Source organism: Leucoraja erinacea, unplaced genomic scaffold (assembly GCF_028641065.1).
Source record: "Leucoraja erinacea ecotype New England unplaced genomic scaffold, Leri_hhj_1 Leri_183S, whole genome shotgun sequence".
In the NCBI taxonomy this organism is placed as follows: domain Eukaryota; kingdom Metazoa; phylum Chordata; class Chondrichthyes; order Rajiformes; family Rajidae; genus Leucoraja; species Leucoraja erinaceus.
This window is the reverse complement of record NW_026576084.1, coordinates 36,204-107,986: the sequence shown is the minus strand read 5'-3', so window position 1 is coordinate 107,986 and position 71,783 is coordinate 36,204. Positions and strand designations below refer to the sequence as shown.

General features: G+C 50.1%; 3 protein-coding genes across 5 annotated transcripts in view; 2 read left to right on the top strand and 1 right to left on the bottom strand.

Moving 5' to 3' along the window:
* The window catches only part of LOC129716192 (protein GOLM2-like), a 55,687-nt gene extending 38,362 nt beyond the window's left edge, over positions 1-17,325 (top strand). For all 3 annotated transcript variants that reach the window (XM_055666062.1, XM_055666064.1, XM_055666061.1), the window contains exons 3-6: positions 10,349-10,403; positions 12,815-12,914; positions 14,577-14,620; positions 17,120-17,325. In XM_055666062.1, the coding sequence (XP_055522037.1) occupies positions 10,349-10,403; positions 12,815-12,914; positions 14,577-14,620; positions 17,120-17,130 (210 nt within the window). In that variant the 3' untranslated portion in view covers positions 17,131-17,325. The remainder of the gene's footprint in view (positions 1-10,348; positions 10,404-12,814; positions 12,915-14,576; positions 14,621-17,119) is intronic.
* A 7,175-nt stretch (positions 17,326-24,500) lies between these two features.
* On the bottom strand, positions 24,501-32,878 carry LOC129716188 (cilia- and flagella-associated protein 141-like). The gene is made up of 4 exons (XM_055666058.1): positions 32,708-32,878; positions 29,213-29,253; positions 27,488-27,617; positions 24,501-24,613 (listed from the first exon to the last, which is right to left on the bottom strand). Exons 1-4 carry the CDS (start codon positions 32,756-32,758, stop codon positions 24,512-24,514), a joined length of 324 nt encoding a protein of 107 aa, XP_055522033.1. The 5' UTR covers positions 32,759-32,878; the 3' UTR covers positions 24,501-24,511.
* Positions 32,879-36,329: 3,451 nt separating this feature from the next.
* LOC129716187 (nuclear factor 7, ovary-like) lies at positions 36,330-59,714 on the top strand. Its single transcript, XM_055666057.1, is given in 10 exon segments — positions 36,330-36,367; positions 36,488-36,593; positions 36,595-36,682; positions 36,717-36,802; positions 40,921-41,120; positions 42,937-42,982; positions 51,452-51,679; positions 53,757-53,779; positions 56,330-56,445; positions 59,179-59,714. Coding segments are annotated over 10 exon segments (1,452 nt in total). The 3' UTR covers positions 59,700-59,714.
* Positions 59,715-71,783: the final 12,069 nt, after the last annotated feature.

Genomic DNA, 71,783 nt, shown 5'->3' with positions numbered 1-71,783 from the left:
TGCGGGGGAACTTTTTGTGTGTGATATAGGGTTAGATTCATAATTCTGTTAATTCTTGTTAAAGAATAAACTGTTTATAAACACACATACATGAAAATTATATAAATGTATATAATCATATAACACACACAATTATATTTCTTCTGATCCAATAATGAACTTTATTTCAGACTAGATGTAGTATGCAATGGGCCTTTTTTTCATCCATTTTAGTAACCCGACCCGACTCGCAGTGTAATCAACGTTGCGGGGGAACAGTATGTGTTAATAAATTAAAATTCTAGATGGGGAGGGGGGGGGGGGGGGAAAGAAAAAACAAGCAGAACAAAAGAAAAAAGAAAAAAGATTTTTCCCCGAATAACATTTATTTTTAACCAGGATGTTTCCGTAACCGGCTTCCGTCTCCGCACTAGTATCTTTGCTCCGCTACGGGATCTTTGGTGCAGAGACGGAAGCCGGTTACGGAAATGGGGCCGAAAATGACCCAAGACCGTACTACGTCTTTTTCCTCCAGTGGACTATCTTGCTCGCTGTAGGATCTTTGGTGACTAGGACCCGGGTTCGATCCCGACTACGGGCGCTTGTCTGCTCGGAGTTTGTACATTCTCCCCATGGGTTTCCTCCGAGATCTTCCGCTACCTTCCACACTCCACTTCGGCCCACCGAGTCCGTGCCAAACCAGCGATCCCCACACACTAACACCACCCTACACACACTAACCATATAACCATATAACAATTACAGCACGGAAACAGGCCATCTCGGCGCTACAAGTCCGTGCCGAACAGATTTTTTTTCCCCTTAGTCCCACCTGCCTGCACTCATACCATAACCCTCCTTTCCCTTCTCATCCATATGCCTATCCAATTTATTTTTAAATGATACCAATGAACCTGCCTCCACCACTTCCACTGGAAGCTCATTCCACACCGCTACCACTCTCTGAGTAAAGAAGTTCCCCCTCATATTACCCCTAAACTTCTGTCCCTTAATTCTGAAGTCATGTCCTCTTGTTTGAATCCTCCCTATTCTCAAAGGGAAAAGCTTGTCCACATCAACTCTGTCTATCCCTCTCATCATTTTAAAGACCTCTATCAAGTTCCCCCTTAACCTTCTGCGCTCCAGAGAATAAAGACCTAACTTATTCAACCTATCTCTGTAACAGGCTGGACAGGCTAGATGGACAGGCTAGATGCAGGGAGATTGATGCAAACTCCGTACAGACAGCACCCATAGTCAGGATCGAACCTGGGTCTCTGGCGCTGTGAGGCAGCAACTCTACCCGTGCCCACCCCAACTACATTACAGCTTTAATCGGTCTTTATTGGACTTCAATGTTATATCTTCCACCGAATGTCCTTCCCTTTATCCATCACCTGTTCAGTGTGGTTGTCTCAATTGTTTGAAGATCGACACAAAATGCTTCATTTTAAAGACCTCTATCAAGTCCCCCCTCAACCTTCTGCGCTCCAGAGAATAAAGACCTAACTTATTCAACCTCTCTCTGTAACTTAGTTGTTGAAACCCAGGCAACATTCTAGTAAATCTCCTCTGTACTCTCTCTATTTTGTTGACACTAGGGACAGTGTTACAGTGAAGCCAAGCCAGTTAAGCCACAAACCTGCACGTCTTTGGAGTGCGGGAGGAAACCCGGACATCCCGGAGAAAGCCCACGCAGTCACGGGGAGAGAACGTGCAAACTCCGTACGGGCAGCACCCGCAGTCGGGATCGAACCCGGGTCTCTAGCGCTGTAAAGCAGCAACTCTAGCGCTGCAACACTGAGGGGGGAATGTGAGGGGCTTTTTTTTACCCTAAGGGTGGTGGGCATCTGGAACGAGCTGCCAGAGGAGATAGCTGGGACAGGTAATATCACATAGAAACATAGAAAATGGGTGCAGGAGTAGAGGCCAACACCTGCACCTATTGTCTATTATCTATTGTCTATAAATTCCAGTGAATGTAAGCCCAGTCGATCCATTCTTTTTATTTCCCCAAAGTTTAAAAAATATTTGGACGTGTGCATGGATAGGATAAGTTTAGAGAGGATATGGGCCAAACGCAGGCAGGTGGGACTAGTGTAGATGGGCTTGCAGGTCAGGCTGGGCTGAAGGGCCTGCTTCCTCTTGGCCTGTCTCTATAACACGACTCCATTTTGATTCTAGCTTGTCACTAAACCTGTTTGTGCCAAACCAGTTATCAGCAACGTACTTTGGTTGTTGAACCCTCTGGCATGCATCCCAGGTAGATTGTGTAATTTATCATCCCAAGCCACTCTGTTTGTCCTTTGCACTTATGGTACAGTATGTTCCAGCAGCAATAGCAGGCGAAGCAGCCACTCAGGCTGAAAGGAGGTTTTTTTTAACCAGTTCAGTGCCTCGAAATGTGTAAAACATAGAAAATAGGTGCAGGAGTTGGCCATTCGGCCCTTCGAGCCTGCACCGCCAATCGATATGATCATCCAACTCCGTATCCCATCCCTGCCTTCTCTCCATACCCCCTGATCCCTTTAGCCACATCTAACTCCCTCTTAAATATAGCCAAATGAACTGTGTGGCCTCAACTACCTTCTGTGGCAGAGAGTTCCACAGATTCACCAATCTCTGTGTAAAACCCTGTGTAGGAAGGAACTGCCTGTAACCTTGTCCTGCCCAAAAACCCTATAGCGCAGCAAGATAGACCACTCCTGCTAAATGCAATGGGCTGACGTGTAGTACGCAACGGAGCGGAACGTCGGCCATTTTAGTAACCCGACCCCCTCCGACCCGCAGTGTAATCAACGTTGTGGGGGAACAGTTTGTGTTAATAAATTATAATTCTGAAAATGAGGAGAAGATTTTTACCAAATAACTTTTATTTTTACCAGGATGTTTCCGTAAGCGGCTTCCGTCTCCGCACTAGTATCTTTGCGGAGATCGACGGGATCTTTGGTGCGGAGACGGAAGCCGGTTACGGAAATGGGGCCGAAAATTACCCCACGACCGTACTACGCCTTTTTCGTCGAGTGGACTATCTTGCTCCGCTGTAGGGTCTTTGGTTCGGCCCAGAGGCCGGGACGCATGTCTGTGAGCGGATGGCGGGCCACATCTACCACGTGTACACATGGATCCCACCCCTATCGCGCCCCGAATGGCAGGCATCAAATGACGTGTTCACATCGATCCTGCCGCTTCGAGGATGCCACCCAGATTGGCCCCTAGTTACGGGCGCTCGCCAAAATGGCGCACCTTGGCTCTGTCCTGAAGGCGGTGGTTCAAATCAGATATTACGGCAGGACGTTGCAGACATGGGCTGAGAAATAGCAGAGAGTTGAATCCATGCAAGCGCGAGGGGTCGCCAACTGTCCCGTATCAGCCGGGACATCCCGTATATTGGGCTAAGTTGGTTTGTCCCGTACGGGACCGCCCTTGTCCCGTATTTGACCGCTGTGCGGAAAAAGCACCTGCTCTTTGCGATATACGTAATCTTCAAACCGGCCACGGGTGCTGTCTGCACGGAGTTTGCCCGTTCTCCCCGCGACGCGCGTGGGTTTTCTCCGGGTGCTCCGGTTTCCTCCCACGTTCTAAAGGAGTGCGGGCTTGTAGGGTTCGCTGGCTTCTGTGTAGGATGGAACTAGTATAGGGGTGATCTAGTGTTGTTAATTGTCCCGTATTAGCCGGGACATCCCTTGTATGGGGGCTAAATCGGTTTGTCCCGTACGGGACCACCCCTTGTCCTGTATTTGACCGCTGCTACTCGGGTCGAGGGAACTGTTGGGTCGGACACCACCTCACCCGTCCCGACGTAGTGCAGCCCGTGGAGTGCAGCAGCAGCACCTCGCCAGTGGCCCTGTCGGTCAGTCGGCAGCCCGGCCAGCTGTCAGTCCGACACCACCACCACCCCATCCTTCTCACGGCCGATCATCGGTTCGTGAGTTGGACGGGGCGCCGGACTGTGCGCCTCAGCTGGCCCGCCGGCTGGACTTTGTGTGCAGTCCAGCACCCGGCCCAACTCATCATTCGCCCAGCCACGGCCGAGTCGGTCGACGAATTGCCGTAGGTGAATGTGTCCCATATTGTGACCTTTTAGAAACATAGAAACATAGACAATAGGTGCAGGAGTAGAGGCCATTCAGCCCTTCGAGCCTGCACCAGCACCGCCATTCAATATGATCATGGCTGATCATCCAACTCAGTATCCCATCCCTGCCTTCTCTCCATGCCCCCTGATCCCCTTAGCCACAAGGGCCACATCTAACTCCCTCTTAAATATAGCCAATGAACTGTGGCCTCAACTACCCTCTGTGGCAGAGAGTTCCAGAGATCCACCACTCTCTGTGTGAAAAAAGTTCTTCTCATCTCGGTTTTAAAGGATTTCCCCCTTATCCTTAAGCTGTGACCCCTTGTCCTGGACTTCCCCAACATCGGGAACAATCTTCCTGCATCTAGCCTGTCCAACCGCTTAAGAATTTTGTAAGTTTCTATAAGATCCCCTCTCAATCTTCTAAATTCTAGAGAGTATAAACCAAGTCTATCCAGTCTTTCTTCATAAGACAGTCCTGACATCCCAGGAATCAGTCTGGTGAACCTTCTCTGCACTCCCTCTATGGCAATAATGTCCTTCCTCAGATTTGGAGACCAAAACTGTACGCAATACTCCAGGTGTGGTCTCACCAAGACCCTGTACAACTGCAGTAGAACCTCCCTGCTCCTATACTCAAATCCTTTTGCAATGAAAGCTAACATACCATTCGCTTTCTTTACTGCCTGCTGCACCTGCATGCCTACCTTCAATGACTGGTGTACCATGACACCCAGGTCTCGCTGCATCTCCCCCTTTCCCAATCGGCCACCATTTAGATAATAGTCTGCTTTCCTGTTTTTGCCACCAAAATGGATAACCTCACATTTATCCACATTATACTGCATCTGCCAAACATTTGCCCACTCACCCAGCCTATCCAAGTCACCTTGCAGTCTCCTAGCATCCTCCTCACAGCTAACACTGCCCCCCAGCTTAGTGTCATCCGCAAACTTGGAGATATTGCCTTCAATTCCCTCGTCCAGATCCAAATACAATTCCCCTTTGTCCTGTATTTTTGAGTGAGAGAGTTGTCAACCTTACGTGCAGGCAGAGGAGATTTGTTGATCTTGGCATCGTGTTGGTTCAAATGACCTGTTCGTCTGATGTGCTGTTCTCTGTTCTCTGACCTATAAACATTGGCTCCATAGCAACATAGACATAGAAACATAGAAAATAGGTGCAGGAGTAGGCCATTCGGCCCTTCGAGCCTGCATCGCCATTCAATATGATCATGGCTGATCATCCAATAATAATAATAATAATAATTTTATTTATAGAGCACTTTAAAAACAAACATAGCTGCAACAAAGTGCTGTACATCACTAATCATTGACAAAAAAGTTAATACACACCAAAAATAACAATCAAAATAAATAGTAGCAAAAGACATGTAAAATAAAGAAACATCAAAAACACCACAAACAGAAGCAAAGCCTCAGGCATGGTCAAAAGCCAGGGAGTACAAATGTGTAAATCCAACTCAGTATCCTGTACCTGCCTTCTCTCCATACCCCCTGATCCCTTTAGCCACAAGGTCCAGGAGTAGAGGCCCTTCGAGCCTGCACCGCCATTCAATATGATCATGGCTGATCATCCAACTCAGTATCCTGTACCTGCCTTCTCTCCATACCCCCTGATCCCTTTAGCCACAAGGGCCACATCTAACTCCCTCTTAAATATAGCCAATGAACTGTGGCCTCAACTACATAAACCAGGCTCTTTCAATAACATGACTCTTTTAAAAAAAAAGTTTTTTTAAGGGCTTGAAGGACAAAGATCGTTAAGGGTTTGGACACGCTAGAGGCAGGAAACAGGTTCCCGATGTTGGGGGAGTCCAGAACCAGGGGCCACACACACACACACACAGTTTAAGAATAAGGGGTCGGCCATTTAGAACGGAGACGAGGAAACACTTTTTCTCACAGAGAGTGGTGAGTCTGTGGAATTCTCTGACTCAGAGGGCGGTGGAGGCCGGTTCTCTGGAGAGAATTCTTTCAAGAGAGAGCTAGATGGTGCTCTTAAAAATAGCGGAGTCAGGGGATATGGGGAGAAAGCAGGAACGGGGTACTGATTGGGGATGATCAGCCGTGATCACATTGAATGGCGGTGCTGGGTCGAAGGGCCGAATGGCCTCTACTCCTGCACCCATTGTCTATTGTCTATTGTTTCGTTCAGTTTAGAGATTCAGCGCAGAAACAGGCCCTTCGGCCCACCGGGTCCGCACCGACCAGCGATCCCCTCACATTAACATTATCCCTACACACACCCACGAGCGCTGTAAAGGGGCTGTCCCACTGTACAAGCTAATTCAAGAGTTTCTCCCGAGTTTCCCCCCCGATTCGAACTCGGAGAATTACGGTAATGGGTACTCGGGGCTCTCGTGGACATTGTCCAACATGTTGAAAAATCTTCCCGAGCTTACCGCGTTTCCCGAGTACCTGCCGTTAGCGTTACGAGCCGCTAAGAGACGTCTCCGAGCTCCGACGTACCCGCTACGTACATTCTACGTGCTTACATAGAAACATAGAAACATAGAAATTAGGTGCAGGAGTAGGCCATTCGGCCCTTCGAGCCTGCACCGCCATTCAATATGATCATGGCTGATCACCCAACTCAGTATCCCATACCTGCCTTCTCTCCATACCCCCTGATCCCCTTAGCCACAAGGGCCACATCTAACTCCCTCTTAAATATAGCCAATGAACTGGCCTCGACTACCCTCTGTGGCAGAGAGTTCCAGAGATTCACCACTCTCTGTGTGAAAAAAGTTCTTCTCATCTCGGTTTTTAAAGGATTTCCCCCTTATCCTTAAGCTGTGACCCCTTGTCCTGGACTTCCCCAACATCGGGAGCAATCTTCCTGCATCTAGCCTGTCCAACCCCTTAAGAATTTTGTAAGTTTCTATAAGATCCCCTCTCAATCTCCTAAATTCTAGAGAGTATAAACCAAGTCTATCCAGTCTTTCTTCATAAGACAGTCCTGACATCCCAGGAATCAGTCTGGTGAACCTTCTCTGCACTCCCTCTATGGCAATAATGTCCTTCCTCAGATTTGGAGACCAAAACTGTACGCAATACTCCAGGTGTGGTCTCACCAAGACCCTGTACAACTGCAGTAGAACCTCCCTGCTCCTATACTCAAATCCTTTTGCTATGAAAGCTAACATACCATTCGCTTTCTTTACTGCCTGCTGCACCTGCATGCCTACTTTCAATGACTGGTGTACCATGACACCCAGGTCTCGCTGCATCTCCCCTTTTCCTAGTCGGCCACCATTTAGATAATAGTCTGCTTTCCTGTTTTTGCCACCAAAATGGATAACCTCACATTTATCCACATTTACCACGAGTTCGACTTTTTTTTTTAACTCGGGAGAACTCTTGGGTGAACTCGCACAGTGGGACAGCCCCTTTAGGCAGTAACTCTACCGCTGCGCCACCGTGCATCTTTACATCTAGCATAACATAGAAACATTGAAAATAGGTGCAGGAGTAGAGGCCATTCGGCCCTTCGAGCCAGCACCGCCATTCAATATGATCATGGCTGATCATCCCCAATCAATACCCCGTTCCTGCCTTCTCCCCATATCCCCATAACATTGATGTAGCATAACATTGACTCCATTTCAATTCTCAGAGCAATCTCTCATTTATTTTCAAGCCAACTATTTTCCCTCTCCTCACGTCCGTTAACATCCTCTCCCTGACCCATCTGTCAAGCCATAAGCTCAGAAGTGATCGGAGCAGAATGAGGCCATTCGGCCCGTCGAGTTTACTCCGCCATTCAATCATGGCTGATCTACCTCTCCCTCCCAACCCCATTCTCCTGGGTACACAAAAATGTTGGAGAAACTCAGCGGGTGCAGCAGCATCTGTGGAGCTAAGGAAATAGGCAACGTTTCGGGACGAAACGTTGCCTATTTCCTTCGCTCCATAGATGCTGCTGCACCCGCTGAGTTTCTCCAGCATTTTTGTCTACCTTGCATTTCGGCCCGAAACCCATTGTCCTGCCTTCTCCCCATAACCCCTGACACCCGCACTAATCAAGAATCTATTTATCTCTGCCTTAAAAACATGCACTGACTTGTGGCCTCCACATCCGTCTGTGTGGCTAAGAATTCCACAGATCCACCACCCTCTGACTAAAGAAATTCCTCCTCGTCTTCGTCATAAAGGAACGCCCTTTAATGCTATGAGGCAACTTATGCCAGAGGCAATATACATAATTCCTTTAAGGGTTTCTAATCAAACTTACTTTGAAAATTGGTGTGGGGAAAAAGCACCTGCTCTTTGCGATATACGTAATCTTCAAACCGGCTACGGGTGCTGTCTGTACGGAGTTTGATCGTTCTCCCCGCGACGCGCGTGGGTTTACTCCGGGTGCTCCGGTTTCCTCCCACGTTCTAAAGGAGTGCGGGCTTGTAGGGTTAGCTGGCTTCTGTGTAGGATGGAACTAGTGTAGGGGTGATCTAGTGTTGCCAACTGTTCCGTATTAGCCGGGACATCCCGTATATTGGGCTAAATTAGTTTGTCCCGTACGGGACCGCCCTTGTCCCGTATTTGACCGCTACTACTCGGGTCGAGGGGACTGTCGGGTCGGACCCTTATTTTAACCTTTTGTCCCTTATTTAGGAGTTAGAAAGTTGGCTACTCTAGCCGAAGGGCCTGTTCCCACGTTGTACAATAGACAATAGGTGCAGGAGCAGGCCTTTCGGCCCTTCGAGCCAGCACCGCCATTCAATGTGATCATGGCGGTGGTTTTGAGTATAGGAGCAGGGAGGTTCTACTGCAGTTGTACAGGGTCTTGGTGAGACCACACCTGGAGTATTGCGTACAGTTTTGGTCTCCAAATCTGAGGAAGGACATTATTGCCATAGAGGGAGTGCAGAGAAGGTTCACCAGACTGATTCCTGGGATGTCAGGACTGTCTTATGAAGAAAGACTGGACAGACTGGGTTTATACTCTCTAGAATTTAGGAGACTGAGAGGGGATCTTATAGAAACTTACAAAATTCTTAAGGGGTTGGACAGGCTAGATGCAGGAAGATTGCTCCCGATGTTGGGGAAGTCCAGGACAAGGGGTCACAGCTTAAGGATAAGGGGGAAATCCTTTAAAACCGAGATGAGAGGAACTTTTTTCACACAGAGAGTGGTGAATCTCTGGAACTCTCTGCCGCAGAGGGTAGTCGAGGCCACAGTTCATTGGCTATATTTAAGAGGGAGTTAGATGTGGCCCTTGTGGCTAAGGGGATCAGGGGGTATGGAGAGAAGGCAGGTACGGGATACTGAGTTGGATGATCAGCCATGATCATATTGAATGGCGGTGCAGGCTCGAAGGGCCAAATGGCCTACTCCTGCCACTCTTTTCTATGTTTCTATATGTATGTAGTCTGTTTGTTTATACTATTCTTATAACAAATGTAAAGTACTTTGGCCAACGAGAGTTGTTTTTTAAATGTGCTATATAAATAAATGTGACTTGACTTGATCATTCCCAATCAGTACCCCGTTCCTGCCTTCTCCCCATATCCCCTGACTCCGCTATCTTTAACTGCCCTATCTAGCTCTCTCTTAGAAACATAGAAACATAGAAATTAGGTGCAGGAGTAGAGGCCATTCGGCCCTTCGAGCCTGCACCATTCGCCATTTAATATGATCATGGCTGATCATCCAACTCAGTATCCCGTACCTGCCTTCTCTCAATACCCTCTGATCCCCTTAGCCACAAGGGCCACATCTAACTCCCTCTTAAATATAGCCAATGAACTGGCCTCGACTACCCTCTGTGGCAGAGAGTTCCAGAGATTCACCACTCTCTGTGTGAAAAAAGTTCTTCTCATCTCGGTTTTAAAGGATTTCCCCCTTATCCTTAAGCTGTGACCCCTTGTCCTGGACTTCCCTAACATCGGGAACTATCTTCTTCCTGCATCTAGCCTGTCCAACCCCTTAAGAATTTTGTAAGTTTCTATAAGATCCCCTCTCAATCTCCTAAATTCTAGAGAGTATAAACCAAGTCTATCCAGTCTTTTCTTCATAAGACAGTCCTGACATCCCAGGAATCAGTCTGGTGAACCGTCTCTGCACTCCCTCTATGGCAATAATGTCCTTCCTCTTGAAAGCATCCAGAGAACCGGCCTCTGAGGCAGAGAATTCCACAGACTTCTGCCACTTGTACTGCTGAACCAAACTCACCTGCACTGGCTTGGATTGCACCAACCACTCTAGATCGTGCCGTGCTATTTGTACAGTGTTGCCTCTCAAAAACTTTATTGTCTATTTTTATTTCCAGAACAAATTAAGTGCAGACGCTGAAAAAAAGAATAATGATCTAAAGGCAAAGGAAGGTAAGAGGCAAAGCTGTATTAGAAATGTAATAGACCAAGGGGACACGTTGGGTCCCGTACCATCAACGGGCGCTTGCCGGTGGGTGGGGTGGGGGGAGGGGGGCGGACTACGGCATCACACACACACACACACGCACGCATATATTCATACACACACACGCACGCACGCATATATATACACACACACACCGCCCACACACACACCCCCCCACACACACAAACACACACACACACACACACACACACCACCACACACACGCACGCACGCACGCACCCCACACACACACACACGCACGCCCGCACACACACACCGCCATACACACACGCACGCACGCACACACACACCACGCACGCACGCACGCACACACACACACACACACACACACACACACGCACGCACGCATGCACACGCACGCGCACGCACGCACGCACCCCACACACACACACACACACGCACGCACGCACGCACACACACACACACACACACACACACGCACACACACACACACACACACACCCCCCACACACACACACACACACACACACACGCACACGCACACACTCCTCAGCTGGCCCCGCCGGCCGGGCTTAACGTGCAGTCCAGCGCCCCGGGCCAACTCATCATTCACCCAGCCACGGCCCAGTCGGTCGACGGATTGCCGTCGGGGAATTGGTCCCCATATTTTGACCTTTTGTCCCTTGTTTGGGAGAGTGAGGACAGTTGGCGACTCTATCCTACACACACACACACTGGGGACAATTGACTATTTATACCAAGCCAGATCAAGGCGGAGGATGAGAAGAGAATGTAGGCCCAAAAGGCTGGGGTAACTCAGCGGGACGGGCGGCATCTCTGGAGAGAAGGAACGGGTCTTGGTGAGACCACACCTGGAGTATTGCGTACAGTTTTGGTCTCCAGCGTCTGCAAATCCTTCCCACACACCCCGCCATGACTAGGTGGCCGACTAGGAAAAGGGGAGATGCAGAGAGACCTGGGTGTCATGGTACACCAGTCATTGAAAGTAGGCAGGTTACACAAAAAAAACTGGAGAAACTCAGCGGGTGCAGCAGCATCTATGGAGCGAAGGAAATAGGCAACGTTTCGGGCCGAAACCCTTCTTCAGAGAAAGTCTGAAGAAGGGTTTCGGCCCTAAACGTTGCCTATTTCCTTCGCTCCATAGATGCTGCTGCACCCGCTGAGTTTCTCCAGCTTTTTTGTGTAACCTTCGATTCTCCAGCATCTGCAGTTCCCTCTTAAACATTGAAAGTAGGCATGCAGGTGCAGCAGGCAGTGAAGAAAGCGAATGGTATGTTAGCTTTCATAGCAAAAGGATTTGAGTATAGGAGCAGGGAGGTTCTACTGCAGTTGTACAGGGTCTTGGTGAGACCACACCTGGAGTATTGCGTACAGTTTTTGGTCTCCAAATCTGAGGAAGGACATTATTGCCATAGAGGGAGTGCAGAGAAGGTTCACCAGACTGATTCCTGGGATGTCAGGACTGTCTTATGAAGAAAGACTGGATAGACTCGGTTTATACTCTCTAGAATTTAGGAGATTGAGGGGGGATCTTATAGAAACTTACAAAATTCTTAAGGGGTTGGACAGGCTGGATGCAGGAAGATTGCTCCCGATGTTGGGGAAGTCCAGGACAAGGGGTCACAGCTTAAGGATAAAGGGGGAAATCCTTTAAAACCGAGATGAGAAGAACTTTTTTCACACAGAGAGTGGTGAATTTCTGGAACTCTCTGCCACAGAGGGTAGTTGAGGCCACACAGTTCATTGGCTATATTTAAGAGGGAGTTAGATGTGGCCCTTGTGGCTAAGGGGATCAGGGGGTATGGAGAGAAGGCAGGTACGGGATACTGAGTTGGATGATGAGCCATGATCATATTGAATGGCGGTGCAGGCTCGAAGGGCCGAATGGCCTACTCCTGCACCTAATTTCTATGTTTCTCTGTTTCTATGTTAATAAACAGACACCACACAAACTGTTTGGTAGACCAGTTCAAAACTTTACTTAACATCGGTCGATGGAAGGGAGCGAGAATTCCAGCTAAGTAACTACTTCCTCCGGCAGCTCGTTCCATACACCCACCACCCTTTGGGTATGGAGAGAAGGCAGGTACAGGATACTGAGTTGGATGATCAGCCATGATCATATTGAATGGCGGTGCAGACTCGAAGGGCAGAATGGCCTCTACTCCTGCACCTAATTTCTATGTTTCTATGTTTCTACGGGTGACGTTTCGGGTCGAGACCTTTCTTCCGCAGTGTATTTTGCCTTGTTAGAAATAAGCTAAGCAGTGGGGGGGGGCTGGAAGCAAATAAAGTCCAACTCGCGGTTTTAAAAAATGTCTTGCGAAGTTACCTTCACGTTTCCTGAACTGTGGGACCTCACTCGCTACCTTAGATCAACAAAAGACTTTAGAGGAGGAGAAGAAGAAAGCGGAAACCCTTCTGCAAGAGTTCAAGAAGCTCTGTGGTGCAAATAACACTGCTGATTTGTTGAAGTAAGTGTGCCTTGGGCTGGTAAAAGCCTTTTTAAGGTAGGCCCAAAATTCTGGGGTAGCTCAGCGGGACAGGAATGGGCGTCGTTTCGGCTCGAGACTGACGTCGGGGGAGAGGGGAGATACTTGGATAAGGAAGTGTCAGGTGTGAAAATGGGGCAAAGGGGATGGAGAGCAGGGGGGGGGGGGGGGGAGATACTTGGATAAGGAAGTGTCAGGTGTGAAAATGGGGCAAAGGGGATGGAGAGCGGGGGGGGGGGGGAATGTAGAATAGATCTTCTTAGCTGGGAGAAGGTGATGACAAAGGAGACACAGATAAAATATAAGGTTGACAAAAACTGCACTGGACTTTCAGAAGGCTTTCGACAAGAAGGTCCCACATAAGAGATTAGTATACAAACTTAAAGCACACGGTATTGGGGGTTTCAGTATTGATGTGGATAGAGAACTGGCTGGCAGACAGGAAGCAAAGAGTAGGAGTAAACGGGTCCTTTTCACAATGGCAGGCAGTGACTAGTGGGGTACCGCAAGGCTCAGTGCTGGGACCCCAACTATTTACGATATGTATTAATGATTTGGACGAGGGAATTGAATGCAACATCTCCAAGTTTGCGGATGACACGAAGCTGGGGGGCAGTGTTAGGTGTGAGGAGGATGCTAGGAGGCTGCAAGGCGACTGCAGTTGTACAGGGTCTTGGTGAGACCACAACCTGGAGAATTGCGTACAGTTTTGGTCTCCAAATCTGAGGAAGGACATTATTGCCATAGAGGGAGTGCAGAGACGGTTCACCAGACTGATTCCTGGGATGTCAGGACTGTCTAATGAAGAAAGACTGGATAGACTTGGTTTATACTCTCTAGAATTTAGGAGATTGAGAGGGGATCTTATAGAAACGTACAAAATTCTTAAGGGGTTGGACAGGCTAGATGCAGGAAGATTGTTCCCGATGTTGGGGAAGTCCAGGACAAGGGGTCACAGCTTAAGGATAAGGGGGAAATCCTTTAAAACCGAGATGAGAAGAACTTTTTTCACACAGAGAGTGGTGAATCTCTGGAACTCTCTGCCACAGAGGGTAGTCGAGGCCACAGTTCATTGGCTATATTTAAGAGGGAGTTAGATGTGGCCCTTGTGGCTAAGGGGATCAGGGGGTATGGAGAGAAGGCAGGTACGGGATACTGAGTTGGATGATCAGCCATGATCATATTGAATGGCGGTGCAGGCTCGAAGGGCCGAATGGCCTACTCCTGCACCTATTTTCTATGGTTCTAAAACGCTGGAGAAACTCAGCGGGTGCAGCAGCATCTATGGAGCGAAGGAAATAGGCAACGTTTCGGGACGAAACGTTGCCTATTTCCTTCGCTCCATAGATGCTGCTGCACCCGCTGAGTTTCTCCAGCATTTTTGTCTACCTTCGATTTTCCAGCATCTGCAGTCCCTTCTTAAACACAGTTCAGAGCATAGATCGTAGATCTTTGGTTCCGAGTCTGTTTGTTTGCGAGTTTAATAGCCTGATGGCTGTGGGGAAGGGGCTGGATGTAACAGGATTCAGGATCCTGTCAGTCTATTATGAATGTTAATGAGTGCAGGCTATGCCGGTTCCTCGACATACCAGATAGATGACAACATCGCATATTTTAAATCCACCTAATGCTGTTTGTTTGCAGAAACCTCTGTCCTAAGGAAGCTGAGAAACCGCCTCCCAAAGTCGGTAAGTATTTTTCTTGAATCTCGCCCATAAGCTCGTGGAGCAGAATAAGGCCATTCGGCCCATCAAGTCGAGGGTGGCTTGCTGTCCTATCTACCCAAAACAGAACGATGAAATTCATAAGTTCCAAAGTGATAGGAGCAGAATTAGGCCATTCGGCCCATCAAGTCTACTCCGCCATTGAATCACGGCTGATCTGTCTCTCCCTCCTAACCCCATTCTCCTGCCTTCTCCCCATAACCCCTGACACCCGCACTAATCAAGAATCTATCTATCTCTGCCTTAAAAATATCCACTGACTTGTGGCCTCCACAGCCGTCTGTGTGGCAAAGAATCCCACAGATTCACCACCCTCTGGCTAAAGAAATTCCTCCTCGTCTCATCTCCTTCCTAAAGGAACATCCTTTAATTCTGAGGCTGTGCCCTCTGGTCCTAGACTCTAGACTCTAGACTCTCCCACTAGTGGAAACATCCTCTCCACATCCACTCTATCCAGGACATTTCACTATTCCGTACATTTCAATGAGATCCCCTCTCATCCTTCTAAACTCCAGCGAGTGCAGGCCCAGCGCCGACAAACGCTCATCGTATGTTCATTAACCCACTCGTTCCTGGGATGGTTCTTGTAAACCTCCTCTGGGCCCTCTCTGTCCAGAGCCGGCAACATCCTTCCTCAAGATTCAAGATTCAAGATTCAAGATAGATTTAATTGTCACATGTGCCAGATGGCACAGTGAAATGAATTCCCATACAGCCATACAATAAAATTAAACAGGACTCAATACACTATAGAATTTAACATAAAACATCCCCACACAGCAGAATCAAAGTTTCCCACTGTGTGGGATGGCACCAAATTCAGACTCTTCCTCCATTGTTCCCCGTGGTCAGGGCCTCAGATATGGGGCCCAAAACTGCTCGCAATATTAATACGTCAATTGTGTAGGGAAGGTGGGATAACATCGAACCAGTGTGAATGAACAAGTATTCACATACAAGGAATTTGCCTTGGTGCTCCGCCCACAAATGACGACGACAACATAGACATTCCGGTCCCGGAACTCCCTCAGGGTGCCCACAGACAGGGCGTATTCCCTTTCTAATCCCACCCGGGCACAGACGTAACCCCGGAAAAGGGGCAGGCAGCCGGCTCGGGTAGAGCCCTCCGCCGTCTGGTGCCGTGACTCGAGAAGACTTTTAACGTAGGTGGGGGCCCATTGAGGGCTTTGTAGACATGGAGGAGGACCTTGAAGTTTATACGGAACTGCACAGGGAGCCAGTGGAGAGAGTTTTGCCAGGATCGGGGTGATGATGTGGTCCCTTTTTCGGGTGCCCGTCGGGAGCCTCGCTGCGAGCCGAAAGGCCCGTTCCCCCTCCATATCTCCAAACTAAACTAAACTAAACGATCACGGTGGCGCAGCGCTCACGGTTGCCGCCTAACCGCGAATGCAGCGCCGGAGACCCGGGTTCCATCCCGACTACGGGCGGTGCCGTCTGGGCGCAGAGTTTGCACGTTTCCCCACGATGACCCCGACATAGAAACATAGAAATTAGGTGCAGGAGTAGAGGCCATTCGGCCCTTCGAGCCTGCACCGCCATTCAATATGATCACGGCTGATCATCCAACTCAATATCCCGTACCTGCCTTCTCTCCATACCCCCTGATCCCTTTAGCCACAAGGGCCACATCTAACTCCCTCTTAAATATAGCCAATGAACTGTGTGGCCTCAACTACCCTCTGTGGCAGAGAGTTCCAGAGATTCACCACTCTCTGTGTGAAAAAGGTTCTTCTCATCTCGGTTTTAAAGGATTTCCCCCTTATCCTTAAGCTGTGACCCCTTGTCCTGGACTTCCCCAACATCAGGAACAATCTTCCTGCATCTAACCTGCCTAATCTCAGTCCTAAAGTACCAGCACTTTGGAGGGTTTTTTTGCTTTGCACTCTCAGTATTGTAATTAATTTATCGAATTTGCGTTTAACTGGCCTCGACTACCCTCTGTGGCAGAGAGTTCCAGAGATTCACCACTCTCTGTGTGAAAAAAGTTCTTCTCATCTCGGTTTCAAAGGATTTCCCCTTTATCCTTAAGCTGTGACCCCTTGTCCTGGACTTCCCCAACATCGGGAACAATCTTCCTGCATCTAGCCTGTCCAACCCCTTAAGAATTTTGTAAGTTTTCTATAAGATCCCCTCTCAATCTTCTAAATTCTAGAGAGTATAAACCAAGTCTATCCAGTCTTTCTTCATAAGACAGTCCTGACATCCCAGGAATCAGTCTGGTGAACCGTCTCTGCACTCCCTCTTCGGTTTCCTCCCACACTCCAAAGACATCCCGGTCTGGGGGTTCATTGGCTTGGTAAATGTGGAAAAAAATTGGTCTCTAGTGTGGGTACAGGATGGTGTTCGTGTGTGCGGGGATCGCTGGCCGGCACGGACCCGGTGGGCCGAAGGGCCTGTTTCCGGCGCTCTACCTCTAAAACTAAAATACTATTTTCTTTCCAGTGGCCCAATGAAGACCCCTTTTGCCAAATCTCGCTGGACATCAGAGCCATCGCTTGTCCTGGCGTTAACACAATGAGGTGGACGAATCATGGGACGGAAATGAAAATAAGACTCCGGGTCGCACCCTATCCCTTCCTTCCTTACGACGTGTCCAATCTGGGCAGCAATGGGACTCTAGCATTTCTTATCTCCTGAAGAAAACCTCCTTCATTTCCCCACCACCCCCCCCCACCCACCCCCCCCCCCCCCCCCCCACCCCCCCCCCCCCCCCCCCCCCCCCCCCCCCCGCTCAAAACCGGTTTCGGTCAGTATGGCCGTCACCTGTGTCTTAACTCTTAGCCCAGTACGGAAATGATTTGCGGTCGACACGGACTCGACGGGCCGAAGGGCCAGTGTCGCCAAACATATCTAATACTGAAGGTAGACAAAAATGCTGGAGAAACTCAGCGGGTGAGGCAGCGAAGGAAATAGGCGACGTTTCGGGTCGAGACCCTTCTTGAAGGATATAGGGACATAGAAACATAGAAACATAGACAATAGATGCAGGAGTAGAGGCCATTCGGCCCTTCGAGCCAGCACCAGCACCGCCATTCATAGAAACATAGAAATTAGGTGCAGGAGTAGAGGCCATTCGGCCCTTCGAGCCTGCACCAGCACCGCCATTCATAGAAACATAGAAATTAGGTGCAGGAGTAGAGGCCATTCGGCCCTTCGAGCCAGCACCAGCACCGCCATTCAATATGATCATGGCTGATCATCCAACTCAGTATCCCATCCCTGCCTTCTCTCCATACCCCCTGATCCCTTTAGCCACAAGGGCCACATCTAACTCCCTCTTAAATATAGCCAATGAACTGTGTGGCCTCATCTACCTTCTGTGGCAGAGAATTCCAGAGATTCACCACTCTCTGTGTGAAAAAAGTTCTTCTCATCTCGGTTTTAAAGGATTTCCCCCTTATCCTTAAACTGTGACCCCTTGTCCTGGACTTCCCTAACATCGGGAACAATCTTCCTGCATCTAGCCTTGGTTCTTGGTTTCTTGGTCGTCCAAAATATTCCAAATGGTATTTAAACTGGAGGGAGGGCTTAAGCCAGAAAGGGTTATTGGGAAGCCTGTCCAACCCCTTAAGAATTTTGTACATTTCTGTAAGATCCCCGCTCAATCTTCTAAATTCTAGCGAGTACAAGCCGAGTCTATCCAGTCTTTCTTCATATGAAAGTCCTGCCATCCCAGGAATCAGTCTGGTGAACCTTCTCTGTACTCCCTCTATGGCAAGAATGTCTTTCCTCAGATTAGGAGACCAAAACTGTACGCAATACTCCAGGTGTGGTCTCACCAAGACCCTGTACAACTGCAGTAGAACCTCCCTGCTCCTATACTCCAGGTGTGGTCTCACCAAGACCCTGTACAACTGCAGTAGAACCTCCCTGCTCCTATACTCCAGGTGTGGTCTCACCAAGACCCTGTACAACTGCAGTAGAACCTCCCTGCTCCTATACTGCAGGTGTGGTCTCACCAAGACCCTGTACAACTGCAGTAGAACCTCCCTGCTCCTATACTCAAATCCTCAAATGACGTCGCCTATTTCCTTCGCTCCATAGATGCTGCCTCACCCGTTGAGTTTCTCCTTTTAGCTTAGTTTGGAGACACAGCGCGGAAACAGGCCCTTCGGCCCGTCGAGCCCATGCCGTGAAGAAGCTTTTCCAATCGCTGGCCCCTTCTGGTGACACTGTAGCACGCCGGCTGTCAAAGCCAGGCGGCGAAAAATCCTCCCAGCTCAGGTCTTTTAAACATATTAATATATTTTATTGAGAATCTCCTCTATTCTTGTAAAGTCTTGACAAAGTCGAAGCACTAGTCCACCTTCACGAGGACCGGCTCTAAGTACAGACACTCGCTTCTTCTTGTGTATGGCAAGGGCCTGTCACACTTTCACGACCTGATTCACCACCTCTGCCGAGTTTGCCCTTGACTGATACTCGCACAGCATGGTCGTCCCAGGGTTGTAGCTGGCCGTGATCCTTGTCGTAGGTACTCGTGGCATCAAGTAGGTCTGATGAGAAATGTCCACGAGGTGAATTCGGCCGTGAAGGTGGGACAGGCCCTTTAAGTTGTAGGACAACTTGTTCTACAAGTTTTGATTGTACGCGCGCCGGGTTGATTGCACAGGGCGGACACTGAAAGCCGGAGTGACTCAGCGCGGATAGGCAGCGTCTCGGTCCCGAAATGTCGCCCTGTCCCTTCTCTCCAGAGACGCCGCCCGTCTCCGCAGAGCCACTCCAGCTCCTTGCGTCCATCTTCGGTTTAAACCAGCATCTGCAGTTCCTCTCCCCCCTCCCCCCTCCCCCGAAGCCAGCACGAAGAATCTTTAGTGCACACGCACACACACACACAGTGACACACACACAGAGCCACACACACACAGTGACACACACACATAGAGACACAAACACACACACAGTGACACACACACACACACACACACACACACACACACACACACAGTGACACACACACACACACACAGACACACACACACAGTGACACGCACACACACACACACACACACGTGTGCACGCGCACACACACACACACAGACACAAACACACACACACACACGGTGACACACACACACACAGTGATACACACACACACACGTGCACACATACACACACACACACACACACACACACACACACACACACACACACACACACACAGTGACACACACACACACACACACACACACACACACACACACACACACACCCACACACACACACACACACACAGACACAAACACACACACACACACACACACATACACTCACACACACACACACACACACACACACACAGACACACACACACACACACGCACACACACTCGTTGCAGGCGGGAATTTGGACCAATACTACAAGGACCTCCTTTTCCACTCTGCTTAACTCTTGTCATCTGGTTTAGTTTTGAAATAGAATTGCCACAGTCTGAGCAATTTGGCCCTCGTCTTCTGGAAAGGTTTAAAGGGGGATTTTTTGTTTTTTAATGTCAATATTGTACATTTTATTTTAATTCAAATGTTTTAGGACAAACAGTCCCGGACTTGAATGATCGCTGTTTGGGGCTGTAGGTGTCCGTGGGTTTAGAAAGACATTTAGAAGGGGGTTAGAGAGGGTCGGGGAATCCTCTAGGGGGAGGGGGGTGGGTGCATCGGTGGGGTTTAGTCTATTGTCACGTGTGCCGAGGTACAGCGAAAAGCTTTCGTGGCGTGGAATGCCGACCAGCCCACCATTGCAGTCCGCGGTGTACAGAGGGGATAGGACTCGAAATAGGCCATTCGGCCCATCACGTCTACTCCGCCATTCGATCGCGACTGATCTAGCCCTCGTCTGCTCGTAATTGGTTTAGGTTTGGTGCAGGTCTTGTAGTCTATGTGGAGCTGGCCATTTAATATTTGGTCAAATGCTGAGCTTGACGTGTGTGTGTGTCTTGGAAGAGGGTTCCTTCCACACCAGACCAGAGAATTCAGAAGTTTGGTGACACTCGCTTCATTTTAATAGGTGTTAGTAACAAATCGAGCTGCCTGTCTTTGGACACGTTCGATGGAAGAATTGTTTTTGTTTGTGTATGGGTCCCATGCTGCAACTGCGTAGTCCCAAATGAGGTCTAACGAGGGTTCTCCTAGACAGAAGTTCAACGATGATGAAAGTCGCACCTCAGAAAGTTTAAGACACCTTTTGCTTTCACCGTTGATTCAGATTCAGTTTCAGATTCAATTTTAATTGTCATTGTCAGTGTACAGTACAGAGACAACGAAATGCATTTAGCATCTCCCTGGAAGAGCGACATAGCAAACGATTTGAATAAATAATAATAAGTGTCCGGGGGGGGGTGGGGTGGTGATTGGCAGTCACCGAGGAACGTTGTTGAGTAGAGTGACAGCCGCCGGGAAGAAGCTGTTCCTCGACCTGCTGGTTCGGCAACGGAGAGACCTGTAGCGCCTCCCGGATGGTAGGAGGTTAAACAGTCCATGGTTGGGGTGAGAGCAGTCCTTGGCGATGCTGAGCGCCCTCCGCAGACAGTTGCACGGTGAGTCTGACCATTCCAACGCAGATCATTCTGCAATTTGATGCCAAGATACTAGGTAATCAAGAATCCATCCATCTCTGCCTTAAATATATCCGCTGACTTGGCCTCCACAGCCGGCTGTGCCAAAGGACAACGGTAAGGAATAATGGTTGGCGCGCGGTGAAGCCGGTAAAAGTCCGATCATGGATAGGCCGAGGTAAACCAGTTGGGGAATCCAGAACCAGGGGCCACACACACACACACAGTTTAAGAATAAGGGGTAAGCCATTTAGAACGGAGACGAGGAAACACTTTTTCTCACAGAGAGAGGTGAGTCTGTGGAATTCTCTGCCTCAGAGGCCGGTTCTCTGGATGCTTTCAAGAGAGAGCTAGACAGGGCTCTTAAAGATAGCGGAGTCAGGGGAGAAAAGGCAGGAACGGGGTACTGATTGGGGATGGCACACAAAAAAGCTGGAGAAACTCAGCGGGTGCAGCAGCATCTATGGAGCGAAGGATAAAGAAAAGGCAACGTTTCGGGCCGAAACCCTTCTTCAGACTGATTGGGGACGATCAGCCGTGATCACATTGAATGGCGGTGCTGGCTCGAAGGGCCGAATGTCCTCTACTCCTGCACCTATTGCGTATTGTCTATAGCAGAGTCAGGGGATATGGGGAGAAAAGGCAGGAACGGGGTACTGATTGTGTGGGATGATCAGCCATGATCACGTTGAATGGCGGTACTGGCTCGAAGGGCCGAATGTCCTCCTCCTGCACCTATTGCCTATTGTGTAGTGTCTCGACACAAAATGCCAGAGAAACTCAGCGGATGAGGCAGCATCTATGGAGAGAAGGAATAGGCGATGTTTCAGGAACCCTATTCCTTCTCTCCATAGATGCTGCCTCACCCGCTGAGTTTCTCCAGCATTTTGTGTCTACCTTCGATTTTTCCAGCATCTGCAGTTCTTTCTTAAAGATAGAACGAGGGTCGCCAAGGAGGTGGGTGGTGATTCAGGATTTTTACCTTGCACTAAACGTTACTCCCGTATCAGCGTATCTGTACACTGTGAACGGCTCGATTGAAATTACGCCTCGTATTTCCGCGGACTGGATTAGCACGCAACAAAAAAGCTTCTCCCTGGGCCTCGGCACACGTGACAATAAACTGAACGGCTGCTATCTCGACGGCAAAGGGCTTGGACACGCTAGAGGCAGGAAACATGTTCCCGATGTTGGGGGAGTCCAGAACCAGGGGCCACACACACACACACACACACACAGTTTAAGAATAAGGGGTCGGCCATTTAGAACGGAGACGAGGAAACACTTTTTCTCACAGAGAGTTGTGAGTCTGTGGAATTCTCTGCCTCAGAGGGCGGTGGAGGCCGGTTCTCTGGAGAGAATTCTTTCAAGAGAGAGCTAGATGGGGCTCTGAAAGATAGCGAGAGAGAGTCAGGGGATATGGGGAGAAAAGGCAGGAACGGGATACTGATTGGGGATGATCAGCCATGATCACATTGATTGGCGATGCTGGCTCGAAGGGCCGAATGGCCTTGACTCCTGCACCTATTGTCAATTGTCTATTTTTGAGTTGGATTTCAGTTGAAGTTCCTCCAACATCTGTGGGAAATGCCACAGCTGATAACTCAATCGGATCTGAACTGCCATGATTACTTTGAACAATGAACTGGCCTTAACATGTTGCATCTCTATTTCAACTGAATGGCCTTTACTCCTGCACCTATTGCCCATGGTCTATTGTCTTTAGCAGTCAGGGGAGAGAGCTAGATAGGGCTCTTAAAGATAGCGGAGTCAGGGGATATGGGGAGAAAAGGCAGGAACGGGGTACTGATTGGGGATGATCAGCCGTGATCGCATTGAATGGCGGTGCTGGCTCGAAGGGCCGAATGGCCTCTACTCCTGCACCTATTGCCTACTGACTGCAACACACACTATGATACACTATTACAACCAGCAAACATTACCAGAGGATCTCTGACCCTGTAAGTCTTCCAACTATTGAATGTTGTCCAAATTTTTGTGTCTTTTAACTTCTTTTCTGGGTGGTTTTGCTAAATATTTACGGGCTATTTAACCAAATAAATATTTTATTCAATTTACAACCCAGCGGTACAAATGTTGATTTCTCTTTAACTTCCAGTAGCTCTTGTTTTACCCTCTCTTGCCATTCCCTCCCCCATCTCCCTCCCTCTCCCTCTCTCTCTCTACAGGCCCTAAAAGTCCCGGCATCATCGACTGACGTCAGCCAATTCTATTTGTAAAGCACATTTAAAAACAACTCACGTTGACCAAAGTGCCGTCCATCAGTTCAGGTACTAACTGAAAAAGCTACTTATCTTAACTACTAAACCAGGTTTGCTTCTTAATGAAGCGATTTGAGTATAGGAGCAGGGAGGTTCTACTGCAGTTGTACAGGGTCTTGGTGAGACCACACCTGGAGTATAGGAACAGGGAGGTTCTACTGCAGTTGTACAGGGTCTTGGTGAGACCACACCTGGAGTATTGCGTACAGTTTTGGTCTCCAAATCTGAGGAAGGACATTATTGCCTTGGAGGGAGTGCAGAGAAGGTTCACCAGACTGATTCCTGGGATGTCAGGACTGTCTTATGAAGAAAGACTGGATAGACTTGGTTTATACTCTCTAGAATTTAGGAGATTGAGAGGGGATCTTATAGAAACTTACAAAATTCTTAAGGGGTTGGACAGGCTAGATGCAGGAAGATTGTTCCCGATGTTGGGGAAGTCCAGGACAAGGGGTCACAGCTTAAGCATAAGGGGGAAATCCTTTAAAACCGAGATGAGAAGAACTTTTTTCACACAGAGAGTGGTGAATCTCTGGAACTCTCTGCCACAGAAGGTAGTTGAGGCCACACAGTTCATTGGCTATATTTAAGAGGGAGTTAGATGTGGCCCTTGTGGCTAAAGGGATCAGGGGGTATGGAGAGAGGGCAGGGATGGGATACTGAGTTGGATGATCAGCCATGATCATATTGAATGGCGGTGCAGGCTCGAAGGGCCGAATGGCCTCCTCCTGCACCTGTTGTCTATAAAAAGCCGAAAAGGACACGGACAGACTGTTGGCGAGGCTGCCATCGCGGCACCACCTGGTGGAGATATAGCGTAATACACCATTATAAACCACATGGTGAAAAGTAATACTTTTATTGAATGGCAGATATGCGATTTCTCCGGTAGATACACAAACATTCTTTCTCCAGTGAGTTCCAGCGTTCTCCGGAGTCGGGGGGGGGGGGGGGGGGGGGGGGGGGGGGGGGAGGGGGGAGTTTATCCCAGATCCTCACGCTCAGAGTCGCTCCTTGTAGAAGGTCTTGCCCATCAGCTTGAGTTCCTCCACATACTGCTTGCTCTCATCCTGAAGCAGATTCTTCAGTGCTGCCTGCCGCATCTGTGGTAGAGAGAGGGGAGGTCACCATTCTTGCTGAGTCAATGTCCTGATGTCAAGTCAAGATTACACTGCAACGCCCTCTACACTGGCATCAGCCATTCTTCCCTGTCCCCGCCTGCAACTGGTCCAAAACGCCGCAGAGTGTGAGACTCCTGACAGGCACCCGAATAAGGGACCCCATCGTCACCCCGATCCTGGCAAAACTCTCTCCACTGGCTCCCTGTGCAGTTCCGAATCAATTTCAAGGCAAAAACAGGAAAGCAGACTATTATCTAAATGGTGGCCGATTGGGAAAGGGGGAGATGCAGCGAGACCTGGGTGTCATGGTACACCAGTCATTGAAGGTAGGCATGCAGGTGCAGCAGGCAGTGAAGAAAGCGAATGGTATGTTAGCTTTCATTGCAAAAGGATTTGAGTATAGGAGCAGAAGGTTCTACTGCAGTTGTACAGGGTCTTGGTGAGACCACACCTGGAGTATTGCGTACAGTTTTGGTCTCCAAATCTGAGGAAGGACATTATTGCCATTGAGGGAGTGCAGAGAACGTTCACCAGACTGATTCCTGGGATGTCAGGACTGTCTTATGAAGAAAGACTGGATAGACTTGGTTTATACTCTCTAGAATTTAGGAGATTGAGAGGGGATCTTATAGAAACTTACAAAATTCTTAAGGGGTTGGACAGGCTAGATGCAGGAAGATTGTTCCCGATGTTAGGGAAGTCCAAGACAAGGGGCCACAGCTTAAGGATAAGGGGGAAATCCTTTAAAACCGAGATGAGAAGAACTTTTTTCACACAGAGAGTGGTGAATCTGTGGAACTCTCTGCCACAGAGGGTAGTTGAGGCCACACAGTTCATTGGCTATATTTAAGAGGAGTTAGATGTGGCCCTTGTGGCTAAGGGGATCAGGGGGGTATGGAGAGAAGGCAGGGATGGGATACTGAGTTGGATGATCAGCCATGATCATATTGAATGGCGGTGCAGGCTCGAAGGGCCGAATGGCCTACTCCTGCACCTAATTTCTATGTTTCTATGTCTACAAAGCTTGCCCTGCCCCCCACCTACATTAAAAGTCTGCTCACCCACCACATCACCTCCAGGTCCCTCGAATGGGTCGACTTGGGGTTGCTGAACATCTAGGCATAAGCCCAGGGGCGACCGACCGCGCCTTTGCGGTTGCAGCTCCTAGACTGTGGAACAGCAGCATCCCTCTCCCCATCAGAACTGCCTCCTCCATCGACATGTAAGTTTTGTGTAAATTTCTATAAGATCACCCCTCAATCTTCTAAATTCTCGCCTGTACAAGCCGAGTCTATCCAGTCTTTCTTCATATGAAACTCCTGACATCCCAGGAATCAGCCTGTCCAATCCCTTAAGAATTTTGTAAGTTTCTATAAGATCCCCTCTCAATCTCCTAAATTCTAGAGAGTATAAATCAAGTCTATCCAGTCTTTCTTCATAAGACAGTCCTGACATCCCAGGAATCAGTCTGGTGAACCTTCTCTGCACTCCCTCTACGGCAAGAATGTCCTTCCTCAGATTTGGAGACCAAAACTGTACGCAATACCCCAGGTGTGGTCTCACCAAGACCCTGTACAACTGCAGTAGAACCTCCCTGCTCCTATACTCAAATCCTTTTGCTATGAAAGCTAACATACCATTCGCTTTCTTCACTGCCTGCTGCACCTGCATGCCTACTTTCAATGACTGGTGTACCATGACACCCAGGTCTCGCTGCATCTCCCCTTTTCCTAGTCGGCCACCTAGTCATGGCGGGGGTGTGGGAATGAACTGCAGACGCTGGTCCCGACATCCCAGGAATCAGTCTGGTGAACCGTCTCTGCACTCCCTCTATGGCAATAATGTCCTTCCTCAGATTTGGAGACCAAAACACCAAAGGAAGGGAGGGTTATGGTCTGAGTGCAGGTAGATGGGACTAGGGGAGATGGGACTAGGGGAGAATATGTGTTCGGCACGGACTAGAAGGGTCGAGATGGCCTGTTTCTGTGCTGTAATTGTTATATTCTACTCTCTAGAATTTAGAAGATTGAGAGGGGATCTTATAGAAACTTACAAAATTCTTAAGGGGTTGGACAGGCTAGAGGCAGGAAGATTGTTCCCGATGTTGGGGAAGTCCAGGACAAGGGTCACAGCTTAAGGATAAGGGGGAAAAAAAAAAAATCCTTTAAAACCGAGATGAGAATAATTTTAACACACAGAGAGTGGTGAATCTCTGGAACTCTCTGCCACAGAGGGTAGTCAAAGCCAGTTCATTGGCTATATTTAAGAGGGAGTTAACATAGAAACATAGAAATTAGGTGCAGGAGTAGTCCATCCGGCCCTTCGAGCCTGCACCGCCATTTAATATGATCATGGCTGATCATCCAACTCGTAGTATCCCGTAGCCACATCCCGTACCTGCCTTCTCTCCATACCCCCTGATCCCCTTAGCCACAAGGGCCACATCTAACTCCCTCTTAAATATAGCCAATGAACTGTGGCCTCAACTACCCTCTGTGGCAGGGAGTTCCAGAGATTCACCACTCTTAGAGTTAGATGTGGCCCTTGTGGCTAAGGGGATCAGGGGGTATGGAGAGAAGGCAGGTACGGGATACTGAGTTGGATGATCAGCCATGATCATATTGAATGGCGGTGCAGGCTCGAAGGGCCGAATGGCCTACTCCTGCACCTAATTTCTATGTTTCTATGTTTCTATATGGTTATATGGTTAATATCTATCGTAAATAGCAGTCTGGCGAACCTTCTGATTCCTGGGATGTCAGGACTTTCATATGATAAAAGGAGCAACTAGACTGCAGGGGGGGGAGGGGATCTTGGACAAGACCCCACGCAGGAGAGGTGAGAGGTTGCACTCACCAGCAGAATGGCCTTCCGCGCAACCTTCACCTCCTGATCGATAGTCTTCAGCTGTTGATCTGTAATCTTCGCCTTGGCCGTTGCCTCCATTGCCTTCAGGTTGATGTTGTTGACCAAGACCTTCCTCCAGCTGCCAAAGACAGGACAAGGAGACCCCCCCCCCCACCCCACATCCGTGAGAAACAGAGACAATAAAGGAGAGGGTTCACCAGACTGATTCCTGGGATGTCAGGACTTTCATACGAAGAAAGACTGGATAGACTTGGCTTGTACTCGCTAGAATTTAGAAGATTGAGGGGGGATCTTATAGAAACTTACACAATTCTTAAGGGGTTGGACAGGCTTCCCAATAACCCTTTCTGGCTTAAGCCCTCCCTCCAGTTTAAATACCATTTGGAATATTTTGGACGACCAAGAAACCAAGAACCAAGGCTAGATGCAGGAAGATTGTTCCCGATGTTGGGGAAGTCCAGGCCAAGGGGCCACACACACACACAGTTTAAGGATAAGGGGGAAATCCTTTACAACCGAGATGAGAAGAACTTTTTTTCACACAGAGAGTGGTGAATCTCTGGAACTCTCTGCCACAGAGGGTAGTTGAGGCCAGTTCATTGGCTATATTTAAGAGGGAGTTAGATGTGGCCCTTGTGGCGATAGGGATCAGGGGGTATGGAGAGAAGGCAGGTATGGGATACTGAGTTGGATGATCAGCCATGATCATATTGAATGGCGGTGCAGGCTCGAAGGCCGAATGGCCTACTCCTGCACCTATTTTCTATGTTTCTATGTTTAATAGGTGCAGGAGTAGGCCATTCGGCCCTTCGAGCCTGCACCGCCATTCAAAGTATATGATCATGGCTGGAGATGGTGGCCGACTCAGTATCCCATACCTGCCTTCTCTCCATACCCTCTGATCCCCTTGGCCACAAGGGCCACATCTAACTCCCTCTTAAATATAGCCAATGAACTGGCCTCAACTACCCTCTTTGGCAGAGAGTTCCAGAGATTCACCACTCTCTGTGTGAAAAAACTTCTTCTCATCTCGGTTTTAAAGGATTTCCCCCTTATCCTTAAGCTGTGACCCCTTGTCCTGGACTTCCCCAACATCGGGAACAATCTTCCTGCATCTAGCCTGTCCAACCCCTTAAGAATTTTGTGAGTTTCTATAAGATCCCCCTCTCAATCTCCTAAATTCTAGAGAGTATAAACCAAGTCTATCCAGTCTTTCTTCATAAGACAGTCCTGACATCCCAGGAATCAGTCTGGTGAACCGTCTCTGCACTCCCTCTGTGGCAATAATGTCCTTCCTCAGATTTGGAGACCAAAACTGTACGCAATTACTCCAGGTGTGGTCTCACCAAGACCCTTTACAACTGCAGTAGAACCTCCCTGACTCATTGTTATACTCAAATCGCTTCATTAAGATTCCGTTAGCCCCAAGAGCTATATCTAACTCTCTCTTGAAAACATCCAGTGAATTGGCCTCCACTGCCTTCTGTGGCAGAGAATTCACGACTGTCTGGGTGAAAAACATTTTTCCTCATCTCAATAGGCAACAGTGAATGGCGGTGCTGGCTCGAAGGGCCGAATGGCCCACTCCTAGGAGCACCTATTGTCTATTGTCGATTGCCTATTGCTGCCCGTCTCACTGTCTCCAGTTTCAACCAGCGTCTGCAGTTCCTTCCCACACACCCCACCATGACCCCTCCAGTTCTTGCACTATACCTGCTCAGATACGCTTGCAGCTGCTCCACCTCAGCATGCCTCTGGAATAGGAGAAACAGAACAGTTTAACTTCTCTACATCGGTGAGACCGAGCGCAGGCTTCGCCCAGCACCTCCTCCGCTCGGTTCACAAGGACAAGAAGGCTCTGCAGAGAGTAGTGCCTTCGGCCGAACGCACTATGGGAACTTCACTCGCCCCCCTGCAGGAACTATACAACCGGAGGTGCAACTCCAGAGCCAACAAAATCATGAGAGACCCCTTCCACCCCTGCAACGGACTGTTCCAGCCGCTACGGTCAGGCAAACGCCTCCGTTGCCATGCAGTGAGAACGGAGAGGTTGAGAAGGAGTTTCTTCCCAGAGGCAATTCGGACTGTAAACGCCTTTCTCACCAGGGACTAACTGTACAGAACGTTTTTTTCCTTCTATTATTTATTATGTTTAAATAATATGTGTGTTATGATTGTAGTTTATAATTTGGTTTGGTTGTTTTTGTTGTTGCCGCGAGCATTGCCACTTTCATTTCACTGCACATCCCGTATGTGTATGTGACAAATAAACTTGACTTGACTTGACTTGACTTGACAATAGCCAACCTGATCTCCCGGATGCTCAGCACTTCAACTCCCCCCCCTCCCATTCCCAATCCCAATCCGACCTTTCTGTCCTGGGCCTCCTCCATGGCCAGAGTGAGTCCCAGCGCAAATCGGAGGAGCAGCCACCTCATGGGCAGTTTTGCACCCCAGCGGTAATAACATTGACTCCCTCTAATTTCAGGTAAGTCCCTGCTTCCTCTCCCCTCCTTCCCTTTCCCCTTCCAGCTCCCCCACACAGAGCTACTATCCACCTCTATTTGTTTTTTTTTTTTTTGTTTAAGTTCTTGTTGATGGAAAGAAATAGAACTAGGTGCCAGGAGTAGGGCCCATTCATATATACACCCTTCGAGAGGGTTGAATAATGTAGAATTTGAATATATAGCGAGCACTGGAAGCTAGCTGCGTAGCACAGGACCTGAGTACTCGCCCCGAGATGCCATCGGGGCCTGCAGCTTTTCTCGTGTTCACCCGTGTCAGAGCCCTCCTCACGTCGTGCTCGGACAGCGAGAATGTGTGCACATTCCTCCCTTCAGCTTCGGTAGCCAGCCTGCTGTCGGTATTGTCGATAGCCGGCAGAACCTGGAGTGGTGTTGCCCCTCTCGAAACGAGCGTAAAAGGAGTTCAGATCAGCTAGGGAGGTGCCGGCACAGCGGATGAGGATATGGGGAGAAGTCAGGGGATATGGGGAGAAGAGGCAGGAACGGGGTACTGATTGGGGATGATCAGCCGTGATCACATTGAATGGCGGTGCTGGTGCTGGCTCGAAGGGCCGAATGGCCTATTCCTGCACCTATTGCCTATTGTCTATTGTCTGAGTACAATTTGGAAAATATTTATACCAGAGAAGTGAGAAATCTCATCACAGAGCTGAAAGAAAAACACGTTTTCCTCATTTACAAGAAAACGCCTTTCTGTCAGTTGCTTCCTTTTGTCAACGTAGGGCAGTAGAAACATAGAAAGTAGGTGCAGGAGTAGAGGCCATTCGGCCCTTCGAGCCAGCACCAGCACCGCCATTCAATATGATCATGGCTGATCATCCAACTCAGTATCCCATCCCTGCCTTCTCTCCATAACCCCCTGATCCCTTTAGCCACAAGGGCCACATCTAACTCCCTCTTAAATATAGCCAATGAACTGTGGCCTCAACTACCTTCTGTGGCAGAGAATTCCAGAGATTTAATAGGAACTAGAGGTGCAGCTTTTTCACACAGGGGGTGGTTGGTGTATGGAACAAGCTGACAGAGGAGGTAGTTGAGTCAAATCAACTCAAGTCAAGTTTATTTGTCACATACACATACGAGATGTGCAGTGAAATGAAAGTGGCAATGCTCGCGGACTTTTGTGCAAAAGATAACAACAAAACAACCAAACAAATTATAAACACAATCATAACACACATATTCTTTTACATAATAAATAATAGAAGGAAAAACGTTCTGTAGAGTTAGTCCCTGGTGAGATAGGCGTTTACAGTCCGAATTGCCTCTGGGAAGAAACTCCTTCTCAACCTCTCCGTTCTCACTGCATGGCAACGGAGGCGTTTGCCTGACCATAGCGGCTGGAACAGTCCGTTGCAGGGGTGGAAGAGGTCTCTCATGATTTAGTTTGCTCTGGAGTTGCACCTCCTGTTGTATAGTTCCTGCAGGGGGGTGAGTGAAGTCCCATAGTGCAGGTGCATAGAGGCAGGTGCTATCGCAACATTTAAGAGACATTTGGACAGACACATGGATAGGACAGGTTTAGAAGGATAGTCGAGTCAAGTCAAGTTTATTTGTCACACACACACATACAAGATGTACAGTGAAATGAAAGTGGCAATGCCTGCGGGATTATGCAAAACAACAGCACAGAATTTACATTTAAAAAACAGACACAACAGTAATGACAAGGCCAAACACAGGCAGGTTGGACTAGTGTAGACGGGGCATGTTGGCCGGTGTGAGCAAGTTGGGACTGTTTCCACGCTGTATCACTCTATACTCTTTAAGGATAAGGGGGAAATCTTTTAGGACCGAGATGAGAAGAACTTTTTTCACACAGAGAGTGGTGAATCTCTGGGATTCTCTGCCACAGAAGGTAGTTGAGGCCACAGTTCATTGGCTATATTTAACATAGAAACATAGAAACATAGAAATTAGGTGCAGGAGTAGGCCATTCGGCCCTTCGAGCCTGCACCGCCATTCAATATGATCATGGCTGATCATCCAACTCAGTACCCCGTACCTGCCTTCTCTCCATACCCCTGATCCCCTTAGCCACAAGGGCCACATCTAACTCCCTCTTAAATATAGCCAATGAACTGGCCTCAACTACCCTCTGTGGCAGAGAATTCCAGAGATTCACCACTCTCTGTGTGAAAAATGTTTTTCTCATCTGGGAAGGAACTTTAAGAGGGAGTTCGATGTGGCCCTTGTGGCTAAAGGGATCAGGGGGTATGGAGAGAAGGCAGGTACAGGATACTGAGTTGGATGATCAGCCATGATCATATTGAATGTTGGTGCAGGCTTGAAGGGCCGAATGGCCTCTACTCCTGCACCTATTTTCTATGTTTCTATATACACACACACACACACACACAAGGGGACTGGGGGTTGCTGGTTTAAACCGAAGGTAGACACAAAATGCTGGAGTGCTGGAGTAACTCAGCGGGACAGGCAGCATCTCTGGAGAGAATGAACGGGTGATGTTTTGGGGTGCAGACCCTTGTTCGGAGTGGGGGTGGGGGGTGGGGGAGGCTGGGAGGTGACTTTAGTAACTGGAGTAACCAGTTTAGTTTATTGTCACCTGTCTGTTTAGTTTTGACACATGTGGGTGTGTGTGTGTGTCTCCTCCCCCATCTCTCCCACCCCCCCCCCCCCCCCCCCCCCCCCCCCCCCCATCTCTCCCCCCCCAAGTTCGCACCTTCATGTTCTCCTGCCACTGTCTGGCTCGCCCCTTCTGCTTGGAGCACATCTTGGCCTAGCCTAGACGAGAGGGAGAGAGAGAGAGAAAGAATATGTGATCAGTGATCAGCCTTTACGATGGGCAGTGAGCGGTCCCTTTAAGGCGGCTTGGAAAGGGGGTGGGGCGAGGCTCCTTTTGTTGACGGAAGCGGCGTCCAGTTGCCACGGCAACCACGTCACCGTGGCAATCACGTCGCCGCGACGTCTTAAAGGGACAGTGTCCCCCTCCCAGGGCCCCATGAAAGAGACAAATTTGACTTTGGAATAATTGTCCATGGGGCCAATTATATTTCTGTTTCTTGCATCTTACAAACAGGATAAACATAGATAATATATGTTAAACGCAAATTCGATAAATTAATTACAATACTGAGGGTGCAAAGCAAAAAAAACCCTGCAAAGTGCTGGTACTTTAAACATAGAACATAGAAACATAGAAATTAGGTGCAGGAGTAGAGGCCATTCGGCCCTTCGAGCCTGCACCGCCATTCAATATGATCATGGCTGCTCATCCAACTCAGTATCCCGTCCCTGCCTTCTCTCCATACCCCCTGATCCCCTTAGCCACAAGGGCCACATCTAACTCCCTCTTAAATATAGCCAATGAACTGTGTGGCCTCAACTACCCTCTGTGGCAGAGAGTTCCAGAGATAAGAGATAAGATTAGGTCTGAGATGAGACAGGCTAGATGCAGGAAGATTGTTCCCGATGTTGGGGAAATCCAGAACAAGGGGTCACACACACAGATTAAGGATAAGGGGGAAATCTTTTAGGACCGAGATGAGAAAAACATTTTCACACAGAGAGTGGTGAATCTGTGGAATTCTCTGCCACAGAGGGTAGTTGAGGCCACAGTTCATTGGCTATATTTAAGAGGGAGTTAGATGTGGCCCTTGTGGCTAAAGGGATCAGGCGGTATGGAGAGAAAGCAGGTACAGGATACTGAGTTGGATGATCAGCCATGATCATATTGAATGGCAGTGCAGGCTCGAAGGGCCGAATGGCCTCTACTCCTGCACCTACATTCTATGTTTCTACTGTCCTACTTTGACAAAAGGAAGCAACTGACGGAAAGGCGTTTTCTTGTAAATGAGGAAAACATGTTTTTCTTTCAGCTCTGTGATGGGATTTCTTACTTCTCTGGTATAAATATTTTCCAAACTGTACTCAGACAATAGACAATAGGTGCAGGAATAGGCCATTCGGCCCTTCGAGCCAGCACCGCCATTCAATGTGATCACGGCTGATCATCCCCAATCAGTACCCCGTTCCTGCCTTCTCCCCATATCCCCTGACTCTGCTATCTTTAAGGGCCCTATCTAGCTCTCTCTTGAAAGCATCCAGAGAACCTGCCTCCGCATCTGAGGCAGAGAATTCCACAGACTCACAACTCTCTGTGTGAAAAGGTGTTTCCTCGTCTCCGTTCTAAATGGCCAACCCCTTATACTCAGAGACTTATTTTGTTCACCATTGTGTGGAGCATATCTCAAATACTCTAATAAAACAAACAATAACTCAATTTTGACAATATTGTCAGTTGCTTCATTTTGTCAAATTAGGGCAGTATACATCAAATCATTTTAGGTTGAAGAAGGGTTTCGGCCCGAAACGTCGCCTATATCCTTCGCTCCATAGATGCAGCCTCACCCGCGGAGTTTCTCCAGCATTTTTGTCTACCTTCGATTTTCCAGCATCTGCAGTTTCCTTCTTGAACGTCAAATCATTTGATTGACTGATTCTAAATTTTGCAGCACATGATTTAATTCCGGTTTCTGAAACCAAGGACAGGTCATAGTAGACACAGAGTGCTGGAGTAAAACTCGGCGGGACAGGCAGCATCTCTGGTGAGAAGGAACGGGTGACGTTTAGGGTTGATCAGGAGCCTGAAGACTGCAACATCCAGGTTCAGGAACAGCTACTTCCCCACAGCCATCAGGCTATCGAACTCAACTCAAACAAAACTCTGAACATTAATAGCCCATTATCAGTTTATTTGCACTTTATCTGTTTTAAATCTAATCTAAAATCTTTATCTCAATCTAAATTTTATTAGTTATTTATGTTATGACATCGGATGGAAGCTGCATACCAAATCTCGTTGCGATTATGTGCAATGACAATAAAATATATTATTATTATTATTTATTCATGTATGTATATATTTATATAATAGTATATAACCATATAACAATTACAGCACGGAAACAGGCCATCTCGGCCCTACAAGTCCGTGCCGAACACTTATTTTCCCCTAGTCCCTACTTCTGGAATGTACTTGAATACACAATGTTCCTTGAGACTGCTGTGTTAATGCCAGGAGCACTGGTATTCAGTAGCTGACCAAATTACATCCTGATCACATTCGGGTCTCGACCCGAAACGTCGCCTATTCCTCCTCTCCATAGATGCTGCCTCACCCACTGAGTTTCTCCAGCATTTTTTGTCTGCCTTTGATTTTTTTCAGCATCTGCAGTTCTTTCTTAAAGATTATATACTGAAATGTGTTTCACCCAATATCTTTGATGTTAGATGGCACAGTCATTTGATGTTTCCATAAAGACCAGTGGCTTGGCTGCAACCCATTTAGAATGTCGACACACATCTTCCTGCTAAATATTCTACCTACTTCCCATGGAATATGTAAAAGTGCACGGTTTGTTGTGCATGAGTTAGTATAATACAGCTGCAGCAGCTTACTCCACCAGGTAGTCAAAGCTATATGGACAGCATTCGTCGAAGCAACCCCTCCCTTCACCACCTCCAGTTTAAATTCCATTTGGAATATTTTGGAGGACCAAGAAACCAAGACCATGTGAAGGTTGCAATCTCCCCACCCCGAGTTTTTGGTTGATCAGGGTCTTGGTGAGACCACACCTGGAGTATTGCGTACAGTTTTGGTCTCCAAATCTGAGGAAGGACATTATTGCCATAGAGGGAGTGCAGAGACGGTTCACCAGACTGATTCCTGGGATTTCAGGACTGTCTTATGAAGAAAGACTGGATAGAACTTGGTTTATACTCTCTAGAATTTAGAAGATTGAGAGGGGATCTTATAGAAACTTACAAAATTCTTAAGGGGTTGGACAGGCTAGATGCAGGAAGATTGTTCCCGATGTTAGGGAAGTCCAGGACAAGGGGTCACAGCTTAAGGATAAGGGGGAAATCCTTTTAAAACCGAGATGAGGAGAACTTTTTTCACGCAGAGAGTGGTGAATCTCTGGAACTCTCTGCCGCAGAGGGTAGTTGAGGCCACAGTTCATTGGCTATATTTAAGAGGGAGTTAGATGTGGCCCTTGTGGCTAAGGGGATCAGAGGTGTATGGAGAGAAGGCAGGTACGGGATACTGAGTTGGATGATCAGCCATGATCATATTGAATGGCGGTGCAGGCTCGAAGGGCCGAATGGCCTCTACTCCTGCACCTATTTTCTATGTAAGGTTGCAATCTCCCCCACCCCGAGTTTTTGGTTGATCAGGGCTTGGGGTTTGTCAAGTCTACATTGTACATGTATAGTGACAATAAATGGCATATATATGCATATACAAGTCCTGGCATCATCACCAGCGGCGGCCAGGATCAAAGATGGCGCCGCCCTCTGTCGTCATCAGCCCACGTCAGCGGCAAACCGTCTGTGACTTGACGCGGGGAGCGGTGGTCGGGCGCATGCGCGGAGCGGGGTGGTGGTGTGAGGCGAGCATGCGCAGTGGGAGCGGGAGCGGGAGCGGTTGGGTGGGGGGGAGGGGGAGGGAGGAAGATGGCGGCGGCGGGACAACGACGACGACGACGACGACGGCCGGGGCCCTGCGGCGGGAGCTCAGCTGCTCCGTCTGCCTCGAGCTCTTCCGCCAGCCCCGTCATCCTGGGCTGCGGGCACAGCTTCTGCCGCGCCTGCATCGGCCGCGTGTGGGGAGAGCCGGGAGCGGCAGCGGCGGCTGGTGCAGCAGGGCGGGGGAGGGGGAGGGGCGGATCGCGGCGGCGGCGGCGGGGCCGGATATGGGCGGGGGTCGAGGCGCCGGCCGCGGGCGGGAGTTACTCGGTGTCCGCAGTGTCGTCAGGTGAGGGCGGCGCCCCCCCCCCCCCGCGGCACGTGACCCCCAGTGTGAGCTCGTCCCCCCTCCCCACGTGACCCCCATTCACACCCCACACACGTGACCCCCCAGTGTGATCCTCGCCCCCCCCACACACGTGACCCCACCAGTGTGATCCTCGCCTCGCCCCCCCACACACGTGACCCCCCAGTGTGAGCCTCGCCCCCTCCGCACACACGTGACCCTCATTCTCCGCCTAACACACACGAGACGCCATTCACACCCCACACACGTGACCCCCAGTGTGTGAGCCTCGCCCCCCTCCCCACACACGTGACCCCCAGTGTGAGCCTCAACCCCCACACACGTGACCCCCCCCATTCACACCCCACACGTGACCCCCCAGTGTGAGCCTCGCCCCCTCCCCACACACCGTGACCCCCCAGTGTAATCCTCGCCCCTCCCCACACACGTGACCCCCATTCACACCCCACGCACGTGACCCCCCGTGTGAGCCTCGCCCCCTCCCCACACACGTGACCCCCATCCACGCACCTCACACACGTGACCCCATTCACACCCCCCCACACGTGACCCCCCCGTGTTAGCCCTCGCCTCCTCCACACACACGTGACCCCCAGTGGTGTGAGCCTCGCCCCCCATACACGTGACCCTCATTCCCCGCCTAACACACACGTGACCCCCATTCACGCCCCACACACGTGACCCCCATTCACACACGCCCCCCCCCGTGTGAGCCTCGTCCCCTCCCCACACACGTTTGACCCCATTCACAACACCCCACACACGTGACCCCCAGTGTGAGCCTCGCCCCTCCCCCCACACACATGACCCACCAGTGTGAGCCTCGCCCCCCACACACGTGACCCCATTCACACCCCACACACATGACCCACCAGTGTGAGCCTCGCCCCCTCCACACACACGTGACCCCATTCACGCCCCCACACACGTGACCCCCCGTGTGAGCCTCGTCCCCCCTCCACACACACGTGACCCCCATTCACACGCCTAACACACACGTGACCCCATTACGTCCCACACACGTGACCCCCCCAGTGTGATCCTCGCCCCTCCGCACACACGTGACCCCCATTCACACCCCACACACGTGACCCCCAGTGTGAGCCTCGTCCCCACACACGTGACCCCCCAGTGTGATCCCCTCGTGCCCCATTCTCCCCCCACACACGTGACCCCCCCCCATTTCACTCCCCACACACGTGATCCCCCAGTGTGAGCCTCGCCCCCTCCCCACACACGTGACCCCCCAGTGCGAGCCTCGCCCCCTCCACACACACGTGACCCCATTCACAAGCCTAACACACACGTGACTCCATCCACACACCCCACACACGTGACCCCCTCAGTGTGAGCCTCGCCCCCCTCCCCACACACGTGACCCAGTGAGAGCCTCGCCCCTTCCCACACACGTGACCGCTTCACGCCCCACACACGTGACCCAGTGTGATCCGCTCCCCCTCACACGTGACCCAATCCACACACCACACGAGGACGTATTGACACCCCACACATGATCCCATTCAAACTTCACACACACATGATCCCATTCACACACCTCACACACGTGACCCCATTCACACACCTCTCACACACGTGACCCCATTCACACACCTCACACACGTGACCCCATTCACACACCTCACACACACATGAGCCCCATTCAAACTTCACACACACGTGACCCCCATTCACACACCTCTCACACACGTGACCCCATTCACACCACCTCTCACACCCGTGACCCCATTCACACACCTCACACACACGTGACCCCATTCACACACCTCACACACACGTGACCCCATTCACACACCTCACACACGCGACCCCATTCACACACCTCTCACACACGTGACCCCATTCACACACCTCACACACACGTGACCCCATTCACACACCTCACACACACGTGACCCCATTCACACACCTCACACACACATGATCCCATTCAAACCACACACCTCACACACGTGACCCCATTCACACACCTCTCACACACGTGACCCCATTCACACACCTCTCACACACGTGACCCCATTCACACACCTCTCACACACGTGACCCCATTCACACACCTCACACACACGTGACCCCATTCACACACCTCACACACACGTCACCCCACACACACCCCTCACACACCCACCACCCCACTCACACCTCACACACACACGACCCCATTCACACACCTCTCACACACACGTGACCCCATTCACACACACACACACACACACGTGACCCCATTCACACACCTCTCACACACGTGACCCCATTCACACCTCACACACGTGACGTGACTCCACCCACGCACCTCACACACACTTGACCCACACACGTGACCCCATTCACACACCTCACACACACGTGACCCCATTCACACACCTCACACACACGTGACCCCATTCACACACCTCACCACACACGTGACCCCACACACACACACACACACACACACGTGACCCCATTCACACAGCCCCACACACACGTCACACACACGTGACCCCATTCCCACACACACACACGTGACCCCATTCACACCCTCTCACACACGTGACCCCATTCACACACCTCTCACACACGTGACCCCATTCACACACCTCTCTTACACAACACCCCACCCCCATTCACACACCACACACACGTGACCCCATTCACACACCTCACACACACGTGACCCCATTCACACACACACACACACCCACACACACCTCACACGTGACCCCATTCACACACCTCACACACGTGACCCCATTCACACACCTCACACACGTGACCCCCCATTCACACACCTCACACACACGTGACCCCATTCACACACCTCATACACGTGACCCCATTCACACACCTCACACACACATGATCCCATTCAAACTTCACACACACGTGACCCCATTCACACCTCACACACGTGACCCCATTCACACACCTCACACACACGTGACCCCATTCACACACCTCACACACACGTGACCCCATTCACACACCTCACACACACGTGACCCCATTCACACACCTCACACACGTGACCCCATTCACACACCTCACACACACGTGACCCCATTCACACACCTCTCACACACGTGACCCCATTCACACACTTCTCACACACGTGACCCCATTCACACACCTCACACACGTGACTCCATCCACGCACCTCACACACGTGACCCAATTTACACACGTGACCCCATTCACACACCTCACATACACGTGACCCCATTCACACACCTCACACACGTGACCCCATTCACACCTCTCACACACGTGACCCCATTCACACCTTCGCACCGCGTGCCTCCGCCACCCGCGGGACCATCGCACCTCGACTCCCGCACACACGTGACCGTATTCACACGTAACCCCGTCTGCAACGTGACACATTCACAGCCCACACGCTACCCGTTGACATCTCCTGCGTGACCCCATTCACACCCTCGTGACCCCGCCTCACACAAATCCGCGGAGACCAATTCACTGGATGTTTTCAAGAGAGTTAGATTTAGCTCTTGGGGCTAACGGAATCAAGGGATCTGGAGAAAAAGCAGGAACGGGGTACTATAGACAATAGACAATAGGTGCAGGAGTGGGCCATTCGGCCCTTCGAGCCAGCACCGCCATTCAATGTGATCATGGCTGATCATCCCCAATCAGTACCCCGTTCCTGCCTTCTCCCCATATCCTCTGACCCCGCTATCTTTAAGAGCCCTATCTAGCTCTCTCTTGAAAGTATCCAGAGAACCGGCCTCCACCGCCCTCTGAGGCAGAGAATTCCACAGACTCACCACTCTCTGTGAGAAAAGGTGTTTACTCGTCTCCATTCTAAATGGCCGACCCCTTATTCTTAAACTGTGTGCGGCCCCTGGTTCTGGACTCCCCCAACATCGGGAACATGTTTCCTGCCTCTAGCGTGTCCAAACCCTTAACAATCTTATATGTTTCAATGAGATCTCCTCTCATCCTTGTAAATTCCAGAGTGTATTGTGATACACTGATTGTGGACGATCAGCCATGATCACATTGAATGGCGCGGCGCTGGCTCGAAGGGCCGAATGGCCTACTCTTGCACCTGATTCCTGTGTTTCTGTGTTTCCTGCCCACAGACCTTCCCAGCTCAAAGCTTCACCAAGAACTTCCTGGCTGCCAACCTGGTGGAGCGGCTGCGGGAGGCGAAGCCCGTTCCCCGCACGCCCAGCGTGGCGTGGCCGAGGCAGTGCCGCGAGCACGACAAGCCCCTCACCGTCTACTGCGCCACGGACCAGCAGCTCATCTGTGACCTGTGTAGGACGTCCAAGGCACACCGGTGAGGGAACCGCCCTTATACCCTTCCCCTTTCCACCTTCCCCCCTCCTCTCTCCTTCCCCCTTCCCTCCCCCTTCCCTTCCCCTTTCCTCCTTCCCTCTTTTCCTTCTTCCCGCCTTCCCTCCTTCCCTCCCTCCTCTCTCATCCTTCTCTCTCACCCTCTCCCCTCCTCCTCTTTTTTCCCCTCGCCCCTCTTCCCCTCTCACCCCCTCTTCTCTCACCCCCTCCTCCTCTCCTTTCGAAATGCTCTCTCCTTCCCCCTTCCCTTTCTTCCCCTTCCCTCTCTCCCCCCCTCCCTCTCTCTCTCCTCCCTCTCTCCCCCCCTCCCTCCTTTCCCCCCTCTCTCCTCCCCCCCTCCCCTCTCCTTCCCCTTCCCTCTCCCCTTCCCTTCTCCCTCCTTCCCTCCTCTCCTCCTTCCCCTCCTCTCTCCTCCCTCCCCTCTCTCTCCCCCTCTCTCTCCCATCCCCCTCTCTCCCCCCCTCCTTCTCTCTCCCGCCCACTCCCTCTCTCTCCCCTCCCTCCCCCCTCCGTCTCTCTCTCCCCAACCTTTCTCTCTCTGCCTCTCTCTCCCCCTCTCTCCCCCTCTCCCCTCTCCTCCCCTCCTCTCCCTCTCCTTTTCTTCCCCTCTCACCTCCTCCCCCTCTCTCTCCTCCCTCCTCTCTCCAACCCTCCTTCTCTCTCCTTCCCCTTCCTCCCCTTCCTCCTTCCCTCCTTCCTCCTTCCCCCTCCTCCCCCTCTCCCCCCCTCACCCTCTCCTCTCCTCACCCTCTCCTCTCCCCTCTCCCTTCCCCTTCCTCCCCCTTCCCTTCTCTCCTCCCCTCCTCCTTCCTCCTTCCCTCCCTCCCTCTCTCCTCTCACCCCTCTCTCCTCTCTCTCCCCCTCCTCTCTCCCCTTTTCTCTCTCTCTTCTCCTCCCCTTCCCTCCCCTCCCTCCCCTCCTCCTCTCCTCCCTCTCTCACCCTCTCCTCTCCCCCTCTCCCCTCCCACCCTCTCCTCTCGCACCCCTCTCCCCTCCCTCCCCTCTCCTCTCCCCCCCCCCCCTCTCTCCTCTCCTCTCCTCCCATCTCCTCTCCTCTCCTCTCCTCTCCTCTCCTCTCCTCCCTCTGTCCCCTCTCCCCCCTCTCCCCCTCTCTCTCTCTCTCTCCTCTCTCTCTCTCCTCTCTTCCCTCTCACCCCCTCCCCCCGCTCCCCTCTCTCTCTCCCTCTCCCTTCCCTCCTTCCTCCTTTCCCTCCTCCTCTCTCCTCTCTCACCCTCTCCTCTCGCTCCTCATCCCCTCTCCCCCTCCTCTCTTCTCCCCCCCCTCTCTCTCCCCCATTCTCTCTCCTTCCCCTTCCCTCCCCTTCCCTCCTTCCCCTCCCTCCTCCCCCCTCCTCCTCTCTCCCCCCCTCCTCTCGCACCCCTCCCCTCTCACCCCTCCTCTCTCTCTCCCACTCTCCCCTCCTCTCTCTCTCCCCCCTCTCTCCCCTCTCTCCTCCACCCCTGTTCTTTTCTCCTCCACTCTTTCTCCCCCCTTTCTTCCCCCACCCTTTCCCTCCCCCTGTCCCCCCTACTCCGTATTCTCCCCCCTCCTCTCCTCTCCCTTCCCTCCTCCCCCATCCTCCCCCCCCCCCCCCCACCTTCTCCACCCTTTCTCTCCCTCTCTCACCCCTATTTTCTCCCCCACTCTGTCTCCCCACTCTTCCCCCTCCCCCTCTCATCCTCCTGCTCCCCATTTCCCCCTCCACCCTTCTCCCCTCCCCCCCCCTCCTCCCCCCCCCCCCCCCCACTTCTCTCCCCTGGCGAACTTTGCGCTCAGTTCTACTCTCCTTTGCGTCTAGGAGTTGCGATATTCTACTCGTTCAGGAACTAACTGAAGAGTACCCGGTAAGCAGAGCGCTCGCCACGTTGCCGCGGATACGACCGGACGCTCTTTAGCTAGTCCGGAGTGTTCAGTTGTTTAAAGGAATCGATATCATTCAATATCAGTTGTATTCGTCACATTGCACATAAAGTGCAAGTGAAATGAATTTGCCAGCAGCGGTACAATGAAGAAAGAACACACAAAAACACACTAAAAATGTAACACAAACATCCACCACCGCATTCATCACTGTTTGGCCAGTCCTCCTCCATTTTCCCCCGTGGTCGGGACCTCAACCCTCCGCAGTCAACGCTGCGGGCGTCCTGATGAGTAGACACGGTAAAAGTCCCGGTAAGTCCTGAATTGGCGCTTCCCAACCGGAGACCGCGGCTTCAGATCAGTGGTTCCCAACCTTTTTTAGCTCATGGGCCCTCTTGGGATCTTTTAATTTTTCTGTGCCCCCCCACCCCCCCCTGACATTATCAGCGGAAACAAAGTACTTCAATATTATAATAACTTCCATAAAAATATCAGTGTCTATAGGGTGATTTCACCAAATGTCAAATGAGCGTAGATCCCCCCCGTCACGTGACCGAAAAATTTAACTGGAGGACATGTGTCACTTCGGTACATGTTAGCGAATGGGGAAACACGCACTTTCCCACCCGTTAAAAACATGGAAAACGGCCGATTTTTGAGCTGAAATTTTCTGTGCTAGTCGGGGTGACCGTGAAGCACAGCGACCTACATTTTCAGGCAAAAAAAAAGATAGAAAGTGAGGTAATTACAAGAGGGAACTGAAGGTGGAAAAACAGCGGAAGTGAACAGCCGACATTTGCCGTGGAGATTTAAAGATCCAAAATATCGGGAATTATCGCAGGCATTATTAACTTTTGATGAAATTCAGCGAGCAAACGCGATAATTCCCGATATTTTGGATCTTTAAATCTCCACGGCAAATGTCGGCTGTTCACTTCGGCTTTTTTCCACCTTCAGTTCCCTCTTGTAATTACCTTACTTTCTATCTTTTTTTTGGCCTGAAAATTTAGGTCACGGTCACCCCGACTAGCACAGAAAATTTCAGCTCAAAAATCGCCGTTTTCCATGTTTTTAACGGGTGGGAAAGTGCGTGTTTCCCCATTCACTAACATGTACCGAAGTGACATATGTCCTCCAGTTAAATTTTTCGGTCACGTGAGGGGGAGATCTACGCTCATTTGACATTTGGTGAAATCACCCTATTCATTGCACATATATGCTCTTTTATTCTATTCCACAAACATAAAAAATATTTCAACTACATGGATTTCAATTTATTAGAACTAGGAGGCAACAGGGTGGTAGCTCTGTGGCCCCCTTCATTGAACCTTGGTTTATACTCTCTAGACTTGTTTTATACTCTCTAGACTTGGTTTATACTCTCTAGACTTGGTTTATACTCTCTAGACTTGGTTTATACGCTCTAGACTTGGTTTATACTCTCTAGAATTTAGGAGATTGAGAGGGGATCTTATAGAAACTTACAAAATTCTTAAGGGGTTGGACAGGCTAGATGCAGGAAGATTGTTCCCGGTGTTGGGGAAGTCCAGGACAAGGGGGTCACAGCTTAAGGATAAGGGGGAAATCCTTTAAAACCGAGATGAGGAGAACTTTTTTCACACAGAGAGTGGTGAATCTCTGGAACTCTCTGCCACAGAGGGTAGTTGAGGCCAGTTCATTGGCTATATTTAAGAGGGAGTTAGATGTGGCCCTTGTGGCCAAGGGGATCAGAGGGTATGGAGAGAAGGCAGGTACGGGATACTGAGTTGGATGATCAGCCATGATCATATTGAATGGCGGTGCAGGCTCGAAAGGCCGAATGGCCTACTCCTGCACCTAATTTCTATGTTTCTATGTAACCTGTGGCCCCCTAAATCCCCAAATTTTTCTGTGGCCCCCCCTGAAATTTGCCATGGCCCCAGGTTGGGACTCATTGGTGTAGAGGACACAAAATGCCGGTGGGACTCAGCAGGTCAGGCAGCATCCCCGGAGAACATGATAGGTGATGCATCGGGGTCTGGGCCCTTTTAGACTTTAGACATACAGCGCAGAAACAGGCCCACCGAGCCAGCGATCACCCACATAACACCAAGGACGATTTAGAATGAGCCAATTGAGCTTTGGAGTGTGGGAGGAAACCGGAGCACCCGGAGACAACCCACACAGGTCACGGGGAGAACGAACAAACTCACAACGGACCAGGATCTAACCCGGGCCCATGGCGCTGTGAAGCAGCCATTCCTTCTCTTGGGAGACGTCGCCGGTCCCCGCTGAGTTACTCTAGCACTTTTGCGTCTTGCCTTCGGCATAAACCAGCATCTGCAGTTCCTTCCCGCACAAGAAGAACTGCAGGTGCTGCTTCGAACGTTCGTCAGCCATTGCAGCAGAATTAGGCCATTCGGACAAGAGAGGGATAATGGAATCACGGGATACGGGGAGAAAGCAGGAACGGGGTCCTGATTTTAGAGGATCAGTCATGATCATGTTGAATGGTTTGATCGCGCTGGAGGCAGGAAACATGTTCCCGACGTTGGGGGAGTCCAGGACCAGGGGCCACACACACACACAGTTTAAGAATACGGGGTCGGCCATTTAGAACGGAGACGAGGAAACACTTTTTCTCACAGAGAGTTGCAAATCTGTGGAATTCTCTGCCTCAGAGGGCGGTGGAGGCCGGTTCTCTGGATACTTTCAAGAGAGAGCTAGATAGGGCTCTTAAAGATAGCGGAGTCAGGGGAGAAAGCAGGAACGTGGTACTGATTGGGGATGATCAGCCATGATCACATTGAATGGCAATGCTGGCTCGAAGGTTCACCCGAATGGCCTATGTCAGGACTGTCTATGAAGTCTGGATTGTCTTGGTTTATAATGGCGGGTGCTGGCTCGAAGGGGCCTTATGAACTTACTCCTAACGGCACCTATTGTCTATTGCAGGAAGATTGTTGAATGGTGGTGCTGGCCAGGAAAGGGCCAAATGGCCTATAAGGGGGAAATCCTTTAAAATGTTTCTATCACTTTTGGCCACAGCCCCGTGGTACCTCTCTGAGCTCTCTGCCACAGAGGGTAGTCTAGGCCACAGTTCATTGGCTATATTTCAGAGGGGTTCAGATGTGGCCCTTGTGGTACCAAGGTCTAAGGGCGGAAGCTCAGGTACGGGATAGAGCCTTTGGATGTTGCTGCCATGGCACTCTGGAATGGCGGTGCCGCTCGAATCAACAGGCCCCTTCACTGTCCATCTTTAAATCCTCCCTAAAAACTCACTTTTATTCACTGGCTTTCGACACTGGCTGAGACATGTCTATTGTCTGTTGAATGGCGGTGCTGGCTTGAATGGCTTTTAATCGTCACTGTTTTTATACTCCTGTCGTCCTAATGGTTTTAGTAGTTAGTAATAACTTTTTGTTGACTTCCCATGTACAGCACTTTGTGGTAACTGATGTTGTCTAAAAGCGCTTTATAAATAAAGTTATTATTATTATTATTATTATTATTATCCATGGCCTGTGTCTCCAAACTGTGGGCAGATCAAGCCAGCGTTCAGGACAGGTGAGCGGGTGGTCATTTACCAGCCGTGGCCATGAGGTGGCGACACCGCCCCACCGCGCGCGGCCCCAGCCTCTCTGCCGCTGATTCATCTGTGTACGAGACCCGCACGCAGCCTGGCCTTTTTCCGTAAGCTCGGCGTAGAGTCACCGTGCCGGTAAACGGTCCTTCTGCACTGTCACTGGGGGCTCCGTCAACTCTGACTCACAGCGCTGTGGTTTTCTTTCCCAGGCGAGAGACATAACAGGAAAGCACACTGCTGGGGGGGGGGGGGGGGGGGGGGGGGGGGGGGGGGGGAGGGGCGGTGAGGAAAGGGAGCGCGCCGTCCACAAAATACACACCACGGTTTCCCGCCGGGGCCAATCCACCCGCACCTTGCTGAGAGAATGGAGCGGCTGTGGGCTTGTACACTCTGTGGAGTTTAGAAGGATGAGAGGGCATCTCATTGAGGGAGTGCAGAGAAGGTTCACCAGACTGATTCCTGGGATGTCAGGACTGTCTTATGAAGAAAGACTGGATAGACGTCGGTTTATACTCTCTAGAATTTAGGAGAATGAGAGGGGATCTTATAGAAACTCACAAAATTCTTAAGGGGTTGGACAGGCTAGATGCAGGAAGATTGTTCCCGATGTTGGGGAAGTCCAGAACAAGGGGTCACAGCTTAAGGATAAGGGGGAAATCCTTTAAAACCGAGATGAGAAGAACTTTTTTCACACACAGAGTGGTGAATCTCTGGAACTCTCTGCCACAGAGGGTAGTTGAGGCCAGTTCATTGGCTATATTTAAGAGGGAGTTAGATGTGGCCCTTGTGGCTAAGGGGATCAGGGGGTATCGAAAGAAGGCAGGGATGGGATACTGAGTTGGATGAACAGCCATGATCATATTGAATGGCGGTGCAGGCTCGAAGGGCCGAATGGCCTACTCCTGCACCTATTTTCTATGTTTCTATGAAACATATAAGATCGTTAAGGGCTTGGACACGCTAGAGGCAGGAAACATGTTCCCGATGTTGGGGGAGTCCAGAACCAGGGGCCACACACACACAGTTTAAGAATAAGCTATTTTTAAGAGCCCTATCTAGCTCTCTCTTGAAAGTATCCAGAGAACCGCCCTCTGAGGCAGAGGATTCCACAGACACACAACTCTCTGTGTGAAAAAGTGTTTCCTCGTCTCCGTTCTAAATGGCTTACCCCTTATTCTTACAAGCCCAGCAACTCCATTCTCTCAGCATATGACAGTCCCGCCATCCCGGGAATTAACCTCGTGAACCAACGCTGCACTCCCTCAATAGCAAGAATATCCTTCCTCAAATTAGGGGACTAAAACTGCACACAATACTCCAGGTGTGGTCTCACTAGGGCCCTGTACAGCTGCAGAAGGACCTCCTTGCTGCTATACTCGAATGCTCTTGTTATAAAGGCCAACATGCCATTCGCTTTCTTCACTGCCTGCTTGCTTAAGAATTGTACATGTTTCTGGACTCCCCCAACATGGGGAACATGTTTCCTGCCTCTAGCGTGTCCAATCCCTTAATAATCTTAGTCAAGTCAAGTCAAGTCAAGAGAGTTTATTGTCATGTGTCCAAGATAGGACAATGAAATTCTTGCTTTGCTTCAGCACAACAGAACATAGCAGGCATGAATACAGAACAGATCAGTGTGTCCATATACCATTGTATAATTGTATAAATATATAAATATGGTCTATTAATGTTCAGAGATTTGTTTCAGTTAAGTTTAATAGCCTGATGGCTGTGGGGAAGTAGCTATTTCTGAACCTGGATGTTGCAGTCTTCAGGCTCCTGTACCTTCTACCTGAAGGCAGCGGAGAGATGAGTGAGTGGCCAGGATGGTGTGGGTCCTTGATGATGCTGCCAGCCTTTTTGAGGCAGCGACTGCGATAAATCCCCTCGATGGTGGGGAGTTCAGAGCCGATGATGGACTGGGTAGTGTTTACAACTTTTTGTAGTCTTTTCCGCTCCAGGGCGCTCAAGTTGCCGAACCAAGCCACGATGCAACCGGTCAGCATGCTCTCTACTGTGCACCTGTAGAAGTTCGAGAGAGTCCTCCTTGACAAGCCAACTCTCCGTAATCTTCTCAGGAAGTAGAGGCGCTGATGTGCTTTCTTTATGATTGCATCAGTGTTCTGGGACCAGGAGAGATCTTCGGAGATGTGCACGCCCAGGAATTTGAAGCTCTTGACCCTTTCCACCATCGACCCGTTGATATAAACGGGGCTGTGGGTCCCCATCCTACCCCTTCCAAAGTCCACAATCAGTTCCATGGTTTTGCTGGTGTTGAGGGCCAGGTTGTTGTGCATTTGGTCAATCGGTCGATCTCACTTCTATACTCTGACTCGTCTCCATCAGTGAAACGTCCCACAACAGTTCCTCGACAGCTTTCTTAATAATTGCATCAGTGTTCTCGGACCAGGAGAGATCTTATATGTTTCGTGTAATATTTTATTATTTCAAGATTTAAAACTAATGTAACGTTTCACTGGCCCGGGGCAGCCGGCAGCCTGAAGTCGCAGCCTGAAGCCGCGGTCCGCAGAGTTCCAGCTGCTGCGGCGTCTATAACCATATAACCATATAACAATTACAGCACGGAAACAGGCCATCTCGGCCCTACAAGTCCATGCCGAACAAATTTTTTTCCCCTTAGTCCCACCTGCCTGCACTCGTACCATAACCCTCCATTCCCTTCTCATCCATATGCCTATCCAATTTATTTTTAAATGATACCAATGAACCTGCCTCCACCACTTCCACTGGGAGCTCATTCCACACCGCTACCACTCTCTGCGTAAAGAAGTTCCCCCTCATATTACCCCTAAACTTCTGTCCCTTAATTCTGAAGTCATGTCCTCTTGTTTGAATCTTCCCTATTCTCAAAGGGAAAAGCTTGTCCACATCAACTCTGTCTATCCCTCTCATCATTTTAAAGACCTCTATCAAGTCCCCCCTTAACCTTCTGCGCCTCAGAGAATAAAGACCTAACTTATTCGACCTATCTCTGTAACTTAGTTGTTGAAACCCAGGCAACATTCTAGTAAACGGCAACATCCAGTCTACAGCAGCTGGAACTTTTTCGTGGGGGACCCGGGGGAAGAAGAAGCCGCCATTGCCGGAGTTATCCGCGGGCCCGGCATGGACTTACCATCACCCCTGGAGCGGAGCTACAACCGCCGGCCCTGCAGTCTACGGTGCTTCTGGCTGCGGCGGGGACTTTAAATCTCAACCGCCGGCCTGCGGCCTACACAATCTTGAAGCCGCGGTCTCCGGTGAGGAAAGACCGATCCTGGACTGGACTCTGGACTCTGGTCCGGTCCACTGGGGGGGGGAATGGAGGAGGACGGCCAAAATTTTTTGTGCCTTCCACCACACAGTGATGAATGCTGTGGTGGATGTTTATGTTACATGTTGTGTCCTGTTTATGCATTGTCTTATTTTGTTAACCCATCTTTACGCTTTGTATGGAACTGATTTTTAAATTATGTAAAGCACTTTGGGGTCAATGAAAATTGACTATAAGATTCAGATTCAGATTCAATTTAATTGTCATTGTCAGTGTACAGTACAGAGACAACTAAATGCATTTAGCATCTCCCTGGAAGAGCGACATAGCAAACGGTTTGAATAAAAAAAAAGAAGTGGCCGGGGGGGGGGGGTGGTGGTGATTGGCAGTCACCGAGGTACGTTGTTGAGTAGAGTGACAGCCGCCGGGAAGAAGCTGTTCCTCGACCTGCTGGTTCGGCAACGGAGAGACCTGTACCGCCTCCAGGATGGTAGGAGGGTAAACAGTCCATGGCTGGGGTGAGAGCAGTCCTTGGCGATGCTGAGCGCCCTCCGCAGACAGCGCTTGCTTTGGACAGGCTCAATGGAGGGGAGCGTGGAACCGGTGATGCGTTGGGCAATTTTCACCACCCTCTGCAATGCCTTCCGGTCGGAGACAGAGCAGTTGCCCATACCATACTGTGATGCAGTTGGTAAGGATGCTCTCGATGGTGCAGCGGTAGAAGTTCACCAGGATCTGAGGAGACAGGTGGACCTTCGTCAGTCTCCTCTGATCAAGAAGAGACGCTGATGAGCCTTCTTGATCAGAGTAGAGGTATTGTGGGTCCAAGAGAGGTCATCGGAGATGTTGACTCCCAGGAACCTGAAGCTAGAAACACGTTCCACCTCCGTCCCGTTGATGTGGATGGGGGTGTGCGTGCCGCCTCTGGACTTCCTGAAGTCTACAATGAGCTCCTTGGTCTTCTTGGAGTTAAGGGCCAGGTTGTTGTCAGCGCACCATGCTGCTAAGTGCTGGACCTCCTCCCTGTAGGCCAGCTCATCGTTGTTGCTGATGAGGCCAATCACCGTTGTATCATCTGCATACTTGATGATGGTGTTAGTACCATGTACAGGTGTGCAGTCATAGGTGAAGAGGGGAGTAGAGGAGGGGGCTCAGCACACAGCCCTGAGGAACGCCGGTGTTCAGGGTGAGGGTTGAAGAGGTGTGCTTGTCTAACCTCACAGACTGGGGTCTGTTGGTTAGAAAGTCCAGTATCCAGTTGCAGAGGGAGGGGTCGATGCCCAGGTTACCGAGTTTGGTGATCAGTTTTGATGGAATAATGGTGTTGAATGCTGAGCTGTAATCGATGAACAGCATTCTTACATAAGTGTCTCTGTTGTCAAGGTGGGAGAGGGCGGAGTGAAGTGCCGTTGAGATGGCATCCTCCGTACTCCTGTTCTTGCTCGTTCCCCTCGGGTCGAGGGGACTGATCATCCCCAATCCTTGGTCTTCTTGGAGTTAAGGGCCAACTATAAATGTGCTATATAAATAAAGTTATTATTATTATTATTATTATTATAAAACCTGTTGTTACATCTATCTCTCTGCGAAATCTCTCCCGGGGTGGGAAAGCAGAAGAAGAGAAGGAAAGAACTGAAGGAGAAGATCGAGAAGGAGTTTGCGAAACTGATCGAGTTTCTGATCGAGCAGCGGGAGATGCTGCTGATGCAGTTGGAGGAGGAGGAGAAGGTGGCGTTGGCTGAGATGGAGGCCGGGGAGATGGACCTGGCGGCCACCATCGTGGAGCTGGAGAAATCCATCGCCTACATCCAGAGCAAGCTGCGCAAGTCCGTCTCCCTGGAGGTAAGGCACGGCGGAGAAATAGGTGCAAAATATGCTGGAGAAACTCAGCGGGTGGGGCAGCACAGTGGCGGACTGGCCTGGGTGTCAGCTTGCCCGATGGCAAGTGGGCCCCTGATGAAGTTGTGGTCTCCTAATCTGAGGAAAGACATGCTTGCCATAGAGGGAGTACAGAGAAGGTTCACCAGACTGATTCCTGGGAGGGCAGGACTTTCACATGAAGAAAGACTGGATAGACTCGGCTTGTTCCTTCCTGAACAGTGAAGGTAAAACTACAGGGTCTTGGTGAGACCACACCTGGAGTATTGCGTACAGTTTTGGTCTCCTAATCTGAGGAAAGACATTCTTCATAGCAAAAGGATTTGAGTATAGGAGCAGGGAGGTTCTACTGCAGGTGTACAGGGTCTTGGTGAGACCACACCTGGAGTATTGCGTACAGTCTTGGTCTCCTAATCTGAGGAAAGACATTCTTCATAGCAAAAGGATTTGAGTATAGGAGCAGGGAGGTTCTACTGCAGTTGTACAGGGTCTTGGTGAGACCACACCTGGAGTATTGCGTACAGTTTTGGCCTCCTAATCTGAGGAAAGACATTCTTGCCATAGAGAGAGTACAGAGAAGGTTCACCAGACTGATTCCTGGGAGGGCAGGACTTTCATATGAAGAAAGACTGGATAGACTCGGCTTGTTCCTTCCTGAACAGTGAAGGTAAAACTACAGGGCCTTGGTGAGACCACACCTGGAGTATTGCGTACAGTTTTGGTCTCCTAATCTGAGGAAAGACATTCTTGCCATAGAGGGAGTACAGAGTAGGTTCACCAGACTGATTCCTGGGATGGCAGGACATTTCATATGACGAAAGACTCGGCTTGTACTCGCTAGAATTTAGAAGATTGAGGGGGGATCTTATAGAAACTTACAAAATTCTTAAGGGGTTGGACAGGCTAGATGCAGGAAGATTGTTCTCGATGTTGGGGAAGTCCAGGACAAGGGGTCACACACAGTTTAAGGATAAGGGGGAAATCCTTTAGGACCGAGATGAGAAAAACATTTTTTTTACACAGAGAGTGGTGAATCTGTGGAATTCTCTGCCACAGAAGGTAGTTGAGGCCACACAGTTCATTGGCTATATTTAAGAGGGAGTTAGATGTGGCCCTTGTGGCTAAAGGGATCAGGGGGTTTGGAGAGAAGGCAGGGAGATGGGATACTGAGTTGGATGATCAGCCATGATCATATTGAATGGCGGTGCTGGTGCAGGCTCGAAGGGCCGAATGGCCTCTACTCCTGTACCTATTGTCTATGTTTCTATGAAGTGGGCCCCCTATATCAAGTGGTAATCAATATTTTTTAACCCAGTTCGCCACTGAGGCAGCATCTATGGAGCGAAGGAATAGGTAACGTTTCGGGTCGAGACCCTTCTTCAGACCTGTCAAACCAGCATTTACAGCACTGGGAAAGAATGGGAGGGGGTGGTGGGTGGGGTGTGGGGTGTAGTAGACCACACGGGTTAAAGCCTGGGACTTTACGGGGCGACGTTCGAAGTAGGAAGGAACTGCAGACGCTGGTTTCAACCGAAAACAAGACACAAAATGCTGGAGTAACTCAGCGTCTCTGGAGAGAAGGGACCTGCGACGTTTCGGGTCGGGACCCATCTTCAGAGCGAGCATCAGAGGAGAGGGAGAGACGCGGATAAGCAAGGGTAAGGCGTGAAAACAGAGCAGTGGGGACGGTGATCGAGGACAGAGTAGAGTGGACCGCTGTTCGCTGCGGGAAGGTGACAACGAGGAGTACAGAGATAAAACGAGGAGTACAGAGATAAAATGTCATTGGGGAGGACAGTCGGGGAAGGGGGGAGGGGATGGAGAGAAGGGATTAGAGAAGTCAAAGGGTCTCGACCTGAAACGTCAACCATACCTTCTCTCCAGAGATGCTGCCCATCCCGCTGAGTTACTCCAGCTTTTTGTGTCTACGATTTAACCCATTGTCATTCCGACCACTTGCATCTATCTACCCCAGTGAGTGCTACATATATACGAAACAAAACCCAAACCAATTTCTCTCTCCCCTTCTTTTGTATTTCAGGAAATGCTGGACACAATTTCTCAGTAAGTTCATCATCACCCTCTTGATTTCTTCTTTAAACTACGGGTGGTTGGCGCCACTGCCCGCTGACTCACGGCGCTGGAGACCCGGGATCTTTCCCGACCTGCAGTGACGTCTGTCCGGGTTGCGGGGAGTTTTGCACGTTCTCCCCGCGAGCGCGTGGCTTTTCTCCGGGTGTTTTGGCTTTTTTTCTCCCTTTCAGCTTCAGAGATACAGCGCGGAAAACCGGGGCCTCTTCGGCCCACCGAGTCCGTGCCGACCAGCGATCCCCGCACTCTTAACACCGTCCCACACACACACACACTGGGGGACAATTTACACTTATACCAAGCTGATTAACCTGCCACGTCTTTGAAGTGTGGGAGGAAACCGAGAGAAAAGATCTGGGAAAAAATCCACGCAGAGAACGTGCAAACTCCGTGCAGACAGCGCCTGTAGTTGGGGTCGGACCCGAGTCTCCGGCGCTGTGAGGCAGCAACTCCACCGCGCCTCTCCGGTTTCCTCCCACACCCCAAAAGACGTGTGGGTTTGTAGGTTAATTGGCTTCTGTAAATTGTCCCTGGAGCGTAGGATAGAACGAGTTATAGGGATCAGGGGGTATGGAGAGAAGGCAGGTAGAGGATACTGAGTTGGATGATCAGCCATGATCATATTGAATGGCGAATGGTGCAGGCTCGAAGGGCCGAATGGCCTCGTCTTTGGAGTGTGGGAGGAAACCAAAGATCCAAATCTGAGGAAGGACATTATTGCCATAGAGGGAGTACAGAGAAGGTTCACCAGACTGATTCCTGGGATGGCAGGACTGTCTTATGAAGAAAGACTGGATAGACTTGGTTTATACTCTCTAGAATTTAGGATATTGAGAGGGGATCTTATAGAAACCTACAACATTCTTAAGGGGTTGGACAGGCTAGATGCAGGAAGATTGCTCCCGATGTTGGGGAAGTCCAGGACAAGGGGTCACAGCTTAAGGATAAGGGGGAAATCCTTTAAAACCGAGATGAGAAGAACTTTTTTCACACAGAGAGTGGTGAATCTCTGGATCTCTCTGCCACAGAGGGTAGTTGAGGCCACACAGTTCATTGGCTATATTTAAGAGGGAGTTAGATGTGGCCCTTGTGGCTAAAGGGATCAGGGGGTATGGAGAGAAGGCAGGTACGGGATACTGAGTTGGATGATCAGCCATGATCATATTGAATGGCGAATGGTGCAGGCTCGAAGGGCCGAATGGCCTCTACTCCTGCACCTATTTTCTCTGTTTCTAGTGTGAACGTCTGGCACGGACTCAACGGGCCGAAGGGCCTGTTTCCACACTGTATCTCTAAACCAGAGATGTCTATGGAGCGAAGGAAATAGGCGACATTTCGGGCCGAAACCCTTCTTCAGACTGATCAAGGATAGTCCGAGATTCACCAATGATATAGATAGTAGCACAGCACTGCTCTCTGGTTGTGGTGGGACGGTTCAGTTGCCCGATAACAGCCGGGAAGAAACTGTCCCTGAATCTAGAGGTGGGTGTGCGTTTGTTTTCATACTTCTGTACCTCTTGCCCGATGGGAGAGGGGATAGGAAGGAGTGGCCGGGGTGCAGGTAGTTGAGGCCACAGTTCATTGGCTATATTTAAGAGACTTGGTTTATACTCTCTAGAATTTAGGAGATTGAGACGGGATCTTATAGAAACTTACAAAATTCTTAAGGGGTTGGACAGGCTAGATGCAGGAAGATTGTTCCCGATGTTGGGGAAGTCCAGGACAAGGGGTCACAGCTTAAGGATAAGGGGAAAATCCTTTAAAACCGAGATGAGAAGAACGTTTTTCACACAGAGTGTGGTGAATCTCTGGAACTCTCTGCCACAGAGGGTAGTTGAGGCCAGTTCATTGCCTATATTTAAGAGGGAGTTAGATGTGGCCCTTGTGGCTAAGGGGATCGGGGGGTATGGAGAGAAGGCAGGTACGGGATACTGAGTTGGATGATCAGCCATGATCATATTGAATGGTGGTGCAGGCTCGAAGGGCCGAATGGCCTACTCCTGCACCTAATTTCTATGTTTAAGAGGGAGTTAGATGTGGCACTTGTGGCTAAAGGGATCAGGGGGTATGGAGAGAAGGCAGGGATGGGATACTGAGTTGGATGATCAGCCATGATCAAATTGAATGGCGGTGCTGGTGCAGGCTCGAAGGGCCGAATGGCCTCTACTCCTGCACCGATCTTCTATGTTTCTATGACTTAACCCGATCTTGTGTCCGTGTTACAAGAACACAATTAGGCCATTCGGCCCATCAGGTCTCCTCCACCATTCCATCCCTCTCAAAGGGGAGGATGTGGGGAGAAGACAAGAACAGCCTCACCCCTGACTGGTCCTTGACGATGCTGCTGGACTTGCCGAGGCAGCGCGACGGTCTGGGCTGCGTCCACAACTCCCGCGGTTCTGGGCGGAGTTGCCCCCAAACCGTCAAGCCCTTTGCGCGGGCGCATCTGTAGAAGTTGGCGAGAGTAGTTGGGGACATGCCGAACCTCCTCAGAGGGTCTGTCTCACCGAGGTTCTCTCCTAGGCCTATTCCGCGGCTGGGCAAGACCACCCTGATGAAGTTGAACCCACGATGGGAGACATTCACCGGACCCCTGCAACTGATCGTTTGGAAACGGATGCAGGATGTCATAAGCCCAGGTATCGAACGCCGCCCCCCCCCCCCCTCCTCCCATAGCCCGAGTAACCCAGCGGGACGGGCGGCTTCCCCGGGGAGAAGGAACGGGCGACATTCTTGTACAGGGTCTTGGTGAGACCACACCTGGAGTATTGCGTACAGTTTTGGTCTCCAAATCTGAGGAAGGACATTATTGCCATAGAGGGAGTACAGAGACGGTTCACCAGACTGATTCCTGGGATGGCAGGACTGTCTTATGAAGGAAGACTGGATAGACTTGGTTTATACTCTCTAGAATTTAGGAGATTGAGAGGGGATCTTATAGAAACTTACAAAATTCTTAAGGGGTTGGACAGGCTAGATGCAGGAAGATTGTTCCCGATGTTGGGGAAGTCCAGGACAAGGGGCCACACACACACAGTTTAAGGATAAAGGGAAGGAAGTCTTTTAGGACCGAGATGAGGAAAACATTTTTTTTCCCCCACACAGAGAGTGGTGAATCTGTGGAATTCTCTGCCACAGAAGGTAGTTGAGGCCACACAATTCATTGGCTATATTTAAGAGGGAGTTAGATGTGGCCCTTGTGGCTAAAGGGATCAGGGGGTATGGAGAGAGGGCAGGTACGGGATACTGAGTTGGATGAACAGCCATGATCATATCGAATGGCGGTGCAGGCTCGACGGGCCGAATGGCTACTCCGGCACCTATTTTCTATGTTTCGGGACTGAGAGTCGAGGGGGGAGGGGGGAGAGGGAAAGGAGAGACCTAGACGGGAAGAAATGGCGGAGTGAGACAGAGAGATATTTGGCAGGTGCCAAAACGAGGGATCAAACGTTGGCTGGGCCAGTGTTTCGCTGAAAGCCTCCACCTGAACCGACCTAATTTGAGGAAGGACATTCTTGCTATTGAGTGAGTGCAGCGTAGGTTCACCAGGTTAATTCCCGGGATGGCGGGACTGTCATATCCTAAGGGAATGGAGCGGCTGGGCTTGTACACTCTGGAGCTTAGAAGGATGAGAGGATATCTCATTGAAACATATAAGATTGTTAAGGTGTTTAAGAAGGAACTGCAGATGCTGGAAAATCGAAGGTAGACAAAAATGCTGGAGAAACTCAGCGGGTGCAGCAGCATCTATGGAGCGAAGGAAATAGGCAACGTTTCGGGACGAAACGTTGCCTATTTCCTTCGCTCCATAGATGCTGCTGCACCCGCTGAGTTTCTCCAGCATTTTTGTGTGCCTAAGATTGTTAAGGGCTTGGACACACCAGAGGCAGGAAACATGTTCCCGATGTTGGGGGGAGTCCAGAACCAGGGGCCACACACACACACAGTTTAAGAATAAGGGGCCAGCCATTTAGAACGGAGACGAGGAAAAACTTTTCCACCCAGAGAGTTGTGAATCTGTGGAATTCTCTGCCACAGATGGCAGTGGAGGCCGATTCACTGGATGTTTTCAGGAGAGAGTTAGATAGAGCTCTTGGGGCCAACGGAATCAAGGGATATGGGGAGAAGGCAGGAACGGGGTACTGATTGTGGATGATCAGCCATGATCACATTGAATGGTGGGTGCTGGCTCGAAGGGCCGAATGGCCTACTCCTGAACCTATTGTCTATTGAATAGAAACATAGAAAATAGTTGCAGGAGTAGGCCGTTCGGCCCTTCGAGCCTGCACCGCCATTCAATATGATCATGGCTGATCATCCAACTCAGTATCCTGTACCTGCCTTCTCTCCATACCCCCTGATCCCTTTAGCCACAAGGGCCACATCTAACTCCCTCTTAAATATAGCCAACGAACTGGCCTCAACTACCTTCTGTGGCAGAGAATTCCACAGATTCACCACTCTCTGTGTGTGGAAAATGTGGGTGCTGGCTGGATAGGGCCGAATGGCCTACTCCTGCACCTATTGTCTATTGTCTATTGAATGGTGGGTGGGAATCTCATTGAGGATGAGAGGGAATCTCATTGAAACAAGATTATTAAGGGTTCGGACATGCTAGAGGCAGGGGATATGGGGAGAAGGCAGGAACGGGGTACTGATTGGGGATGATCAGCCATGATGATATTGAATGGCGGTGCTGGCTCGAAGGACCGAATGGCCTACTCCTGCACCTATTGTCTATTGCCTATTGAATGGCGGGTGCTGGCTCGAAGGGCCGAATGGCCTACTCCTGCACCTATTGTCTATTGTCTATTGAATGGCGGTGCTGGCTCGAAGGGCCGAATGGCCTCTACTCCTGCACCTATTGTCTATTGTCTATTGAATGGCGGTGCTGGCTCGAAGGGGAGAATGGCCTACTCCTGCACCTATTGTCTATTGCCTATTGAATGGTGGGTGCTGGCTCGAAGGGCCGAATGGCCTCTACTCCTGCACCTAGTGTCTATTGCCTGTTGAATGGTGGGTGTGAATCTCATTGAGGATGAGAGGGAATCTCATTGAAAGATATAAGATTATTAAGGGTTTGGACATGCTAGAGGCAGGGGATATGGGGAGAAGGCAGGAACGGGGTACTGATTGGGGATGATCAGCCATGATCGTATTGAATGGCTCGAAGGGCCGAATGGCCTACTCCTGCACCTATTGTCTATTGTCTATTGAATGGTGGGTGCTGGCTCGAAGGGCCGAATGGCCTCTACTCCTGCACCTATTTAAAAAAAATGTTTTTTCGAACTGATGAACGAGAGGCCATTGCCATCCTTTGCTGCCAATGTGTTTTTGCCGTCCCTCTCTCTCACACACACACACACCCACAGTGCCGGAGAACCTGCGCTTCAACACGGCCAGTGCCCACCCCAACCTGCGCTTCAACGGCGACTGCACCTCGGTGGAGTCCTCGTCGTCCCGGGGCCCCGCGGCCGACAACCCCAAGCGTTTCGGCTCCTTCCACGCCGTGCTGGCCACCGCCCGCTTCTCCTCGGGCCGCCACTACTGGGAGGTGGAGGTGGGCTCGTCGCCGGCCTGGTACCTGGGCCTGACCTGCGTGCACTCCGCCCGCAAGGGCTACGTCAAACTGCGGCCCTCCAAGGGCTACTGGAGCATCTGCAAGCTGCTGCTCTACCTGATGAACAACGAGCGCCAGAGACCCCTGCACGTGGCCTCCGCCCTCTCCCGGGTGGGGGTCTACCTCGACTTCGAGGCCGGCCTGGTCTCCTTCTACGATGCGTGCGGCATGGCCCTCCTCTGTACCTTCAGCACCGCCTTCCGCTGTCCCGTGGTGCCATTCTTCAGCCCCAGCCGTGGGGTGGACAGCATTCTGAAGCTGCGGCACTTCTGAAACTCCCTCAACCTCCCCCCCCCTCCCTCTCCTACCTCCCTCCAAAACCCCTCTATCCCCTCACTCCCTCACCTCTCTCCCCCCCCACCTCCCTCCAAAAACTCTCTATCCCCTCCCTCTCCCACCCTCCCTCAAAACCTCTCTATCCCCTCTCCCCCCCCCCACCACCTCCCTCCAGAACCTCTCTATCCCCTCACCCCCACCTCTCTCAACCTCCCTCCAAACCCCCCCCTCCCTCAACCTCCCCCCACCCAACCTCCCTCCCCACCTCCCTCAAAACCTCTCTATCCCCTCCCCCCACCCACCTCCGTCCAAAACCTCTCTATCCCCCCCCCCCCCCTCGCTAACCTCCCCCCCACCTCCCCCCAAAACCTCTCTATCCCCTCACCCCCACATCTCTATCCCCCCCTACCCACCTCCCTCCAAAACCTCTCTATCTCTCCCCCCCCCCACCCCCCCCCCCCCCCCACCTCTCTTCCCACCCACACAGAATTATGTTAAGTAAAAACAAAATGATTACTCTGTTCAGCCCTGGTTGCGTGGGAGCAAGGCCCTCGCATTAGTTTCATTTGGATATTCGGGATGCAGTCTGGCGAAGGGCCCTTCGGCCCGACCGAGTCCATGCCGACCAGCGATCGATCACCCCTTCACATTAGTTTGATTTAGTTTAGGGCTGCAGTCTGGCGAAAGGCCCTTCGGCCCGACCGTGCTGACCAGCGGTCACCCGTTCATGCACTCACTTAGATGTACAGCACGGAAACTGGCCCTTCGGCCCACCAAGTCCGTGCTGACTCACTAATTCTATCCTACACACACCAGGGACAATTTGCAGAAGCCAGGTCTTTGGGATTGTGGGAGGAAACCGGAGCGCGCGGGGAAAACCCACAGGGAGAACTCTGTTGAGACATCGCCCATAGCCAGGATCAAACCCGTGTCTCTGGTCCCCGTGAAGCAGCAACTCTTGATACCGCTGTCCCGCTGTCCCGCCCTATCCCACATTCGCATCCCCTCCCTATGCACCAGCGGGCTATCTCACAGAGGGCCGGGCAACCTACAAACCCGCTGGTCTTTGGGATTGTGGGAGGAAACCGGAGCGCCCGGAGGGAAACCCGCGAGGGAGGAGACGTGCAAACTCCTCACAGACAGCGGCCGAGGTCAGGATCGGACCGCCGGGCCTCTGGCGCGGTGAGGCAGCAGCTCTACCCGCTGCGCCACCGTGCCTGGGCTCGTTAATGTCACTCCCTGGTCAAACCGAACCCTCCCCAAAAACCTCGCTTGAAGGCAACAGCTCACCTGATGAGAGTCTAGTCCGGTCTCATGAGCTGCTGCCTCATTTGGTTTATACTCTCTAGAATTTAGGAGATTGAGAGGGGATCTTATAGAAACTTACAAAATTCGTAAGGGGTTGGACAGGCTAGATGCAGGAAGATTGTTCCCGATGTTAGGGAAGTCCAGGACAAGGGGTCACAGCTTAAGGATAAGGGGGAAATCCTTTAAAACCGAGATGAGAAGAACTTTTTTTACACAGAGAGTAGTGAATCTGTGGAACTCTCTGCCACAGAAGGCAGTTGAGGCCACACAGTTCATTGGCTATATTTAAGAGGGAGTTAGATGTGGCCCTTGTGGCTAAGGGGATCAGGGGGTATGGAGAGAAGGCAGGTACGGGATACTGAGTTGGATGATCAGCCATGATCATATTGAATGGCGGGGCTGGTGCAGGCTCGAAGGGCCGAATGGCCTCTACTCCTGCACCTAATTTCTATGTTTCTATAACGTCAGAGACCCTGGGCCCGATCCTCACCTCTGGAGTGGTTTTTTCCCTCTGTTCTCCCCAAGGCAGTGTGACATTACCCCCTCCCCCTCTCCAGGTTTTAGTTTAGAGATACAGCACGGAAACAGGCCCTTCGGCCCACCGGGTCCCCGCCGACCAGCGATCCCCGCACATTAACATCAGGAGGGGGGGAATCTTATAGAAGCGTACAAAATTCTTAAGGGGTTGGACAAGCTAGATGCAGGATGTTGGGAAATTCTTAAGGGGTTGGACAAGCTAGATGTTCCCGATGTTGGGGAAGTCCAGAACAAGGGGCCACACACAGTTTAAGAATAAGGGGGGAAATCTTTTAGGACCGAGATGAGAAAAACATTTTTTTTCACACACAGAGAGTGGTGAATCTGTGGAATTCCCTGCCACAGAAGGTAGTTGAGGCAGTTCATTGGCTATATTTAAGAGGGAGTTAGATGTGGCTAAAGGGATCAGGGGGTATGGAGAGAAGGCAGGTATGGGATACTGAGTTGGATGATCAGCCATGATCATATTGAATGGCGAATGGTGCAGGCTCGAAGGGTCGAATGGCCTCTACTCCTGCACCTAATTTCTATGTTTCTATCCCACACACACACACACACGCGGGACAATTTTACATTTACACCAAGCCAGTTAACCTACAAACCCCCCGCACATCTACGGAGTGCGGTAGGAACCATTTTTGACGGCCCCTGGGTTCGAGCACGCTCTCCCCGTGACCCGCGCGGGTTTTCTCCGAGATCTACGGGTTTCCTCCCACGCTCCAAAGACAGGTTAACTAGTGCGTTGTAAATGTAAATTGTCCCCCAAGTGTCTGTCGCAACGTGTTGGTGAGCGGGGATCGCTGGCCAGCACGGACCCGGTGGGCCGAAGGGCCTGTTTCTCCGCTGTATCTCAAAACGGAACTCAGTCAGAGCCAGCACAGAAACTGGCAGCGCTGAGTGCTAAAAGTAATTAATTTATATTCCCTGGGCTTGAAGCACGTCATCAATGGAAATTGATTCACAAGCGAGGGGGATTAAAATCCAGATTTAACGTTTGCACAGGGATTACCTTCTCCTGTTTGAAGCAAGGAAGGATTCACGTTGATGTACTGGCTTCTGTACATTAACAAATCAGTCCCACACCGTCCATGTCTAACTTAGTTTCACTCAGCGGGTCAGGCAGCATCTCTGGAGAGAAGGAACGGGTGACATTTCGAGTTGAGACCCTTCTTCAGACATAGAAACATAGAAAAAAAGTGCAGGAGTAGAGGCCATTCGGCCCTTCGAGCCTGCACCAGCACCGTCATTCAATATGATCATTGCTGATCATCCAACTCAGTATCCCATCCCTGCCTTCTCTCCATACCCCCTGATCCCTTTAGCCACAAGGAGCCACATCTAACTCCCTCTTAAATATAGCCAATGAACTGTTCCCTCAACTACCTTCTGTACGTTTAAGAAAGAACTGCAGATGCTGGAAAAATCGAATGTCGACAAAAATACTGGAGAAACTCAGCGGGTGAGGCAGCATCTACGGAGCGAAGGAAATAGGTGGCGTTTCGGGTCGAGATCCTTCTTCAGACTGATGTGGGGGCGGGATGAAGAAGGGTGGAAACTGGGCTGTGGGAGAGCTGGGAAGGGGAGGGGAAGGAGGGAGAAAGCAGGGACTACCTGAAATTGGAGAAGTCAATGTTCATACCGCTGGGGTGTAAACTGCCCAAGCTGTTTGTCGTGGGGTACAAAGTCTTACAGACAGCACCCGTAGTCGGGATCGAACCTGGTGCTGTGAGGCAGCAACTCCACACCAAACTTTCATGTTGACACTAAAGATGGACACAAAATAACACAGCGGGACAGGCAGCATCTCCGGAGAGAAGGCACAGGTGACCTTTGGGGTCTGAAGAAGGGTCTCAACCCGAAATGTCACCCGTTCCTTCTCTCCAGAGATGCTGCCTGACCCGCTGAGTTACTCCAGCACTTTTTCTATGTACAAACTACATGTACATGTACACTTTGTAATAGAAAAAAAATCACATGCGGTTAAAGTGCACATTGTCAGATTTTTATTAAAGGGCATTTTTATACATATAACCATATAACAATTACAGCACGGAAACAGGCCATCTCGACCCTTATAGTCCGTGCCGAACACATAATCTCCCCTAGTCCCATATACCTGCGCTCAGACCATAACCCTCCATTCCCTTCCCATCCATAACCCTCCATTCCCTTCCCATACATTTTGGTTTCACCATGTAGAAATAACAGCTAAAGATCCTATAGCGGAGCAAGATAGCCCGCTGCTGCTAAATGAAATGGGCTGATGTGTAGTATGCAACAGAGTGGAACATGCTTTTTTAAATTTGTATGACTGTAAGGAAAATAGCATTTTGTTGTCTGTTAATTGAGACAATGAGAATAAATGGAATGCAATCCAATTAATAATAATAATAATTTTATTTATAGAGCACTTTAAAAACAATCATAGCTGCAACAAAGTGCTGTACATCACTAATCATTGACAAAAAAGTTAATACACACCAAAAATAACAATCAAAAGAAATAGTAGGAAAAGACATGCAAAATAAAGAAACATCAAAAACACCAAAAACAGAAGCAAAGCCTCAGGCACGGTCAAAAGCCAGGGAGTACAAATGTGTTTTAACACTGGATTTGAAGATGGACAGTGAGGGGGCCTGTCTGATGTGCAACGGCAGGGTGTTCCAGAGTGCCGGAGCAGCAACAGAGAAGGCTCTATCCCCTCTGAGCCTCCGACTAGACCTCGGTACCTCCAGGAGCAGCTGACCAGCTGACCTGAGGGACCGGGCAGGAGCGTATGGGTGGAGCAGCTCAGAGAGGTAAGGCGGGGCGAGCCCATTCAGAGATTTAAAAACAAATAACAGTATCTTAAAATGAACTCGAAAGTGCACCGGGAGCCAGTGGAGGGAGGCCAGAATTGGCGATATGTGCTCCCTCTTTCGAGTCCCTGTTAAAAGGCGAGCAGCAGCATTCTGAACCAACTGGAGACGAGCCAGTGAAGAACGAGCAACACCAAAATAGAGCGCGTTACAGTAATCCAGCCTAGATGTAATAAAGGCATGGATTACTGTCTCAAAATGCTGCCGCTCGAGAATGGGCTTCACCTTCGCCAGCTTCCTTAGGTGAAAGAAGCTGGACTTAACCACCGCGCATATTTGGCGATCGAAGAAGAAAGCAAGCACTGATGAGCTTACTAATCGCAAAGGGGACTGGCAGGCCAAGGAAGACCTCCACAGCTGATGACAGAAGAACTCTTATCATAAAGAAAAACCCCCAAGCAGCTGTCTTGACGGATCAGAAACACTCGTCAGGAATCAGGCGTGGATCTGTCAACGACCACTGTCCACAGAAGACTTGGAACAGAAATACAGAGGCTACACTGCAAGATGCAAACTTAAAGCAGACTATTATCTACATGGTGGCCGATTGGGAAAGGGGTAGATGCAGCGAGACCTGGGTGTCATGGTACACCAGTCATTGAAAATAGGCATGCAGGTGCAGCAGGCAGTGAAGAAAGCGAATGGTATGTTAGCTTTCATAGCAAAAGGATTTGAGTATAGGAGCAGGGAGGTTCTACTGCAGTTGTACAGGGTCTTGGTGAGACCACACCTGGAGTATTGCGTACAGTTTAGGTCTCCAAATCTGAGGAAGGACATTATTGCCATAGAGGGAGTGCAGAGACGGTTCGCCAGACTGATTCCTGGGATGTCAGGACTGTCTTATGAAGAAAGACTGGATAGACTTGGTTTATACTCTCTAGAATTTAGAAGATTGACAGGGGATCTTATAGAAACTTACAAATTCTTAAGGGGTTGGACAGGCTAGATGCAGGAAGATTGCTCCCGATGTTGGGGAAGTCCAGGACAAGGGGTCACAGCTTAAGGAAAGGGGAAATCCTTTAAAACCGAGATGAGAAGAACTTTTTTCACACAGAGAGTGGTGAATCTCTGGAACTCTCTGCCGCAGAGGGTAGTCGAGGCCACAGTTCATTGGCTATATTTAAGAGGGAGTTAGATGTGGCTAAGGGGATCAGAGGGTGTGGAGAGAAGGCAGGTACGGGATACTGAGTTGGATGATCAGCCATGATCATATTGTAATGGCGGTGCAGGCTTGAAGGGCCGAATGGCCTCTACTCATGCACCTAATTTCTATGTTTCTATCATATGCCAGCCTCGCCATCCCAGGAATTAGAAACATAGACATAGAAACATAGAAATTAGGTGCAGGAGTAGGCCATTCGGCCCTTCGAGCCTGCACCGCCATTCAATATGATCATGGCTGATCATCCAACTCAGTATCCCGTACCTGCCTTCTCTCCATACCCCCTGATCCCCTTAGCCACAAGGGCCACATCTAACTCCCTCTTAAATATAGCCAATGAACTGGCCTCAACTACCCTCTGCGGCAGAGAGTTACAGAGATTCACCACTCTCTGTGTGAAAAAAGTTCTTCTCATCTCGGTTTTAAAGGATTTCCCCCTTATCCTTAAGCTGTGACCCCTTGTCCTGGACTTCCCTAACATCGGGAACAATCTTCCTGCATCTAGCCTGTCCAACCCCTTAAGAATGTTGTAAGTTTCTATAAGATCCCCTCTCAATTCCTAAACAGAGAGTAACCAAGGTATCCAATCTTTCATCATGACAGTCCTGAATCCCTCAGTCTGGTGAACCTTCTCTGTACTCCCTCTATGGCAATAAGGGTCCTCGATTTGGAGACCAAAACTGTACGCAATACTCCAGGTGTGGCTCACCAAAATGTACAACTGCAGTAGAACCTCTGTGTGAAAAAAGCTGGAGTTAGATGTGGCTAAGGGGATCAGAGGGTGTGGAGAGAAGGCAGGTACGGGATACTGAGTTGGATGATCATATTGAATGGTGGTGCAGGCTCGAAGGGCCGAATGGCCTCTACTCCTGCACCTAATTTCTATGTTTCTATCATATGCCATCCCGGGAATTAACCTGGTGAGCCACCTCAATAGCAGGAATGTTTGGGGCCTGTTTCCACGCTGTATCTCGAAAAACAGTGGCCCCGATAGAAGCCAGCAAGCATCTCCAGACACCAGCACAGTGGCTCATCACAGACTGGAGGGCGAGACTCTTTTTAGCTTAGAAATGTGTGAAAGATTGTGGTTTGGCGGTGTGTGTGAAGCAACTTAAATTTGAAAAAAAAATCTCCATTGGAGCAAGCAGATTGCTATCGCAAGCTCAGCAAGGACGTGTCAGTCGAAGAGATCACAATCTCAGATCGAAGCACTATTCAAAGCCAGGCACTTTGTTCCCGTAATATCAATTGCATCTGTATTTAAATTATCAACCAGAGACCAAAGAGGCATCAGCTATTACAGTAAGAGACAGCAGAGGTGGGTGTGAGTGTTGGTAAGTTTCAGCAACCCTTAACCATACGTCAAGGAAACAGCGGGCAGTTTTACTCTCGGTAAGAATCTAGGCAAAGGGGGGAGTGGGGGAGATTTGAAACCTTTTCGTAATTCATAATAGGAGTTGAATTATGCCACTCGGACCATCAAGAGAGTTGTGAGTCTGTGGAATTCTCTCCTCCTCGTAATCCCATTTTCCTGCCTTCTCCCCATACCCTTGATACCCGCTCTAATCAAGAATTTGTCTTATCTCTGCCTTAAAAATATCCACTGACTTGTGGCCTCCGTAGCTTTCTGTGGCAAAGAGTCCCACAGATTCACCACCCTCTGACTAATTGAAACGCACAAGATTATTAAGCTAATAACCATATAACAATTACAGCACGGAAACAGGCCATCTCGACCCTTCTAGTCCGTGCCGAACACATAATCTCCCCTAGTCCCATATACCTGCGCTCAGACCATAACCCTCCATTCCCTTCCCATCCCTATAACTATCCAATTTATTTTTAAATGCTAAAAACAAACCTGCCTCCATCACCTTCACTGGAAGCTCATTCACACACAGCCACCACTCTCTGAGTAAAGAAGTTCCCCCTCATGTTACCCCTAAACTTCAGTCCCTTAATTCTCAAGTCATGTCCCCTTGTTTGAATCTTCCCTACTCTCAGTGGGAAAAGCTTTTCCACGTCAACTCTGTCTATCCCTCTCATCATTTTAAAAACCTCTATCAAGTCCCCCCTTAACCTTCTGCGCTCCAAAGAATAAAGCCCTAACTTGTTCAACCTTTCTCTGTAACTTAGTTGCTGAAACCCAGGCAACATTCTAGTAAATCTCCTCTGTACTCTCTCTAATTTGTTGACATCCTTCCTATAATTAGGCGACCAAAATTGTACACCATACTCCAGAATTGGCCTCACCAATGCCTTGTACAATTTTAACATTACATCCCAACTTCTATACTCAATGCTCTGATTTATAAAGGCCAGCACACCAAAAGCTTTCTTTACCACCCTATCTACATGAGATTCCACTTTCAGGGAACTGTGCACAGTTATTCCCAGATCTCTCTGTTCACCTGCATTCTTCAATTCCCTACCATTTACCATTTACCATTAAGGGTTAGAAACATAGAAACATAGAAATTAGGTGCAGGAGTAGGCCATTCGGCCCTTCGAGCCTGCACCGCCATTCAATATGATCATGGCTGATCATCCAACTCAGTATCCCATACCTGCCTTCTCTCCATACCCTCTGATCCCCTTGGCCACAAGGGCCACATCTAACTCCCTCTTAAATATAGCCAATGAACTGTGGCCTCAACTACCCTCTGTGGCAGAGAGTTCCAGAGATTCACCACTCTCTGTGTGAAAAAAGTTCTCCTCATCTCGGTTTTAAAGGATTTCCCCCTTAAAAACCGAGATGAGGAGAGCTTTTTTCACACAGAGAGTGGTGAATCTCTGGAACTCTCTGCCACAGAGGGTTTGGACACGCTAGAGGCAGGAAACATGTTCCCGATGTTGGGGGAGTCTAGAACCAGGGGCCACACACAGTTTAAGAATAAGGAGTAAGCCATTTGGAACGGAGATGAGGAAACTCTATTTCTCACGGAGTTGTGAGTCTGTGGAATTCTCTGCCTCAGAGGGCGGTGGAGGCCGGTTCTCTGGATGCTTTCAAGAGAGAGCTGGATAGGGCTCTTGAAGATTGCGGAGTCAGGGGATATGGGGAGAAAAGGCAGGAACGGGGTACTGATTGGGGATGATCACATTGAATGGCGGTGCTGGCTCGAAGGGCCGAGCAGCCTACTCCTGCACCTATCAAGTCTACTCCGCCATTCAATTGTAGCTGATCTATCTCTCCCTCCAAACCCCACTCTCCTGTCTTCTCCCCGTCATCCCTGGCACCAGTACTAATCAAGAATCTATCTAAGGTACACAAAATTGCTGGAGAAACTCAGCGGGTGCAGCAGCATCTATGGAGCGAAGGAAATAGGCAACGTTTCGGCCCGAAACCCTTCGGGTTTCGACCCGAAACGTTGCCTATTTCCTTTGGTTTTCGGCCCGAAACGTCGCCTCTTTCCTTCGCTCCATAGATGCTGCTGCACCCGCTGAGTTTCTCCAGCAATTTTGTGTACCTTCGACCTTCCAGCATCTGCAGTTCCTTCTTAAACACAAGAATCTATCTACATCTGCCTTCAAAATATCCTCTGACTTGTGGCCTCCACCGCCTTCCGTGGTAAAAGAATCCCACAGATTCACCACCCTCTGAGGAAAGGCTGAAACGTGGTTGCAATCGAGCAGTGTACAGATTCAGGATGAAGGGGGGAAAATTCATCATTGCTGAAGCCATTAGTGACGCAGTGGCGCTGGATTCCGACGGGAACAGTCCCGGACGCACACACACATCTCTGTCCTCAAGTTCCTGCGGAGTTCCCCCTGCTGGAAGTCTAGGATTTTGGTGTGTGTGTGTGCTTTGTCATCATTCCTTACGATGCCATGTACGACAGCCCTCGCAACTTCTACTGAAGTGTGGATGGCCGTTGGTTTGCTAGACACTCATCAAAAGTCCAGAAACATAGAAACATAGAAATTAGGTGCAGGAGTAGAGGCCATTCGGCCCTTCGAGCCTGCACCAGCACCGCCATTCAATATGATCATGGCTGATCATCCAACTCAGTATCCCGTACCTGCCTTCTCTCCATACCCCCTGATCCCCTTTAGCCACAAGGGCCACATCTAACTCCCTCTTAAATATAGCCAATGAACTGGCCTCAACTACCCTCTGTGGCAGAGAGTTCCAGAGATTCACCACTCTCTGTGTGAAAAAAGTTCTTCTCATCTCGGTTTTAAAGGATTTCCCCCTTATCCTTAAGCTGTGACCCCTTGTCCTGGACTTACCCTAACATCGGGAACAATCTTCCTGCATCTAGCCTGTCCAACCCCTTAAGAATTTTGTAAGTTTCTATAAGATCCCCTCTCAATCGCCTAAATTCTAGAGAGTATAAACCAAGTCTATCCAGTCTTTCTTCATAAGACAGTCCTGACATCCCAGGAATCAGTCTGGTGAACCTTCTCTGCACTCCCTCTATGGCAAGAATGTCCTTCCTCAGATTTGGAGACCAAAACTGTACGCAATACTCCAGGTGTGGTCTCACCAAGACCCTGTACAACTGCAGTAGAACCTCCCTGCTCCTATACTCAAATCCTTTTGCAATGAAAGCTAACATACCATTTGCTTTCTTTACTGCCTGCTGCACCTGCGTGCCTACCTTCAATGACTGGTGTACCATGACACCCAGGTCTCGCTGCATCTCCCCCTTTCCCAATCGGCCACCATTTAGATAATAGTCTGCTTTCCCGTTTTTGCCACCAAAATGGATAACCTCACATTTATCCACATTATACTGCATCTGCCAAACATTTGCCCACTCACCCAGCCTATCCAAGTCACCTTGCAGTCTCCTAGCATCCTCCTCACAGCTAACACTGCCCCCCAGATAAAGTCTGTCCCAAGTTCTCCAGTGAGGTAGTTGGTAGGTCGGGTCTGCTCTGTAGCTGATCAGCGGACGGTTCGGTTGCCTGATAACAATAGGGAAGAAGCAGTCCCTGAGGGAAACACGTTCCCGATGTTGGGGGAGTCCAGAACCAGCGTAGGTTCACCAGGTTAATTCCCGGGATGGCGGGACTGTCATATGCTGAGAGAATGGAGCGGCTGTGGGCTTGTACACTCTGTGGAGTTTAGAAGGATGGGAGGTGATCTCATTGAAACATATAAGATTGTTACGGGTTGGAACACGCTAGAGGCAGGAAACATGTTCCTGATGTTAAGGGAGTCCAGAACCCGGGCCCACAGTTTAAAAATGGAGAAGGTCTGGTTTCAGCCCGAAATGTCGCCTATTTCCTTCGCTCCATAGATGCTGCCTCACCAGCTGAGTTTCTCCAGCATTTTTGTCCGGCCACAGATTAAGAATTAGGGGTAGGCCATTTCGAACGGAGATGAGGAAAAACGTTTTCACCCAGATTGTTACGGGTTGGGACACGCTAGAGGCAGGAAACATGTTCCCCGATGTTGGGGGAGTCCAGAACCAGGGGCCACACACACACACACACACACACACAGTTTAAGAATAAGGCGTAAGCCATTTAGAACGGAGACGAGGAAACACTTTTTCACCCAGAGAGTTGCGAGTCTGTGGAATTCTCTGCCTCAGAGAATTCCACAGACTCGCAACTCTCTGGGTGAAAAAGTGTTTCCGCAACCCCGTTCTAAATGGCTTACGCCTTATTCTGAACCACAGTCAGGGGGATATGGGGAGAAGGCAGGAACGGGGTACTGATTGGGGATGATCAGCCATGATCACATTGAATGGCAGTGCTGGCTATCTGAAGTTGCTACCCAGCGCTATGAACATTGAAGGTACACAAAAAAGCTGGAGAAACTCAGCGGGTGCAGCAGCATCTATGGAGCGAGGGAAATAGGCAACGTTTCGGGCCGAAACCCTTCTTCAGACTGGTATGAACATTGACTTCCCCACCTTCAGATTGCCCTTGCTTTCCCTCTCTCTCCATCCCTTCCCAGTTCTCCCACCAATCTGACTGTCCCCGACTACATTCCATCTCGACCGCCCACTCAGTCTGAGGAAGGGTCTCGACCAGTGGAAAGCATCTTGTCCGGGAACATTACCATCTGGTTTGGGAATTGCTCTGCCAAGGACAAGAAGGCTCTGCAGAGAGTGGTGTGCGTTTGGCCGAACAAACGCACTATGGGAACTTCACTCGCCCCCCTGCAGGAACTATACAACAGGAGGTGCAACTCCAGAGCAAATAAAATCATGGGAGACCCCTTCCACCCCTGCAACGGACTGTTCCAGCTGCTACGGTCAG

What these genes read in the sequence shown, in the direction of transcription:
- LOC129716188 (XM_055666058.1), bottom strand. Translation starts at nt 32,758, where the DNA reads ATGTGCTCCAAGCAGAAGGGGCGAGCCAGACAGTGGCAGGAGAACATG. An exon ending in AGTGGCAGGAGAACATGAAG is followed by an intron (nt 29,254 to 32,707) that starts GTGCGAACTTGG and finishes CTCCTATTCCAG; the next exon opens with AGGCATGCTGAGGTGGAGCA. An exon ending in CGCGGAAGGCCATTCTGCTG is followed by an intron (nt 24,614 to 27,487) that starts GTGAGTGCAACC and finishes TCTCTACCACAG; the next exon opens with ATGCGGCAGGCAGCACTGAA.